This window comes from Hetaerina americana, unplaced genomic scaffold (assembly GCF_022747635.1).
Source record: "Hetaerina americana unplaced genomic scaffold, ioHetAmer1.1.p SCAF_7, whole genome shotgun sequence".
Taxonomy (NCBI): domain Eukaryota; kingdom Metazoa; phylum Arthropoda; class Insecta; order Odonata; family Calopterygidae; genus Hetaerina; species Hetaerina americana.
Genome location: NW_027287316.1, coordinates 43,158,589 through 43,230,677, shown reverse-complemented (window position 1 = coordinate 43,230,677; position 72,089 = coordinate 43,158,589). Strand labels below are relative to the sequence as shown.

The 72,089-nt window shown below is 39.5% G+C and overlaps 1 non-coding gene across 1 annotated transcript; it reads right to left on the bottom strand.

Moving 5' to 3' along the window:
• Positions 1-31,409: 31,409 nt before the first annotated feature.
• Positions 31,410-31,481, bottom strand: TRNAG-UCC (transfer RNA glycine (anticodon UCC)). Its single transcript has one exon. It is a non-coding gene; the product is annotated as a tRNA-Gly (tRNA).
• Positions 31,482-72,089: the final 40,608 nt, after the last annotated feature.

Sequence of the window (72,089 nt, the reverse complement as noted above, 5' to 3'; positions counted from 1 at the left end):
AGCTTCATGCTTATAAATTGATACCTCCACATCATGTCGACTACAGCACCGTTCATTGCTCTTTGCCTCTCGTGAATTGACAAGACGAATGGGTGAAATGCCCAAAGAGTACTAATGACGTTCCACTCAAGATCACAGTGCAAATCTCCTTTTCACCTTTTCATCGTGAATGATTACCAGAACGATAATATTGGGTGCGAATTTTTTTATGTTTATATAATTGATTACAAAGAGCAAAAGAACTATTATTATCCATTTTTCAATGCACGCAAAATATGGCGGCATCATAAAAATTACACCATTTATTTAAATTTGATTATACCCCCATACTCATTTTAGTGATTATTCTGACCTTCACGCCATCGCAAAGAACTGGTTCGTCGCTGAAATTATTCGAAGAAACTGTTTAAAAAATAATAAGAAATTACTATACTATTCCATAGGTGAATAATTATTTGTAAAAATATCCGCCTCAACAACAACATTTTCATTCCACACGTTTTCCGACGTCTATGGTTATTTAGAAATGGATTTTTTGCGGTTTTATCTCTTATTGTAACAAGGATGTTTTCCCTGCGGAAATAATACGGTTTACAATATTTAAAACTACAGAAGTCTAATGAAAATGGTTATTTAAAGACAGTTTCCGCACCTGGTAATTTGTTAATTAACTTTTATTGATATTCTGACATGGAGTATCCCATATATGTCGTTCCTTTACCTGATTCTCTATTTCTGTGTAACTTTTTCCAAACTTGATGCCATCCGAAATTTATTTATATTTCCTCCTTCCTCATCTCTTTTCCCTTTCCGCTCCTCCCTAAAATTCTCTTTTTAATATTCCTTCTCGTCTTATTAATCTTATCCAGTTTCCTTTTCTCCTCAGGATCACATGTGGAGAGTTCTCTCTTATCCGGTCTTCTTCGGCACCTCCTCATTCGATGACCTTCTACAGAAGGTGTAGCAGTTTATCTATCTTGGATATGTTTTCGAACAAGATGAGAAAAAGAAATACGTTATCGACGACAGGGACCTTGACTAAGGATGTAAAGAAATTTCTAGTTAAAACCTTGATTTTGAGCGTGGTTTTGTACGGCGCGGATGCATACCTCAAGATTAAGAAACTGTCCCCATAGGGAAATTATAACTATGTCATTCAAAGTTGTACTTGTTATGATCATCAGAATATTTTTCCACCAGTTTCCATTCAGCAAAACAATTAAACGTTTCCGTATAATTATGCCGAATTTGGAGTACGCGGGAAGTATTTGGGGTCCTTAGGAGAAAATAATAATTAACGAATGTTTAAAAATGCTTGAAGAAAATCCGCGAGCTTTGTTCAAAATCGCTATAATAAAGAGTGAGCGTGATGGATACGCTAGATGAATCGGAATGGGAACCCCTAAAGTAATGGGGAAATCATATAAAACCAAGACGATTAGAGAGATAGGGAAGATTCGAGTTTACAAATGACACGCATCGGTAAACTGAACGACCAGGATAAAATAATATAGATGTAGGAACCACCAGGGACAGATTCAAGTACTCACTCGTTCTTTTCTCCCCCGATACATCTTCATAACAAAATCAGATTTAAACAATCCTGCATTGAAGATGTTCATTTTAACGCTTCACTCGAACATATTCATTGCTACATGAGAATGATAGGAATGCTGGCAGAAGTGCATGGTTATATGTATATAAATGCTTGCGCCCTGTGACCCCCTGCCACACGCCCTTGCGGCTGCTTTCGGAGAATTCTGTCTATGTGTATATTTACCATTATTCCCAAGGATGCAGAAAAGATATATCTAAAGTATAACTTCACAATAAAAACAAAAAAAATAATGCGAGAACACAACCAAAAATTAACTTTTAAAAGTATGTTTAAAAAAATTAAGTTACACTGAGATGGCACTCCTCGTCTTAGGTTAAGTAGAATTGACACATCTGAAAGTAAAATAATGACCATTGGTCACTTGTGTAAAAAATTAAAATATATGCGTCACTAATTATGGATTTGAAAAGATATATTATGGAGTATCATTATCTTAACTATAAATATTTAGAATTGAAAGAAAGTTTTTCGAATTTCTAGCCAAAACATTGCTTAGTCTAATATCACAGAGATATGCACTTGGGCATTCATGCGAGTAGATTCTTCCTTGTCATCAATCTATGCATGACGTGACGAAAAAGGAAAGTTTCTCCTGCAGTTGCTTGCCACCCATTTAGAAGCGCGTCAGCGTGGTGCAGTTCACTATTGGTGAAGAGTGCAACGTGGTAGCAGAACTGAGGTTTGCAGCGTTATGAATGGACTATCTTTGAAGAGAGTGGGACTCGTTGATACGAAGATTTCCGAGTGTGCACGAAAGTGCACGATGGCTTTATTTTTCCAACACTTCCTTCCGCCACCCTGCTCCGGCGAGTGAAAATTGGCCCCCCGGGAAAACATTCTCTTTCTTTAGCGGAAGTGCTCAATAGCGTCTTAACTTTGAAGAGGGCGACCTTCCGTCTGACCACATCTACTTGACACCGTGCAAGGCACCGGCAACGCGTGTGGTAGGGAGCGCATCCACAGTAGACATCTACATCTACAAAATAACCCGCAAGTTAACACTGGGGCGTACCAGATTCCTCGCTAGGCATCTACATCTACATAATACCCCGCAAGCCGTCGCAAGGGCGTGTGGCGGGGAGTGTTAGGTCACCAACCGTAAAAAGGAACAATACCACATGCAAAACAACAACATGGAAAATTACACCCACAGCAGCGCACACACTCATGCAAAAATTTCTCCATCCAATACTCATTCAAACACATATGCCATAAATCAACAAACAACTGCACCCCAGGATGCAGCACGAAAGCCATTCAACAACACGCAAGCCAGGACACAATAAGCAAGAATGCGAAACTCCAATACCACATGAACATGCACCATAAAACACTCTACCCCCCAAGGAGACTGTAAAAGGCAGGGAATGCGACCCAACGTTGCAGGTAGCAGGATTTTCCCCCGGGGGATTGAAAGAGGGACGAGGGATTGAAAGGCATGAAGCACCAATGTCAAGTACTATTTAATTATAACGTTAAATATGTATATTAATCCAAATTATGGAAATAATTAGCAGAAGCTAAATCCACGAATGGGCAGCACCCGAAGAGCTCAGTTACATTCATACCATAAAATGCCCCGCAAGGGTGTGTGGCGGGGGTTGGTAAGGTACCAGGCGTACCTGCGACAACATTCATACATGAATATACATTCAAATTCATGCAATATTGTACATTTATTTGAATGAGTATTGGTTCATATACAAAATTTGCAGTTGAGTGAGATACGTATAGAGAGACTAATTGCGTAATATACCATGCATACGTAAAACATGGTGGTTACATAAAAATACTGTCATACATGTGTCAAATTCGTCGAAAAGATGGATCACCACATATTGTGCAGAGTAATACGTGTATTTGTGGGGTCGATCGGTAGTACATAAGAAATCAGCCAGGTGAGTTGTTCAGATAGATCATCAGTGTGAGGCTTATCACATTATATGACTTACAGAGAGAGTAATTCTCACATTTATGCACATTTAATGTATATTCACAGGAAATGAGCCAGTTCTTATAACCGTACCGTTCGAGAATTTTAGCGAAGCCCGGGAATCCTGAGAATCACTCCATTACATATTTTTACCCATAAGCATGGCCCGGATTTCAAAACTGAGACCCTCCAGTAAGTAGTCGAATGCTCTTATACGGTACGCTAACAGTTAGCCATCCTTCTTTATTCACGTAATATGAATAAATTCAGGTAAAATGGCCCTTCGAATTTAATTCTGGGATACGGTACGTATATAGTTGTCCATAAAATCTCAAAGCAATTCAGTTCACAAAAATGGCAGGTTTTCGTCATGGATTAAAAATTGTTGAACAAATTTGTGGCCTTTCCAGCACATCGTGGAGAAGGATTTTTCAGATTATTGGTGGGCAAAATAACCAAAACCCGCCATTGCGTGTGATATTAGGGAGCTATCTTATTCGGGTCAACAACGTAATCAATTCATAACTATTCAGGGTAAGAGTGCAGCTTATATATTATTCCTGAGCTACCCCTAGTTTCCCAAAATGTTCAGAAACACAGAGTATAACGTTATGCCTATTGAATGATAGGTCAGTAGGCAAACACTACACGTTCTCTAAAGAAAACTATCAGGCAAAGTGAAAACTTTCAGGTATTAAAAAGAAGAACATTTCTGCAAGCCAATTGGGAAAAAAAAACATTACTAAAGCTGAGGGTGTTGGCATACAAGATGAGTTAGGTCGTTTTCAAATGATCACGACTCATCATAGTTATTTCTTTATCTTTGATTTTAAAACATATTTACTTTACAAATGGATGTTGGTTTAGAGAATCGAGCTGTGAAAATAAGTCGCGTTATGCAAATTGCACAACTTTAAAAACGAATGATTGCAATGTAATTTTATTGGTATTAGACGAAAACTAAACTGAGAGAAATGTATTCAAAAAATGAGACAAGTTGAAACACACTCCTTTGACTTTATGATTTACCCTTGAAAGTCGAAGTTTGTTATGCTCGGAGTGCAGTAGCCCCGGACAATCAAAACTAAGGACCTTGAGGTAATGACGGAATCGAAAGGTTGGATGAAAGAAGAGAATATCCATCTCATGACAAATAATGGCATCTCCTCCGGTATTTTCATCCAATTATAAAGTATCTATAAGGTATCAAACAACACAATAAGATTACCGTAGGAATTAATGCGCGGTAATTTTCCATGAATAAATCGTTTAACTTGCCCCCATATTGAATTCCGGATCTCCCTGTTGCCGGTCAAGTGTGCTCCCAAGGTATATCTTCCTTCAAGTGCAATTTCCTAATGGGGTTTTTCCCGGAATGGAATAAATATCTATAATGACTCCCAATTGCTCAAGTAGAACTAAATCCAACGCTCGAAGGTGAGCACGTATACGGTTTTTTTGTATTTGTAAGTGACCATCTTTACGCTGATAAAAAAGTTAACTCAAGTTATATAATTCATAATTTCTCTCGTAGACACGTCTTCGGTGGGTGAAGTGGGCATCATTGACGTTCTAGATGATTCCTTTGATCTCCTTTGTCGTCCCTTTCGAATGTTAGCGAAGAGCCACTGCACGCCTCGTCCGGAGAGAGACGACTTCACGGCACACCAATGTGCACTCTTCACAGCATTCTTCGAACGCTTTGGGCACGCCGAAATATGGGTGAGGAAGTCAACTGGCGTTTTCCTCCTCCCATCGACTGATCCATTGAATAGCCGACAGACTGGAGTGGCGGTGGAAACTGAACCAAACCAAATCCTTTCGATCCGGAACGAAAAGAAAAACTAGGGAAGCCCGCATTTCGTTCAATGCAGAACGAAACGAATGAATGCACTGAATGCTCCATATGAAAGTAGTCTCTCGGCGAAATTTAACGCGGATTCTAAAAGCAAAATCTTCAAAACTCCTCTTCCTATTAAACTTTAATCTAAACGGTTGGGATTCAAATGTCAAGCAGAAATGTTTTCAGTTCAAGTTTAGGTCAAACTTAGCGCACGTCAAAGAAAAACAGGAGTTGAAGTCTGACTAGATAGAATACAACCGAATGGAGCGATATTTTTTCCTTCCTGTCACGTTCTATGACATGAGGAATGAACATATTCAGTGAAACGAGCCGGTTACGATATGGGATAGACTGAATTTATGGGGAGAAAAATGTGGGAATAGATAAAATGGAAATGATCTCTCCATCTACATAATAATCCACAAGCCTCCGTAAGGGCGTGTGGCGGTGGGTGTTAGGTCACCACCCGTAAAAGAGAATTGCAAAATCTACATATTTATGCAAATCTACAAAATTAGCGGGGTATAAATTCATGCAAAAACCGTGTTTACTAACACGCATGCAAATACATATAACATCAACTAACATACACAAGCCCCTTAGAATGAAGTAAAACTTTATCCAATAGCGCGCAAACTAGAATTAAACAGTAAAACTGCGAAATTCCACTACCAATTGAACGATAGGAATGCAAGTTGTATTGGATCGATAGCACTTATGTAGTAGCAAAAAGATACACCTCACTTAAAAGTGGAATGAACCAAGAACAGATTGGATGAAATTGTATTCCTAGGATAATATGAAAAACAAGAGGCTTGTGGAAATAAATAAAGTAATACCCAGCGCAGAGTAACGGGTTTTTAAAAAGTGTATGATAACGTAAGACGGAGGGGAGAGAATGAAATGAATGCTACGTCGTGTACATATACTTAGGAACAATGGGTTACTTGGGTTCAATGCAAAAGAACAAAACGTTAATAAAATTTTGCGTCTGATTTACCCTAAAACGGTGAAACCTTTCGGACTAATGTACCCTGAAAGCATGAAAGGGAGTAAATCAAGACGATATGAAAATGAAAGCTAAACCCAGCAGAGGAAACGTTTCAAACAAAACTGAATGAAAATGAACAGGATAGCTCAAAATGGAGTAAACAAAAATTCAGTCGAAGCTTCATGTAAAATCTTTTGAAATTTTACGAGCTTAAATATAATTTTACCTTTAAACGAAGAAATGAATGAATATTGTGTGTGCCGCTTATGTCGTGAACCAATCAAATCATAGGAGAATCGCGTTTCTACCGTATAATTTTTCTCCTTCTCACAGCCCTGTCTTTAGCAACGATCGCTTAACATTGGGGTGAATCGTCATGTAACATACCTCTAGGTAGTGAACTTCAGATTAGTATCGATATTGAGTTGTAATGTACTTTAATTTTAATCAATATTCTGTTTTAATATTGGGTGTATGTTATTGTCAAAATTTTACATCATCGTTTAAAGCCCGATGTAAAGGCCGAAGTGTTGTTTACGGACTAATACTAAATAAAATAATAAAATTAATAAACATTCGACTATCTGATTTTTCCTAATAGTTCTAATTGATTTACTCCATAGATTAATCTACCAAAACGTAGTAGTATGTGGTATGTTAAGGAAACTAGGCGTACATGTTTAGACATACAAAAAGGATACGATGCAGATAGAGGTATCTTAGGCCTACGCACACCAGCTTGCAGAATATAAAGAGCATTAAGGAACCATCGAAACCAAATACGACAGTGAGGATAGATTAAATCTCTGCAAAACTACTTAAGGATTTAGAAAAAAGTGAGAGAGTTTTTATGGATACCTTCGTAGCATTTATTATGGAGGAATGAGGCCATAAGGTTTCGTCTGAGTGGTGTTAATTCCATAACAAACATATGAAAGCCTTCCTAATGTAAGGACTATATAATAATGATTTTGATTTCACACTCTGTGGAAGTGTTGCTTAGGATTATTAATAAAAGAATGGAAAGGAGGGCAAATGATTGCTAAGGGGATGATCAGTTTGGTTTCAGGAAGGGGAGTGGTACGCGTGATGCCATAGCAGTATTGAGGTTACTAAGGAGCATATAGTCCAAGTAGGCATATTTGTTGGCTTCGGGGATTTAGAGAAGGCATTTGACAGAGTAAGAGTTAATTGTGAAGAATTAATGATGGCATTTCAGCAGATAAGAGTAGATTGGAGGGGCTGGAAATTCATCCAAAACCTGTACTCTTCTCAGACTGCTCAGGTATGTGTGGATGAAAGAGGTCGGGCGGCAGTGCTAGTTAGAGGTGTTAGACTGGAATTCCCACTATCACCGGCTCCTTTCGGCATATTTATTCAATCAAAGTTAAGAGAGGCATACAAATTAGTGGAGGAAGAAGTGTAGGTGGTGGGTAGTCCGGATATCAGACAAAGATATGGTTGATCAATCTTTCAGTAGCCAGTCAACCAAGGAGTTACATTCGTTGCTGAGCGCATTATAAAATCAGTGAGATCAATGCGGAAATAAAAATCAATGTAAACGAAACTATAATTATGAGGTTTTTCAGATAAGAAGAAGGCTAAGTTAAACATTAAAATTGTAGAGAAAACACGAAGTAAGTTGGTCAAAGGTTAAAGCCAATTGGTCCAAAATACTTTCAAGATAGGTAGAACAGTTTAACTATCTTGAAAGCACATAGGACTAAAATAGTCTTGAGTAGTAGTAATAATAGCAAAAGAAACGTAAAACTTTCACAAGTAGGAAAGACGATGACAAGGAAGTTGAGTAAGGATATTAAGAAAATATTAATGAAAACCTTGATATAAAGCGTGCTTTTGTACGGGGCGGAAAATCTGCCATCGAATTAAACAGACGAAGACCAAGGTATTGTGGAGGAGGAGACAGGATTGTTGGGGTAAATCCAAAGGAGGCAGAAAAGGTGGATGCAGAGCATTTTTATTGAGGATGACATGTTAAAGACTGTGATAGAGGGGAGAAAATTAGACAAGCGTAGCTGAGGGGAGGTAAAAAGGATAGGCATGTAGGGCGGAATGAAGGGAGGCATTTGCGGAATTGAAGAAGGGTTTTTTGTAGTGTGGGGGTCGTGCCTTGATGGTTGAGGCTAAGAAATGTGGGAGATTAAATTTTGTACAGGGACTGCCAAAAACTAATTTCTTAAAAGGTATTTTATTGGCCGACTACATTACTATACCTAGATTCTCTCCGTATTTGGGAATTTCATTTATTTATATAGCCTTAGTCCGAAAACAGCACATTTTGGTCTTTACATCGGAACTGTGACAACAATGGAGACGATTACAAACACCAAAGCCCTTGGTGGAGGAAAAACCATCTAGGCGGGAATCGAACCCGCGATCCTTAGATTGGCAGACGAGGACGTTACCCCAGTAGTTATTGTACCAAAATACTCGCAAAATACAAACAAAAATTGTACCAAAATAAAAATTTATCTTATAGGGTTTTTAAAATTAATACTATGCGGTTATAAAATTTTGAAACTGAGCAGTTATATGTGTAATTTAAAGAAAATCTGGAATAAGTAAGAAAATTTATTTAACAGCAAGCAAAATAATTTTTTTGTGGACTTAGCTTGTAAAATAGAAATGATGGATTAAAAAAAAAATGGGGACAATAAAGTGGAGGCTAAAGTTAAAAAAAGCTCTTCCACTAACCTTATGTGTTTTGCTATAATAACCCATTCTTTCCAAATGACCTAATTCATGTTCTGTTCATCGGTTTTTAAGTTTCCCTTTCAATCCCTCGTCCCTCTCCGCGGGGGGAAATTCCTGCTACCTGCAACGTTGGGTCGCATTCCCTGCCTTTTAGAGACTCTTTGGGGGTAGAGTGTTTCGTGGTGCATTTTCATGTGGTAGTGATGTTTCAATTTCTTGCTTGTTGTGTCCTGGCTTCCGTGTTGTAGGATGTCTTTCGTGCTGCATCATGGGGTGCAGTTTTTTAGTTGTTTTGCGGTATATGTGTTTGCATGAGTATTGGATGAAGGGATTTTTGCATGAGTGTGTGCGCTGCTGTGGGTGTAATTTTCCGTGTTGTTTTTTGCATGTGGTATTTTTCTTTTTTACGGTTGGTGACCTAACACCCCCCGCCACACGCCCTTGCGGCGGCTTGCGGGGTATTATGTAGATGTAGATGTAGATGTAAAAGACTCAAGGATTGAGGAAAATTCAAAAATTGAAATTACATGCTTAACCCCCCCCTGCCACGCACCATGGCCATTATGAATTAATATGCTCTAATCCATAGAAATAGACTGAATAACGTTTATGCATAAATACACGTAAACTTACACAGACACCTATCTAGATATCTAAAATGTAATAATAGTTGTATCCTAGTAAAGCTTCAAGCTTTAATTACCTTATACAGGTGCTCATCTCATGGCTTTGTGTTCCGGAACCTTGAGTGAAATTTCATTTCACCTAGGGCATTGTCTCAGGTTTTAGCTATGTGGAATTTCACCATTTTGGAATGTGAACTATTTTGCCTACACAAATTTACATCGTAGTTTCATATTTTGAACACACAACCGCACATAGTATGGAGCTAATGAGTGATATTTTACGCTAGTTTTATTGTTACTCGAAATTCCATTTGCTAATTTTAAAATATTAAATTAATAATAGAGGTATACCCTATTTACTGACGTGAAATGACGTTAAAACCACCCATCCCGAATGAGTTACAGCCTACAGGGTAGCCTTCACGATTTTACAACTCCTTGCATCCGTCACTGGAGACGCACCACGCGTGAACACGACGCAGGGTAATTATTTCAGGCTGACGTTAAATGGATTGTCTGGGAATGAGTGGCTGTGAAGGGATTAGACGGATTAGTGCCAGCGGAAAACTAAGTTTAAACTCTGGCGAGAGTTAATTGATCCGAGGGTGGCTGTGGTATCAGGTGTGTTAGAGGGAAGGATATTGAATGATTGATGAGACAGATTTCGAGTGTGGTACCAAAACCTCGGGTACAAATATGTCTAACGCTGAGGTCTCGAGCTCGCGCGGGCAAAAAATAGGCTAAAGAAACGATACAGAGAAAAAGAAAGAGTCATTTAAGTAGAATAAGGGCTTGTGCTATGATTGCGAAGTGAACCGTGAGGCAGATATAATTGCATTCCTTGCGCCTTCCTGGAGAACGAGCGTTCATGCTTCCCCTGACATCTGGAAAAATGAGGAGATTACCAACCGCATCACTCGGCGGCCCGCGGAACTATTATAGTCGAAGTGTATAAGCGTCGGGTATGGATTAAATGAACCGCACGTGAACTTTAGCGTAGGGTTTGTACTTTGCTTTCGTTCATTTCTGTATGAAATCATTTTTTTTGTCTCTTAAATTCCTCAAGAAACACGGAGATTAGCTTCCGCGATCGACCTGGACGTTGGTATGTCTACGGGCATTACGTCCGAATTACGGCCCGAGCAAGTCTTAGGGAACAGTAAGTACACACAAAATACCTTCCTTCATTGTCCATGAAGTATTCTACATGGTTCTCTCTAACTTAAAACGAGCTAAACAAAAAAAGTACAAGCATGTGTTCTAGTTTTTCTACCTACCCGGCAATAACTTCTCATTGGAACATTTTTTTAACGAATCTCGTCAACTTAATCCAATTAATGAATTTAATACTTTTTCACTCTCCGAGAGATGTGTTCCAGTTGGTTTGGAAAAGAACATAATAAAATATGACAAATATTGCCAGTCTATAGTATACTTCGTTTTAGTATTAGCAATCGTTTTAGCATAATTTTACGGTAAATCTATATTGTGCGCATAGCAAACGAAATATTTTCTAAAAAACGGAAGTCGCGAGTTTAGAAGTGAGCAGGAAGAACTACTAAATGTGTTAAAAGTAACAATTTCAGAGTGTAAAAATCATTCGCCTTGACTGGGATCCCAGTCAAGGCGAATGATTTTTACACTCTGAAATTGTTGCATTGAAATGCACATTAGCGGATGACTCCGTTAAAAGTTACTGTTGCAGCACCTCCCGCAGTTTCTTTGGAATGTGTTAAAAGTGTTTGCCTCTTCAACAATACCCTCTTCTCACCCATCATACCTAGCACTTCCTCGTTTGTTTTCCTTTCGGTCCATTTCGCCTTCTTCATTCTCCTCCATACCCACATTTCTAAAGCCTCTAATCTACATCTATCATCCAGCTTCAATGAACTGTTTCCGCGCCATATATAACTACGCTTCATATCAAAGTTTTAATTAGCCTTTTCTGAACACCCTTACTTAACGTTCCTGTGACCAATTTTCTCCTCTTTGCGAAAGCTTCTTAGCCTAACACAATCCTTCTCATTATGTCCATACTACTTTGACCATTTTGGTCCATAACACTTCCGAGATACGTAAACTGTTCCATAGGCTCTAGTTTTTGCCCTCCTATTTTAATGTTAACCTGAGCATTTCTCTTTCTGGAAAATCGCATAACCATTGTTTTATTTAATCGATTGTCATCCCATATCTATCGCACTGAATTTCTAATTCACTCATCAATTCTCGTAACCTCTTGACTGATTGACAAACTAGAGCTCGGTCATCAGCAAACCTACCTGATTTTATAAATTCCCCCACCGAATTTCATTCCTGTTTCCAGTTCTACCCATGCCTCTTTAATCATTTCTTCCACATATACGTTGAACAGCAACGGTGACAATGTTATACCCTGTCTACACCTCCTCCTAACACTGCCCATCCGGGCTCTACGTTCCCCACTCGCACCTGAGCAGTCTGAGACATGTACAGATTGCGGATTAGCCTCCTGTCCCTCCAATCTATTCCTATTTTCTGTAATATACTCAATAGTATTTCCTAATTCACTCTATCAAACGCCTTTTCGAAATCTATGAAACAGGCAAATACGTCCTGATTGTATTCTATATTCCTCGGTCGCTGATTAAGACTACCTTGGAGGAGAGTTGTACATAAACGAAAACAAATGATGTGCTGGAGCTGAAGTAAGGAGGCCACTGGGTGTAGATAACAGAAAGACTGTGATGTAATATGGAAGTGGTTTGAGAATTTTCATTCGAATGATGGTTGTGAGGTAACGCCCTCTCAGAAATGAATGGTGAACAGCCGCGGTGATGAACGAGTATGCAGTTCTTCATGATGAATGTTTTTTTAGGATATGACCTCGTGCGTGAGAGTAATTCAGAATCTCATTTATTCATCACCAACAAGAAAAGTTGGGATTAAGTTACGTAAGGAAGGAGTAGAGAAAGATAGTTGCCCATCGATATCACAAGAGAAATTTTTAGCGGAAGATTAAAATGAGTTTAGATTAATAATTTTAACACTCGTTCATGATATTGCGCCGTATTATATTTAAAAATCAAAATCACGTATACTGACTGCTCGGCATCCATAACAAAAATTGGTACGAAGAATCGTAAAATTAAGACTGTTGGAATGTATGACTTTAATTACGTACTTCCCCTGATCGAACGCTGATGATAACATGAAACCAGTGCCCCAGGAGGGAACCAAATCAATGACCTTTTGGTTTGCTATCGTACGCGTTTTGTACCTGTCTATTGCGACTGACGAATACGTATTAATCTTGCAACTAAGCCAATACTCCGTCCCAGGCCCAGATTTCAGCTCGAGAAAAAAGAAATCACTTTCACCACCGACCGCTGAAACCACGGTTTCGCATCGTATATTCGTCGAGACGAATAACCGCTCCAGAACCGCCTACCGCAGAAAATCTCCCGCGAGGACCAAGGGAGGAGACGATACTGAGGGGGGAGAGGAGGAGGTTGGCGTTCGGTATAAAACAGGGGAGGGTCGAGATGAAGAGGGGAAGGAAGTTGAACGGCACCCTCCGGCTCGGCCTCCGATTGTTACAGGGCCAGCGTGGGCGGGCGTGGACAAGGGGGTGAGGGATAAGGGGGTGACGGTAGTCGGGGAACGGAGGTACCCGAGGGGGAAGGGTACGGGGGAGAGATCGGAACATAGAATGGGAAGGAAGGAGCCAGGGGTGCGCTGAGAGAGGAGGGCGATAATATTTTCGATGCGAGTGTCGTGGATAGAGATCGGCGAGGAGTGAGAATGTCTGTCTGGACTGCTTCCGGTGGTAAATAAAGCGTCCTGTTCTTTCATGTCACCCGCGCCTAAAAGTCTCTTTTGTCCCGATATAACAATTTCATACACTCCCGGGGACGATGAATGCACCTTCTCCACCTATTTGCACCCGAATATATTTTCCGAGAGAATGAAGTTTGCATTGACTTCGACTAATTTCATGTTTCTCCTTATCAGGAACCTAACTCCACTCAAATCTCCCTGCCTTGATAGAAACATTTGCCATTGTCCCTTTTGAAGCTATCTATCATCCTCTGTTGAACGGCTGCAGTGATACCAAGAAAAATTTCGACAAATCCGGTTGGTGATGTGAATATCACGGACTGTCATTCCCATTCAAGAGAAATAAATGATTTGAATCTAAGACTTTGTCGCAATAGCAAAATAATATGTCCGTTCTTTCCCATTAATCGAAAAATGGAGTTAAATATTAATATCATTATTCCGTGTTGGGCCTCGAAAATCCAAAGTACTTGACATTCGTAAACATGAATACCGTCTCATTTTGCAAAAACCATCATGAGAAATCGATTTTGATCACTAAGACAGCATATTTAACATCTTCTTTGGCTGTAATTATACTTGTATTAATTCTGTTAGTTTTGGTACCGTAAGCACAGTTCAGTGATTCTTTGAAGATAAATATTTTAAAAGTATAAATATAAATTAATTTTTGAAGAGAGAAATTCGATGTGAAATATATCATTCTTTTCGGTCCCGATTTGTCTTCCCTGTGACTCTCTCCTGTTTGAGTAAACATTTATTTTTATTTATTTATTTCATTTATTCAGTATAAGTCCGAAAACAGCGCATTCTGGCCTTTACATCGAACTATTAACAACGATAACAATGATCACATTTACAAACACCCAAGCCCTAGGTGGAGGAAAACTCACCCAGGCGGGAATCGAACCCGCGACCCTTGGAATGGCAGACGAGGACGTTACCCCGCCGCCACCGGGGTCGGCAAACATATGACTTAACTCGTTTAGGTTATAAAATTGGCACCTCACGACCAAAAAAGTGATTTTCATCAAGTAAAATTTATCTTTCGAGAACTGATTGTTTCTATGTCACAGATACAAATTCTCATTTGCTCCCGCTTTCTCTTAATTGAAAATATAATTTCACAGGAATTAATTTTCGTTAAAATTATGATTAGATATATCCTACTGTTTCCACTCTTAAAGGGCAATCTTAACGTACCTACTGCTCAACATTAAATAATACTTTAACCTATTTATAATCATTGTTCCGTTTAAGGATTATTTTTTAGTATTTAGTTTATTTCTCTTACGGTGGGAATATAATCAAAGAAATTAAACTTTTAAGATGAGCTACGAGCTATAATATTTTCTAATGACTACCATTAGATGACCACAGTGATTTCTTAAACAAACCCTGACCTTAATATTGCCAATATACCAACATCACTCCATATTCTAGCAATTATAAGAATTTAACAATGTAGAGTACTGGCACATCTACCTACGTAGTATTTTCAAGCCTGGATCCTCATAACGTTGGCATGATGTTTCGGAAAAACGAAATAATTGGGAATTTGAAAGAAATACCCACTGAAAACGATGGAGAAGTGGCCGGGATCTGTTGCACAGTGCGTCCGAAGCAACTCTTCATGTGAAGATGTGCGGGGGAATGAGCGTTTACGCAAAGTAAGGACTCGAAAATCGTCCTAAGATGTTAATTTACTTAGCCGCCATTCGACTCACGCCGAAAGAGGGGAAGCACTCTCAACCTCTTTGCCTTTAATCGATTCACCAATACCACAATATCTATTATTTTTATTTCACGAAAGCGAGATTCCGGTGAGATGTTAAATATTCGAGGCCACGCAGCCCTCAAATATCCCGCGATAACCCTCCACCATGCTCTCCACCCCCGCCCATTCTCCGGCGTCTCCACCGCCGCCCCCGTCTTATTCACGAATTCCAATCCTCGTTAGACGTGGCGTTGCATGCATTATTCAAGCATAAGAGATCGGTCCCGGGAGAGGGAGAAAGAGGGGGACCCCACGCTATGCGAAGGCGCTCTCCCAAGTCCCCTCTCTCTCCCCACATCCCTCCTACCGCTCCCTCCGTCTTCCCCATCCCTCCCTTTTCCATCCTTATCGCCCTCTCCCATTGGCCACTCTCCCGCCCTTTTGGGGCGTGGCAACCCAAAGGCGGAGGATGGACGCTGCATCTCACGCGGTCAACTCTCCTCTTCGAAGTCCATCGAAGTGACCACACCCCTCTCCCCCTCCTCCTCTGTCCCTCCGCCCGGCATCTCTCTCCTCACATCTCCGCTTCCCCTTACCCTCCTCTCCATCCATCCTTCCTTCCCCCCCTCTTCCTTCGCATTCTCTATTTTCCCATTCGAAATATCTGCATTCAACAAACGGCATCGAGCATATTATCACACTCCTCCCTCACTCGGCTCTCAAGTTTGAGCGATACTTCGGGCATCATTGGGACTAATGATTAATGGGAGTTATTCCGTCTGATATCAACTTCCATTCCTTTTAATACCGCACCACCAAACGACCGCACGTGGCAAGCCACGAAGTTGAAAAAAGTCCTTATCGAACACGTAAAAATCATCAGTGCATCATGAAATAAGATATTTTTATCACTTTTTGACCATTAAAATTCCTGATTCATGGATTAGATCATACAGAATGTTACATGTAATTTCGCGGTGCACTTTCTTTTCAAATGAATGTTGTTGCTGCAGTAATCATCAAATGTAGATACTATACATAATTATTTCACAACGCAAATATACACCTTGGTAAATATTTATGTTCATTGATGCTGACGACTGCGTTATAAAAGTTTTAACACTGAAGGATCCCACGAGATTTTAAACATTGGTGACCAATTTAAAACTAATGATTGTTCAATATGTTTAACGAGGCAAACATATTTATGTCAAATACACTTGTGCTAACGACGAGAATCTGCTTATACTTTATATGCTTACCTCGTAGTCCTTAGAACAAAACGTTTCCTATTTAAAATAATTAAAAATAATTCCTATTGTTAAATTTCTATCCGAATAAGTTCAACGATCACCAATTTAAGCCTCATCGACACTTATGGCGCAAGTGATGAACGACTGTCAACAGTTCGAATAGCTATCACAGGAAAACTGGGAACGCTGTTTTGATTATTGATAAAATCTTTCAATGCACGACGTCAATTAATGCCAACCTGAAAAACGCATTCTGCCCTCATTGCTGGCTTTTGTACATCGTGAAAGTGTAGTCTGATAACATTTAAAACTTTCCTCCATTCAAATCCGTCGTACAGTTTTTTCTGTGACCACCCTATTAAGTGAACATCAACACTGCTCATTTTGTTTTTAAGTATAAGATCACATGAGTTGTTTAAATTCAATTTATTGTAATATCTAAGGAACAATTAATGACGCAAAATGCTTTTTGTAATTTTATAATTATATTTCAAATACACTCACATATGTATGTGTGCATGCACATGTATATATATAATTATCTATTCGTTTAGAAATAATTTGAAAGAGAAGATCGAGAAACTCACCAACGTTTCGGGGAAGACCATGGAGTTTTTTGGTGGACAATATATATATATATATATATATATATATATATATATATATATATATATATGATTCGATATGAGCATATCTTTCTGCTATCGCCAATGAAGATTTGTCCTATTTATTAAAATAATTATCATGAATAATTTCTTTGGCAAGTTTCTTATTATCATAGGTTTTCTAAAATATATTTTTATTCTCTTTTACATTCGGTTCACTCAGCGTTTGCTCAGACTTCAAGGACTACTCTCTGGAGTCCCAAGATTAAGACATTTTCCATATATTTCTATTCCTTCCGTATGTATTCGTACATCTCCGACTACTCCCACTCGTCTCCATAGCCATCCTTAGGAACTGACACAATCGCTTTGTCCCTCTCGTCACCTCCCTCACTTTAATGCGCCCATTAAAATACTTCAGCATACGAACACTTCAGCTTTTCTTCCCTAATGCTGAACACATAGCGGACTTAAATTCTTGTCTCGTCTAGTGCCTCACGTGTTACAGCCTATGGGATCACACCAACTTTGTGGCTTACGCCACGTGAAAATTCGTGTACGAAATAATAAAATCTCCAAGGAGCAATTTAATTTGCTCGCACTAAACTGTCGAGGGATTCCTTGCGTGAAATATTTCGATGTGTTCCCTCACGTAATCTTAGTGTACCATCCATAGTTTTTAAAATATTTGAACCTACACAGGTCTAAGAGTTCTTTGCGTTCGGGGGATTAGCGGTTCCGCCGATTTGAACAAATTCAACGGTCAAAAGAATGCGAATAAATGTCTCTGTGCGAAATATCATCTCACGAATCACGACAGGACAACGCTCGAGCGAAGCGTTCATTCTTCTTATTTTGGGCAATCGAAACGTTTAAGACATCCTATATCCGAGCTGCTTCTGATACTGAAACATCAGATCGTCAATTATTTGTGATATTACGAAAATGAGTGATACGAGACTCCGCATGGCTGCATAGACATTGGAGTAACATATTCATTACATTCAATCCGGAGGCGAACACACCGTGACCTCCTTGAGAGTCTAATAATAATTTTAAACGAAAAGTATATACATTCAACCAGAGGCTATATGGGCTGATCCGTAGTATTTATGAGGAGGGAATCTGGCCGGAAGACTTTGTGAGATCAGTTTTAGTTCCTATAGTATTCCGAAAAAGGTAAAGGCCACGTCATGTGAGGACTATAGGACAATTAGTTTGATATCCCACGCAGCTAAAGTTGTTCTCAGGATCATAAACAAAAGGATAGAGAGTAGGGCAAATGATTACTTAGGGGATGATCAGTTTGGGTTTAGGAAGGGGAGAGGTACGCGTGATGCCATTGCAGTAATGAGATTATTAATCGAGAGGAATATAGAACACAACCAGGAGGTATTTGCCTGTTTCGTAGATTTCGAAAAAGCATTTGATAGGGTGAATTGGGAAAAACTAATGAGTATATTGCAGAAAATAGGAATAGATTGGAGGGAAAGGAGGCTAATCCGCAACCTGTACATGTCTCAGACTGCTCAGGTGCGGGTGGGAAACGGGGAGTCAGGATGGGCAGTGTTAGGAAGGGGTGTGAGGCAGGGTTGCCCATTATCACCGTTGCTGTTCAACCTGTATGCAGAGGAAATGATTAAAGAGGCATGGGAAGAACTCGTGGTAGGAATGAAAGTGGGCGGGGAATTCGTAAAATCAGTTATGTTTGCTGATGACCAAGCCTTAGTTTGTCAGTCAGCCAAGGGGCTGCAAGCATTGCTGAGTGAATTGGAAATTCAGTGCGACAGGTATGGGATGAGAATCAATATTAAGAAAACAAAGGTTATGCGATTTTCTAGAAAGAAAAAGGCCAAGCTTAACATTAAAATAGGAGGGCAAAAACTAGAGCAGGTAGAGCAGTTTACGTATCTCGGTAGTGTTTTGGACCAACACGGTCAAAGTAGTAGGGACGTAAGGAGAAGAATTGCGCTAGGCAAAGAGGCTTTCACAAGGAGGAGGGAGTTGATGACGGGGACTTTGAGTAAGGATATTAAGAAAAGACTCGTAAAAACGTTGATATGGAACGTAGTTCTGTGCGTCGCAGAACCGTGGTCATTGAAGCAGGAGGATAGACGTAGACTGGAGGCTTTTGAAATGTGGGTGTGGAGAAGAATGGAGAAGGTGAAATGGACAGAGAAGAAAACAAATGAGGAAGTACTTGGTATGGTGGGAGAAGAGAGGGGTTTGCTGGGAGAAATCCTGTGGAGGCAGGAAAAGTGGATGAAGGGGGTATTGACCGGCAGTGGGATGTTGAAGACTGTGATAGAGGGTAGAATGTTGGGCAAAAGAGGAAAGGGAAGGAACAGGATAGGGATGTTGGACGGGATGAAGGGAGGAAGAAAGTACTCAGAGATGAAGAGGGACCTGATATAGAGTAGGATGATGGATTTTGTGTTTTGTTAGGAGTAATAAAATATTTGTTTGGTAGTTGTGTCCATCCAAAAACCTACCTTAACCGGTAGATTACCTTAAAAAAAATACATTCAACCACTACAGTCATTATCTCCTCAATGGACGCCCTATACTTTATAAATAACCATGGATCTATCTAATTTAATGCTGAAAACTAATGGTTGGTTATTTAGCTTTATATCAAACCGTGTTCAGGAAAGCATAATCGCATGAGGAGTAATATCTATCTTTTAACATACATGGTTATGCAGTTTCTCCCGTGGCGACTAATGCGAATGGAGCACACCTTTGTGTATCAACTCATTCTGATGACTTAGCGTCACATAAAACGAGACGCTAATGTGTCATCACATCAAGTGAGACGTGCAAAAGGTGGAGCAATGGTAGCGGCATATTCCGCTCTCCCTTGTCGGAGGACGAGGTGCGGTTATGAGTACCGGAAAGCAGCCGCGCACAGGCTTACGACCTTCTATGGTGACACTGATCTAAGTGATCCGAATGCTAGCTCACGTTCTTAGGATCAGACAGTCTTTGCATAATGAAGATGCATAATACTAGCTTTCCCTCTCATCATCTCCACATTCGCATTGTCCCAGGTCGATTTAGCTTCGCAAGAAGTGGGATCACCAACTAACCCTAAGATTCACGATATGGCATCCTTCATCGAGTATGGAAGCAATGAAAGCAGCAGTAATTTACCGAGCCATTTTGATGCTTAAAAATTACGACCTTTCACTTAAGGCGTTAATTCCCAAATGTATAATGGTAGTACTCTAAGTGGATGACTGATGCCGAGGAGAATCATCGCTCCAAACTGCTATGAATATTTTGAGTTTGCCCGACGTATTGTTCAACAGAGGCATTCGGCCGATCAATGATGAAAGTATATTACAGGTTTGCAACCTTATTTTAAACTAAGAATTGAAGGGAATGAAAAATATAATTAATCCAAAAAATGTGCTCAGGAAAAAGAGAGTAGTAGTAGTATTGAGGGGAGGCGACCGACAGCTGAGGTCATTTGCGTCATGGGGGATGGACAGAAAAGGATGAAGGGTTGAGAGAAACCCGGCGTCGGCATTTGCCTACTCTTAACTATAAAGGCGCCAAGGGGTCCGCAGCTTAACGTCCCATCCGACGGACGGCGTACTCACTCAAAGTGCCCTCCACAAAGCACCTCAAGTAGGGATCGAGATACCACTAAAAAATATTCAACACTGCCGGGATTTGAACCCAGGCCTTCTGGGTAGGAAGCCAATACGGTAGCCACCGCACCACCTCCATCGCCAGTAAAAAATTCAAGTTTTTAGGGTAAAAAGATTTTTAATCCAAAACAAGTGTTCTTGTGAGTTGGCGGGTATTCTGAAGACAGGTTTGGGAAACCTTCAAACAATCGCATTTCATTACGCACTTTGCGTATGAGAAAAATTCGTTGCTAAAATCTGCAGGGAAAGTCTATCTTGGTCTCAAAAAAATTATCGAGAGGGATAGCTTTTGTTTAATTAACTGATCAACGAAGTTGAGTTCCTTTGAGATACTTAAAATTTAGTTTATTTCAATTGGCGAAGAATTGAGTTCACTGATAATTTGATTATCAAGCCTAACCTACGGATTTAGGTGTAATTATTTCCATGAACGATAGGGAATTAGAATATTTGCAAAAAAATCATCATTAAGGAATGAATACAGGTATATCCTAAGAAGTGAGTCAAGGTATTTCAGCGGGGAGAGCGCTGGACAACTGACCGGAGGGTCCGGGTTCTATTCCCGAGAAAGCCACTCTTGGCACCTGCAGCTCCACTCAAGTTATGTGATTTTTCGGGTACCAGTTCTTCCTGGGAAACCATAACCGGCACAGGGAAAGGAACTGGCCCCCCTACCCTGATGTGTGAATTTTACACGCCATTGGGCTTAGTGCTGGGTGAACTCTGCCATCACCTACCAAACCGACCTTCGGGTTTATTACTGTGTTTATGGTTGTTACAACAAAAATTAAAATTACGTTGAAAAAAATACAGTAAAACCAATTAATAGTTTAAAGCAAGCCTGGTAATAGCTACATCAAAACATTCGAAGAAAAAGTAATTCAGCTCAGGTGCTTGGACATCCTCTTCTTAAAGCTCCTAACACTTATGGGAAAAGGTTTAAAAACATTTCCAGGCAATGCATATCCTAAGAATTCTATTACATTGCCATTATTTTCTTCTACACCTTGCTTTTTATTAGAAATGCGTTTCCGATGCAAAAATATACATTTTTCATTTAGGAACCGTAGTGCATGAATCTTTTATTAACATTATGTCCATATTAATCAATTATTAAGAAAAAACAATCAAGAAAAACTTACGACTTTGCATGTCTAGTTTGCAATCCCCTCCTGGTGACACACCCTAGTGGTGACTTACAGAGTAAGATTCAGGCGTTCAAACAACATGGGACTTAAAGGCCTTAGCCATGCGTCCTTCTTAATTAGTAATCTCACCTTTCTAGCACTTGGCATATCCAAATATGCCTTTATGATCGTCAAAATTATTTACTTACTCACTTCGAATTGAGGCTCAGCATAGTTATGCCTTATTGGAAGTGAATGTTCTAAAGTTTCTCAAGAGTGATTACTTGGTACAATATCCGAACAATGCCTCTGAGCACAGTCAAACACATTCATTGTTTCCAAGGTTACCTGAGGAAAAATGGACATCTAGATTAAAGGACTTGACCTACATTAATAACGCTCAAGAGGCACCGTCTTACTCGTCAATTCCAATTTTGACTCTTTTTTGCGGCCATTGCTGGCAAATTGAAGAGTCAACTCCTTCGTTTAGAGACGATGTTTCTACATCCCAGAAGCTTTGATTCTCGAACAACATTCTTCTCCATACAGTCAAACCATCTGCCGTCTATAGGCTGCGGTCACAATATTCTTTTCGGTATTTTCACAACACTCCATTCAGTTTCATTTTATCTCCACTCCGAATTTCTCTCTACTGTCCTTACCCCCCCCTCCTCCCCTCTTGCTACTCCTACGTTGATCCTAACCCCATCATCACATCCGTTGGGTTTCGTCGCAGCATTTCTCCCATTGTCTCACAACATTTCGTTTCCACCCAACTTTGCATGGCGGTTAGGCGGAACGAGAGTCTTGTACGATGTCCATCACGCTCAAAGACGCAATCAGGATCCACGATCGCTCCATCAATCGCCTCTTTTTTCTCTCGACTCCAGATTTCTTTCCGAAACTCAAGCGAGTTGGTGAGGTTATCGAAGCTGGCGCGACTTTTTTTATTTCGTTTTCAAAAGGTACACGTTTAACGGAGGCTAAATAAATCATTTGAAACTATGATGTCAAGAAAGAAGAAACTGACCAAATGGGACTAGAGCGAAAAGTGATAGAAAAAGAAAAATACAAAATTGGCTCAAAAAGGAGGGGTTGGTTGGTTGGAATGGAGGCTGTACAATTTGCAAAGTGACGAAAATTCGTCTGCATGTTACCCTAAAAGCCTCCAAGATTGGGTGTGGCAAGTGCTGCCAAGTGTTAGATATTAAAGTGATTGGTAATTTCTGAAGTTCAATACAATTTTATTATCAGGTAATTTCATATGCCATTTGAATGCTCTATATCTTTATGGCTCTTTATAGTTTTTGCGAGGAAAAATGATTTTTGGAGAAATTTCCGTATTCTACTTGTATATGCTAGGAAAAACATTTTCTTCAGGTTTCGTTGTGGTCCTGCATACAACGTAATTTTGAGTTAAAACCATTCCCTCTGTCACAATACAATATTGATAAACTGATATTACTGGCATTTATATTGTGATTTAATTATATACATTTTATAAATAACGCTTTCCAACGGCAGTAGGACAATTTCTGTTAAATCACAACGATTTTTCGTTTTTTTAGTGACAAAACGATGAGCTTTACACTATCCCATTTAATCTTAAAATCGTGTACATCTTCGCAGCGTCCCAAGCGTTGAAAGGTGATTGAAACAGGTAATCAATGCGAAATATCTCCTTAACTTTTTTATTCGGATAATATTCCATTATTTATCTAATGATCCCAAATTTTCGAAATTCAGCACCGCAGATGTTCGTAGCTTGCTTAACCAATGTTGATGAAACTCTCAGCTATTTTCTTTGGTCCGGTATTCTTATGCCTGCACTCCGAGTGCAGTTGTTTATGAGTGTGTTGTACAGTCTATTAAGGGTCTGGAATGTCTTTTCCCAGAAATTTATAAACGGATACTTTTACAGTTTTAACTGAAGATCCTACTCCCTACACTAAGAATCAATAGTAAGAAATAATGAGCTCTACGGCCTCTTAATTAAATAAGAATGGGGAAAGAAAACTCCAATGGCCATAATAATTAGTTGCAAATCTCTCGTCAGACCAATATATTAATATATTTAATTAATTTCCCGTGAACCACCACAGAGGGTATTCTGGTCGAGAGGTTGTGGTTGGTCCCAGACGTGGTTCCCGTTAAACCAACACAAAAATTGGTCTGACGAGAGATTTGCAACTAATTATTACGGCCATTGGAGTTTTCTTTCCCCATTCTTATTTAACTAAGAATCAATGTTTCTGATACCGAAAAAGAACCAACCATAAAAGTTCTATTTAGCACTAATACCTGTATATTTGTAAATATCTACCACCGACAAACGATCTGACTTTGCTGCTCACGTTACCTTCAATTAAATTGTTGTAACATTTGAAACGGAAAAACACAAATATTACACTATTACATCATATAACTATGTGATTTCGAGAGATACAGCCATACGTTAGGAAATATCTGCATGTAGCTCGAAAATATTGGAGACGAAATAGGAAGACTAGAATGGTTTGAGGCATCACTTTGTGGAAGCGATTCATATCGGAAAGGAAAATACTTTGTTTTCCCACATGTATTTTATTATGCGCCACCTAAGTTTGCATCTGCAAGCGACCTGATGATGACTTTGTAGGTCGAAACCTAGGTCGTGCATAATAAAATATATGTGGAAGGGCAAAGTATTTCTTTTCCGAATAGGAAGACATTGGATAAAATGAGGAAAATATTTGAGATGAGGTGAAGGAATTGGGAATATAGTCGGTGAAATAAGAAGTCTGAAAAATGACACTCACGCCAAAAACAACCAAAATTCAAAGAAACGGCCATGAAGGGAGGGTTTCTCTCTCTAACAATGCATGGGATTGCGGATAATAGGGTTGCGGAGATTCAGGATACTTAAAATCAAAATAATAATATACATGTCGTCTTAAATAGATGCAATTCGATCAGTTTAGGCGTTTTTAAAGAATGAGGGGAACACGTATCTTGTTGTGTAAATTACTGCCGTAATTGTTGAGAGGAAATGATATTAGCTTAAAAAAATCTAAGATTGCTTTTTCGCTATGTGTGGAGCGAGCACATTCATTTGTAAACAGACTATAGTGAGGGTTGGTTATATAAATTTGATAAACCAGTCTTCTATATATTGGTCATTTAAATATAACATATTTTGAAGCCGATTCCATAACTTTAAGAATTACTCAAAGATGAGATATCAATTCAGGGCAAAAGAGGGATAAGTTCTCAGAAATCCGCTATGATGCGTGAAAATTGTTACCAAACCTAAATTTGGTGGATGGTAGAGCCAAGAACCATCAACCATAAATGAATTTGCATATATTTTGCGATGAATTTCAACATAGAAACATAATGCACCTAGAAAAGGAATCAAACGAAATATCTTAGGTACCGGTCGAGAGTATTAAGAATCTCACATCCTATCTGCAACTAGGTGTTTGAATTTGAATCTCTATTATTTCAAATAATTCATGTATCAAGATTTCCAATTACCGATCATGAAATTTTTACACTTGCGCGAGAATTTATAATCACCATATTCCACTGTAGAATTTCCTTTAGAAGTATCATGACTTTACGTATTACAGGTATTACGTATTACCTGTATTATAGCATTTGCAAACTCGGAATTGTGAGGCGTTTATTGCTCCAAATAGTTTCCCATACTAAGAAACTGTGCTCTATTCCATTTTTCAATAGGTTTATTGCTAACACTGCTCTCTATCTTCATTTCTTCATCGGTGTCATGGAATTAATAATTCACATTCAGTAGAAAATCTTTTGGGTGAACATGTTAATCCAGGACCTAATCATCTATATTTTAGAGACGCCTGCTTTCTATTTCGATTGGAGCTGTTTATGCATATGGTCCAACATGCCTACCCAACATTTTAACACGTTTACCCAATATTTTTACCCAACTTTTTCATACATCCCGCTTGAATGTTACAACAAGCAAATAATATAAAAACAACAAACTCTGGACACAACTCAAGCACAATTTATAGTGTAATTAATATAGTTTAATATAAATTTTGATATTATCGAATAACCAGGCCATTAATAGGACGAAAGAATCAAGCATAATTATCGATATTGTAAATTTAATTTTGTTAAAAGAAGAGACAGTTGAAGATACTCGCCGGGCATATTCTTAAGTGATTGAGATATAGTAATTGGAAACATAATGGACTGGAGTGATAAGTAAACTGCTGCCAAGAATGAAATGCTGAGAACGACTGCAAAAAAAAGACAAAAGCAATAGGCAAGCCATAGCTTTCAATAAAGAGCCCCAAAAGTGAAAATCATGGAGTGGAAAGTTGAAATAAAAAACAATCTTCCAACCTCCAATAAATGGTTTCGTCAAGCGCTTATTCTTCTCATTAAGCTCGAAAAATATTCCCAAATGCAAAAATATTTATTCGTTCTTATTTTCCCGGCGAACCTGATGACTTGCGAGGAAAACGCAAATACGTGCTGCCCTCCGTTGCATAGCAATGACTCCCTGCGAGGGCAATGAACAATAAGCACGAACTGGAAGGGTCTCACGAACTGAAAGGGTCGCGCGATCGCACGGTCAAGGGATACTTGCGCATGATAAAGGTTCGCGGAGAGTGTGTGTATGTGCGTGCGTGGGAGGAGGGAAGGGGTGCACACCTCTTATGCAACCTCTCGATTCTCACGCCTATCACCCTGGAATATGTAATTAACTTTAGGCAACTCGAGGGCGCAAAGCGACTTCAATTCGAGGGAAGAGGAAGGGGGGGACGACGTCCTCTCCTCCTCGCGGTCCTATCCCACCCACCCACCCACACTATTCCTTTCGACCGACTCTCACGCCCACCCCTCCTCCTCATTTTCCCCCGACCCCCCCCCAAACAAATACAACCCACCCGTCCACCCCCTTCAAATTCGACATTGCAGACGAAGGGAGGGTGGGAAGAGCGAGCGAAGGGGGGGGAGGAGAGAGGGGGACTCGCGGTTTACATACCAATGGCGACCAAATTTCAAGGTTCCCAAATGGAAAGGGAGGGTGACACCGCAGTGGCGGGAGGAGAAAAGTAACAACAGGTGACGTCAACCGAAATCCATGTCCATCGGCACTCGCCTACATGTCCTGTCCCGTCTCTCTCGCGAGATAAGGAGGGGGGAAAAGAGAGTGAGTGTGAGAGAGAGAGAGAGAGAGAGAGAGAGTGAGAGAGGGGGGCGACAAAAGAAAAAGGATAGAGAGACTACTTGAAGCGACGAGAGCGTTGTTGCATGGCGGCCATTGGTCGCGGGATTGGCGTGCCAAGCGACCAGTGACCAATTCAAATGCCCCAGCGCTCTGCATCGAGGAATGTGATGGATGGCAGCGGGTGGTCTTCGAGAGCATACTCGACACAGACAAACAGGCTTTGTGTGTGCCCCGGCAGCCTAATGACCACTTTTCCTATCTGGTTAAGAACCGCCGAAATACAGGAGTATGGGTATATATATATATATATATATATATATATATATATATATATATATATATATATATATATATATATATATAAACACCAACATATATATACATACACACACAGACACAAACACACACATATATATACATGAAGAAATCCACTATCCCGTCCTCGTCCCTACATTTGTTCGCGCCAAAACCTTTCGACGCGGAGGGTTATGAATTGCTCAAGTGAGAGCACGAAGCAGGTATTATGAGACCGAGGAGCGAAATTCTCACCCGCATCGACCAACGTTTATTGCCTGTAAAATATCAAACCGATTTGGAATGTGCGTCGTGTTGTGTCGCATTTTCTAAATCGCGAGGGTCTCTGCAAAGAAATCGGCAAATTCAGGCATGTGTAAGTAAGTATGCATAACTATATTCATGAGCTATCTCTTTCTCTCTGTGCCATACGCCGCGTCGCGTCGCTGCTGAGCACGACAAACGGTGTGTGTGTTCAGAGGCTCTGAAGTAATTCCCACATCGTTATCAGACTAGTTTTGGAGATCGGCTTGCATCTATTTCGTGAATAATTATAGTCAAAGGATCTCTAGCCTTCCTCTTCCCTGACTCGGAGAACAAATGCCAGAATCATTTCCTGGGGAAAAACATTGGAAGATACGCTCGTTAGATGGAAGTGCAGTTCATTGCGAGGGTATGTCTCGAATATCAAATAGAGTCGGACAGATTAGCTCTTCACTCCGTGATATTATCTGCTCATTTTTTAAACAATCACCAAAAGTATTCATTGTTCCATTATTCCTATCGGGCATAGAATTAGTATGTAGTATTAGTTTGTAGGATTTTTATGAAAAAGTCCACTAGTACACCTCACCTCAGCTCCATTAAGGTTTTCTTGCGTCGGAAAACGTCTTTGCATATTGGTAACATCTCCTTGGTTTGAACTAAAATCTGTCACTAGATGGTTTTCAATGCTCTGGCTAACATAACGTAAGTTATATAATGAGTCAAATAAATTATATGACGTAATATACAGTATTAGCTAAATGAAAACCATAAACTAAATATGTTAAATCAGAAGAAAACAGGCTGGTACGTGTACACATATCTTTGGCTCGAAGGAGTGGGCAGGAACACCATAAAGTTTGTTTTCCCAGTGCAAGGTATTCAACTTTTCTTTCAAGGTATGATTGCTTTTGAGTTTTTAGAAAATGCCAAAGATACGAGTTCGGATTGATAAAGAAAATTCACCCACTTTAACTTAAAATTTAGAGGTTCTTCGAGGATTTGGCGCATTTTTTATTTGATCCGTTCTTTCACATTAATGAGAAAACTGTCAAGAAAATGAAAAAGCTCTGAAAATAAATATATCTAGTTATTAATGATCGCAGAATCAATTTTGACCCGGAAAATACACATGCTGAGATTGAAATTGGCTTAGATTCTGACGTCTCTCGATCCCATGGCGTCTCTAGCAGGTTTCACCCGCGATCACTTCGCGTCACTCGCTCAAACAATGACCCTCATTGCAGTCCACAAGAGAATACGACGAGTCTCGCAACGCTCCTTCAATTGTCATCATACATCTCTCGCCCTCTCTCCTTCTCTCTCTCGTATGCCTCGAGTGCGTGCGTCTGGCCCGCGCCCCACCTTCGCCGATTCATTCCAAATGAACGGAGAAGGACGGACTACGGGCGAAGGAAAATTTATTCACGAGCCATACTTTACGAGTGCCACCTTTCCTTTTCCCCCCTCCCTGCTGGCCATAGATCTTACATGACTACGTTTGTGCAGTGCTTCCGAAACTTTATGTGACGACTCCACATGGGTAAAAAATGCACAAGTAAGTCAAGGGGATGCGTCATTTTTGGGTTGGACATTGAGTACGCAACACTTAGGAAAAAAATGGATCTTCTAGTTTTTACATTTGAATTGAGTGAAAACAATTGCCACTATTTACAAGATTGGGTGGAATTTATAGTAGGATGGTTTTATATGAATTCGTCGATCAGTAAATTGATTTGAGACTTTCCTCATTTTTTGTTTACATTTCAGTTTCAATCGATGCAGCCATTTGCTACTTTTGCTGAATTCCTAAACAATATTGTAACAACCATATCGATAGATATTTGAAATTTCAACCAGTGGTGTCAATTCATTTGTCTAGTAAAAAAACAATCATAGGAATACATAATTGAAAAATGATAGAAGACGAAGGAAGAATTTTAATGGCTAATTGAGGCGTACTTTTATAAAACTTGGAGAATCTCAGAAAAAATTCAAAATATTTTCGGTGAACGAGAAAGTTTTTCAAATGAAAAAGTTAAAGCATTATGGTGACCTCGTAAACATTGAAGATTTCTGGATCCGCTTCGGATAAATGGGTCCCTGTTCTAGAATGATTTGAAATTTAACGTGACAAAGAACTAGTAAAAGTGCAAAGTCGCTTAAAAATCGCCCTGAGCGTGCAAATATCGTCACATTACTATCATTATTTTAAAATTTAAAATACGGTTCGAGTGATGAACAACGCAAACTTTACGATGATACGTTACGAACTGTAAACCATCATCATCACGCGCAGAAAAAATCGAGCACCCCTTTCAAAGAGCTTCCCTGTGGAGGGCACACCATGGGTGTCCGTCCCCTTGGCGAAGGTCTAAGGACGAAAGGGCACATTAAAACCCGACCGAAGTGCCAAGAATTCCGATACATGTGCACTAAACCACGTCTCCTCTTGAACTGCATCGACATTCGAACTCAATCACTATTCAAGCGCAGTTTATGGTGGCACCGCAAGAGGGTAGGGACTAAAGATTGAACGGCCAGAACGGGGAAAAGAAACTCAAACGTGATCGTTGGTATACAAACAGCTGAGCTTAAAGATAAAAATAGACTACATATGTCGCCAGCATATCTTCTCACTGACGTATACTGTTTGGATAACTTTCCGATAATCTGGTTTAATGTCTCGCACATGGCCATGGAATATTGAAAAGGCAGTTGTAAAAGTTCGTAAAAACATGCTCTATTTTTCAACGGCAGGGGATATAAATGAAAAAGAAACACTTTGTTCCAATCCACCACTTTATTACAGGTACGACTAGTTTCGACGCTACGGCGTCATCCTCAGGTACCTTAGGATGACGCCGTAGCGTCGAAACTAGTCGTACCTGTAATAAAGTGGTGGATTGGAACAAAGTGTTTCTTTTTCATTTATTAAAATGAACTTCCACAAAGTTGAGGCTGAAACTATTGAACTAATTAAGGAGGCAGGGGATATTTTTGTGGTAATCTCCAGAAATATTAAAAAAACAACAGCAGTCAACCCGATGTTTGTCTGGGTAGACGAGAATAGAGTCGTCATCGACCTGAATTAGACGACGAGTGAAATTCGCACATAAGGATTAGAAGAGGCCAATTCTTTTCCTTTCGCCACCTGCGCCGTTGTTTCGTAACCCAAAAACACATAGTCTGATCTGAGCTATCACTAGGACTTGAATACAGGTCCCTTCGGTGAGTGATGGAATCTTACCACTAGGATGCCCGGCATCTAATTTAGTAGGTTCTCTAAATATTGTCTCGCCCTGTCAAGAGCTTTTGTAAGCTGACGCCCTAATCAAAAATATATTATAAATGTATTTCTCAAACATTATATTCAGGTATAGAGAATCCATAGCCAAAATACATTTGGATCGACAGTTTGCATTGCCTGAGGCCACTAATGTTACAATTCCGTGCATGTATTTAAAGGAATTCATTTGTAAATGCATTAAAAATATTTTATTACTGACAAGTCTCAAAGAGTAATATTTCTATATTTCTTCTCTTAGAACGCATGACAGGATAAAATTGATCGATGTGAACTTGTATGCTTACAGATTTTTCAATATGCCGAAAAGAACCTTTGTAATCACATGGACTTATTTCCCACTCAACGCCAAATAGAACTGACAGCATTAACTACATGAATGTGATTGAAAGTGATAAAAGCATAGTATTATGCCAAACGTTAAAGAAAATTGATGAAAAAAAATGCGTCGGCCGGGAATCGAACCCGGATCAACTGCTTGGAAGGCAACTATGCTGACCATTACACCACCGACACCTTGATTCATATTGGTTTGCATATTTATTTAATAGTAATTAACACAGTAATACATCATTTAACCTTAACTTACTCTACACTACATAATAAATGTGAAACTCCAATAACCGTAAACAGTTTACCTTTCTAAACAAGTAAAAATGAAATTAGTTGGCTAGCGCCACAAGTCAAGAAGGGGTAAAAGTTAGAAAAAAGGAGAGGATGCCACAAAGTAGCCCTCTTCAGCGTAATGAAGGGTAATCACGGGAAATACGCGTATTCGTATTCACCTTTCTTATCCTCTCCTTTTTTTACCTTTTCCCCCTTCTTGACTTGTGGCGCTAGCCAACTAATTTCATTTTTACTTGTTTAGAAAGGTAAACTGTTTACGGCTATTGGAGTTTCACATTTATTATATATTACTAGCCGTAAGAGCTCATTTCTATCAATATTACTCCACACTGATTATATTAAAAAATATTTCATTAAGCCGTAAAGGGTCAACCCTTGGTTTGCTTAATGAGACCGCTAAGGGCGATTTTGGTAGATCAGATTGCAGTTACTATCAACTACGCACGTAAATACGAGACAATGACCAACAATTTTATATATTACACTATTATTCCATTATTTGTACTGTTCTATTATTTATAAAAATGGGTTGTTCACCATAAAGGGAGCAAACTGGAAGAAAATAAGACCAAACATATCAGTTCTTTAAATGGCATTGTTACCGACTATATTTGAGCTTAAAAACGGAATTTTATTACACAAAACCATTTAGCCCGACAAAATACCGATAAAAATGATGTCGCTCCAGTATTTATGAGAAACAGGTAAAAATTTATAAGACTTCATACGGAAATGCAATTGAGAGTAAAAAATAATATTTATATACACATCTACCTAATCAATTCAACTCAATGCGATGAAATTTGTTTTTCACTCAAAAGTGAAATGTTGCATAATAGGAAGTGTGACGAATAGAAGTAAGGGTCTTGGACATTCTTTTAGGTCTGTCTATAACACATGCTAGAGACTGAATGGCTTACTGCTAAGTACTCTCTCTTCGTCCTGTCTAATAATCTTCGTTATTTCCTTCTCAAATTCTTCAAATTTTGTACAACCCCTTTACCGAGTAATGTCCCTTATATCACACCTTTCATATTTCACCCTTATATCACAATTATATCACACATTCCTCTTTCATAATATTTCTTCCACTTATTCTCGCATGCCATCTTCGAATTTCACACGCGTAATTTCTTTCACATTCTAAAAATTTATAACTTTGCTTCGATTTTCCTAGTGTTTTCTCTCTCTCCTACACACTATGCCTCAAAAGTCTCTAGCATACGTCTTTTCTAAGAACCAACTTTCGTCAGATAATGCTCCATATCATTATCTTAAGTGAAAACTCATAGAAAATTTTTTAAAAAAGGAATGTATCGCCAAGCACTCTAGCCGGAGCAAACTGTTGAAACGAAACTAGCCTACTCATTACACCACATCATTATTCATTCATTTTATTTCCCCACCAATAAAGTGGAAATATTCATTAGTTTTTCGAGGGCATTTCCTTAAAAACTGAGGCGTCTAAGCCTTATATCACCATAATGAAATACGAACATGTATCTACGAGCTTCCGAAAACCAGACGCTAAAAAAGATCTCTATTTCCACTCACAGATAAAACAAAAGTTGTTAGAATTTTTCTTATCGCAACTGTGATAAAATTTTATCGTTGCTTATAATTGCATGGAATGATTATTTCAAGCCTAAACTGGAAAGTAATAGCAATGAAGGTTTTTTGAGCAACGAGTTTTCCATCGATTGATGCTCAACATTTGCAATATTCAGCATACTCTTTGGTGAACGTATGATGATGCTGTAGGAGTAGCCTCCACTCATTGAACCGCATTCGTTTTAATTTTGTCAGAATACCATCATAGCGGAGAGCTCATTTAGTGCTAATAGGGGGTCTACGGTTCAAATTCACTTCAAAACCTGAAAGCACACAGTTCAAATCGGACTGAGCGATTTTTCACTTGCGAATAAGGCTATAAAACCAATTTCACCAAAAGGAATAGGCGGGACAATGAAATATGAATGAGTCAATGAGAGAACAGTGAATTGTCGTACAAGATGAGGGCGAATTAAACATGCTGATGTGCTAAGGTCACTCAAATAAGTTGAATTCACTTTTGTTAATAGCATATTGTTATTACCTCCGTGCATTTTTATTTCTCATTATGCTTTTCAATTAATTTTTGAAGTTCACAGGGAAGATATTACCAAAAATTGGCATTCAATTTTCAAATTTCAAGTTGAAAAGCCGTGAAATTTTCGTAGAAGGCCTTCATGACGTAGTCCCTATTGCCGTGGATGTCTTGACGTTTTGATCCGGAAACGGCCGATAGGGAAACAAAGGCACCGACAACGCATCAGAATAGCCCGTCAAGGCGTGCACTAGCGTGAAAAATTCGCCAGGTAGAGTCATGCTACGGGCCCAACGTCGGCGAAACTAAGAGATGGATGAAGCGTGGGGCCAAGCAAGTATTCCTCCTTGTACTGGGCCCGCCTATTTTTCATTCAAATTTGTCTTTTTATTTCGTGAATTTATTAAAATATGGGGTAGACCGGTCAACTATTATAAGGTTTAATCACGCACCATGAAAGGAATGTCCATTGAAATTTTCTATTGAGGGTAATTTTCTAAGTCGGCTCAAACAAGATGCCGTTTGGCTTTAAACGCCGACCGTAGAAATGAAACTTGGTGGCAATGAGACTCATTTATATTAAAAAATAGGATTCAAAGTTTTCGAAGAAAATTTTATGACATTTTTTACTTCAACTCGATGAACCATCTTAATTTACAAAGTCCTGAATAATTGAAACGAAAAGCAGTAACGTAGTAATATACTAAAGGCGAATGTGGGAATTCCAGCTAAACTCCCATCCAAAATATTCGGTCGCCTTAACGGCAAAGAACCGCGCCATTTTCTGGAGGAAAAACGGGCCTAAATAATAATAATTTAGCATAAATTAAGCGAGAAGTTTTATTTCTCATTTATTCTTCAGTTATAACCGATTGGCAATCTACCATTTAAGGTAAGTTTTTGATGGACGCTGATTGGACACCGCTGTATATCTAAGCCTCACCCAAGGCACAGCTTGACACCCCACACTTCAATCCACTCTTCTTCAATCCCGTAAACATTCTGCCTTCCTTCATTCCGTCCAACATGCTTATCCTTCCCCTCACTCTAACTCCCGTTCCTTCCCCTCTATCTAACGTTCTTCCTTCCATCACACTCTTTAATGGTTCATCACCAAGTAAAACGCTGTGCATCATTTTGCCATGCCTAATATGTATTTTACCCAGAAATCAATCTCATTGATCATCATTAATCGCCATGCCTAGTACTCCTTCGTTTGTTTTCTTCTCGTTCATTATACCTATTCCCTCCTTCTCCACATCCAAATCTCAAAAACCTCCAATTCACACCTATCATATTGCTTTAATGACCAAGTTTCTTTGCTGCTCCAAACTACGTCCCATTAACAGTGTAAAAGTCATCCCATGCAACGATTCACAATGTAGATTAAGACTAAACGTGAACATTTAGATACCATTGATGACTAAATTTAATGATCACTCTTAATTAACATTCGAATTCAATGTAGAGGACCTATTCGGAATAGTCGAACCTAAAGTACAAAGGCTTCTTTAGCAAGGGACACAGGAATTTGCGCAACTTTGTGCACAATTTGGTGATGCCATCCCCTATCTGATAATCATGCCCAAAACAGCTTTGCGAGGGAATCCGTTGGAAAGAACGTTTAACTTTTTCTTAAAAGCACCCAGAAGACCGCTATCGCTGATCTTTTCGCACCTTTCTTTTCCTTCCAAATCAGTGTCCCTCCCAATTATCCCAAATAACAAATGACTAAATAGTTCTGACATGCGATTACGGCTTCTCTAAAGCTTCCCTCTCTTTAGAATACAATGATAATAAATAAGGAATCAGATTTGCTTGGGATTCTCAGATTCAAAATCATTTGCTGGGCGGTTGAACGCGTTCTCTAGCAAATATATCCAGCGTTACATTTAATAATAAAAAATATCATATAATACCTGATAACGTATTTTTTCTTTTCAATAACATCCTTAAATACTACCTCTAAGCTTAAATAGTGAATTATGATGAATCAACAGAAGAAATTACAATTACCCGTGTACAATATAATATCAAAGTAAAAGTCCGATTATATCAGAATTTACAATTCAAATCTATGAACGTTAAAAATATTTCCTTCCCGAGACACTGAAATGTTTGAAATTTATTATCAAATTGGACTAGTGAGAATAAATTATATTTGAAGCCATATAGCCTCCGGAGGTGACTATCGTGAAGGATGGACAGAGAGAGAGAGAGAGAGGGGGGGGGGGAGAGTGACATACGGGCGTGCAGGGAGAAGAAAAATAAAATAAATTTTGAATATAATACAATCGAAAACACTCACACATTGAGCAACTGGTGTAACTTCCTATCTGCCTATCTTTCTGTAAACTGTGGTTCAAGTTACAGGGCATAATCCATGAGCCAGTGAAAATATATTTAATTTATTGTGGTAAATATTGTGCCAAACAGAATTAATAAAAGTTTTAAAGCCTGCAATGAAAGTCATTTTTATCTAGGAAAATTGAAATTGCCTTATTTCATCCTCATACAAAAAATTTATCAATATGCATAAAAATGGTTTTCTACCAAAATGAGATGCGGTTCTAGTAGATGAGTGCCTAGTTCTATTTTATTAGTGGCGACCTGGATGTAATTGTGTATCGTATCGCGAACATTACGTTCACAGCAAATAATTAAAAGATTGAAATGCTGAACGTGCCTTTATTCAGTATTAGGTGCGCTCAGGAGCCAATGGACCCCATTTTTTTCCTCTTATTACCTGAACGCCAATTATAATTTTACCTTTGTAGTAATTCCGCAATCCAGCCATTATTAGTAAAGTAAATATTAATTAATTTGAAAATGGATTATAAAATCCGACACATTGGAGAGAATGAGTGCTCTATCTGAATTAGCAGGGTTCTAAAAGTTCAACTCTCACCAATTTTATGCCACGGTCTCTCGTTTACATCATGACTTAAAGAATTCTTGGAATTAATCATCAGCATTTCCATTTGAAGATTGGTTGACTGCATTCGTTCACTCCTTTTTTTCCAATGATAACTCCTGTACTTCCTAGGTCTTCTGTCTAACTGCCTTCTCTATTTTGTCTACGTACTTGTCCCTGTGCCTTTCTTTTGGGGTCGTCCTACACCCTCTCTATTACGTCCCTAGAAATCATCGATATATCATTTAGACTACTTTACTCAGAGGCGACTCAGAGAAAACTCCCAAAGTATAAACAAAGTCCTTCGACCCGTCCAAACTATTGCCACGCCTCGCGTATCGTTCTCCAACAAAGAAAGGCAAAGAAGGAGGGTCGGGCGGTCAGTCATGTGCGGGGGGAGGGGAGGGGAGCGGGTGGGGGCTGGGGTGGAGAAAATAGTTTATCGACAGGCCTCTCCCTATTCATATCGCTACTGATTCTTCAAAACCCTCCCCCCGCCCCCATCGCACACCGCACGCAACCAGATACAATCCCTTTCCCACCTAACCCTCCCGCGCCCCTTCTCAACCCCCCCCCACCTCACCCCCGACTTTCCCTTCCCACCTCGAGGGAGCCGCGAGAGAAGCGGGCGAAGGAGGCGCCGAGGCGTGCATGCGTACCCGTTTGTGCGTGGGAGGAGGCGGAGCGGGGGGAAGCGGGGGGGGGGGGGGGGAGGGAGGCTCGTCGTCGTCTCCGAAAGGGGGAGGGGTCGAGATGGCGAAGTTCGCCCGGCTCACGCAGGAGCGGTCGGAATATCTCATCGCCCCCGTGATGTGGAAGGGGGCGCGCGAGTGTGTGAGGGGGAGGCAACCAGGAGGGAAGAGAGGAGGCGAAATAAGAGAGGGCGACAAACCATTGTTTCCATTCAGGAGGAGGGGGGAGAGGGTGTGTGGTGTGTGTGTGGGAGGGGGAGGATTGCTGCCGTTGAGTGCGACCCAGGGGGAGGAAAGGGGAGTATGTAGGAGAGGGGGAGGGTGTGTGGGGCGTCGGCGGCGGGCGTGGGTGGAAGCTCGCTACGTGCTTGGAAGTCATTCGGCGCGATGGATGGAATAAGTTGGGGCGAGATCTGAATACCATTTGCTCTCCCCCTCTCGCTTCTGTGACTACCAGGGCGGAGGTGATGTGGTGGTTGTCCGCTCGGGAGGAAGTGAGATCGCCCGGGAGGTGGGAGGGAGGGAGGGAGGGGGTAGTAGGGATCAGTTGGATGGGTGGGTAGGTGGGAGCGATACGAAAGGGGGTGGGTGGGTTATATCGGGGAAAGGGGGAGGGATCGCGGGGAAGTAGGGGAGACGCCGAAAGACGAGCAGGGCAGAGAAGGACTTGGTGGGCGGAGGAGACGAGAGGAAAGTGGAAAGAGGAGAGTCGGGGAGGGAGCCAAAATAAAATAAATAAATGAATAAATAAAAATCGACCCTTTCCTCTCCCGCCCAGACTATTTCGAAAATGCGGATCGAGAACTCGTGGGTGGAGGGTTAGGAGAGTGGGTGAGAGGAGGAGGGATGGCGACAGAAAGAAAGAGTGAGTGGATGGAAACAAAAGAGTTGAAGGTGGTGCGTGCGTGTAGTGTGTGTGTGTGTGTGTGTGTAAGAGTGAGTGAGAGAGATAGAGGCGTTGGAATGCAAGCGTGATATCGTAACCGAAAGTAACTCACGGGAGTCCTTTCGAGAGGATTTAAACATTTTTCCCGTGCTCCGAGAATACGAATGACGCGAATCGATGATATTCGAGAAGTCCATCTCCGGTCGACCGACACTGGGGTTGAAACAAATTCCACCTATGTGGAGTTATGCTGTCCCACCGTGCGTTTCCATGCATGATCCAACGCGTCAGCTCCTCCCTACACTTTTTGTGAAGCAATTCTAGCTGAGGCGATGAATAGCAGGAGGGAGGCAAGACGGGAAGCATAAGTAATGGAAGACCCGTTGACAGCCACTGTTCCCGCATGAAATACAGAGACCCCACTTTGAGTTCTCATATCCATCCTAAGGTTTCGGCTTGAATTCATCAACTTCTTCCATAAAAAAATTTAGTAGAAATGTTACTCTGGTTGCTTTTTGAGATTGGAAATAAATGGTTCAAAGGAAGTTTTGAGTAATTTGACGGAGAGAAGTTGATATTAATCATAATAAGAAATACTAAAACTAAAAAATGTGGACATAATCAACATTTACGAAAAAAAGAGTTTCCTCCGTAAATGTTCAAAAACCAAAACTTCTCTTTATTATGTGTTTCTAAGTTTTTACACATCATCGCCACAACTGTGAATCACCTTATATTAATTTTTCTGAATATTTTTCGTGAATACATTTATTTATAAAAAACTTTATTCATATAAAAAATATAGTTCCGCTCCTTAAATGACCGACGAGTCTCATTGAAACACTTCATGACAGCATATAGTACTTTACCAGTAGGATAATATTTTAATATTTGAAAATTAGCTAAGGAAATCACGATAGGAATGTTGAAGCATTCTTTGAAACATCCTTTGGTGGAAAACTACGCTTCCATTTTTCTGAATATTTTTCGTGAATACATTTATTTATAAAAAAAATTTATTCATATAAAAAATATATTGTTTCGCTCCTTAAATGACCGACGAGTCTCATTGAAACACTTCATGACAGCGTACTTTACCAGTAGGATAATATTTTAATATTTGAAAATTAGCTAAGGAAATCACGATAGGAATGTTGAAGCATTCTTTGAAACAATCTTTGGTGGAAAACTACCCTTTCCAATGAAATACGGGTATCCATAGTTAGGTAGCAGTATTAAGGTTACGAAGAGTTGTATGCCTTATCACTCCAAAGTAATTGTTCGTTTCAGCTGCGTTCGATTTAAAGACTATGAGATTTCTACTTGATTTGAGACACATTAAACGTTCAATTTCGCGCAGGTTCTTAATATGGCGAGTGTATCATTTGGAGGAAATAAGGATTCGTTAACCGTGTGAGTTCTCGCTTATCTAGGGGAATGGAGCAATAGCACATGATCCATGCGAAACGAACAACGAGTTTAGTGAGAAGTGGCAGAAATGAGACAGCAAAGACAATACGGAACGAGAGAAAGTGTGTCCGAGATGATAAATGAACTGGGACGAGTTATCCTTCAACAGAAGAGAACAATGAGTCGTTTAGGGTCACACATGCGAAACGCAAGAGGGCGACACCAGAACTTCCGAGGGTTAAAATGAAGCCCCGCCGCGCCGCATGATGCAAGACCGCCCGTGGGAGCTACGGCTCCATTGGCGAAAAGTCAGTCAAATCTTGAACAGCATTTGGAGGACAGACGGATGCTGGTGGAAGCCCATGGAGCTTTCGGCCTTAAAGTTGAATGCAAAGAAGTTGGGAGGAAGTGATCTTAGCCCAAGGTTTAAGCATAAACTTCAACACTTGTGTGTTAATTGCAGCCTCAGTTGAAAATATTTTTCAGTGTAATTAAACGGCCAGTTAAAGTATCCGGCTTCATTCTGGGATGATTTATGGCAAGTAGTTTTCGTTTTTGTTTCGGGATAATATACATTGTCATGTTTGTAGCGTGCTCTGTAGAAAGGACGAGCGACGAGCAATCTTCGAAAAATACTTCTGCAAAATAGCTAAAAGTTTTCATTGTAATTCTGCAACTACTAAACGTATTAACTACTAGGGGGTGCTTCTAGAATAGTATTCGGGTGGGCGGGACAAAAGCCTACAAGGTTGTTAAGGAAAAGGGATGGCCCATGTTCCCCTTAAACATGCAGGAACGCATTTTTAATCGCAACCTGGTTCCACCGATCCTTCCCTCACACACAATTTCATGATAGGATAATAATCCATCAACAGAGAGCCTCCTATACTGATTGATTTACGGTTTGATAGAGCTGTTTGTTTGAAAAAAATTCTCACACATTACTCTAAATATTAGACGCTGAAAAGAAAATAATGGCTGAATCAGAAAAATAATTTTCATTTGCTAAATTTTTCGGTGAATACTGGATCGTGTGTTGATTTATTAGCAACCACGAGAAATCGAAGCGAAACTATTATTACTCTGTTCACCTCCAACACGTATCATCTTCCTTCTCTCAGGAATTTTTGTCGCTGCAAGACGAACCAATGAACAAAGCTAACAAAGACACCAAATTGAAACTTTATCAACGTAAGCGTAGGAGCCAGAGATATTCAATTGGCAATCTGGGCGAGCAACAGAGGAATCAGGGCAACGAGATCCCCGTGCCCATGTCAAGGGATGATGTCATCACCCGAGAATCCAACGGCAGTGTGTCCGAATAAGTGAGTTCCGAATACGGTATCAAGTGCGCATGCGTTGAGAATGAATGTCGCAATGCACCTTCCTCTTCCATTTGTAATGAGAGACAATCAATGCTGGTCAACGGTCTCATATAATCCATGCAAGGAGAGTAAGGGGTAATATTGCGAAGGGGAGTCTTAGCGGGAGCAGTGGAGAGAAAGAAAAAAAGACAATAGCACACGGCAGAAGGTATATACATAGAAATATAATGGAAGTAGGGTGAATCAATTGTTATCACGCACACAGAGAAAACGAGTCAAAATAATGACTCAATCCTGAAGTTCCGTTCAAGGTATGAATAAATCTAAGTTAGGTTCAAGGCTCGTACATTTGCTGAATAAAAAATATAAAAAACTAACGTTCAATATTAATGGGGAATTCAGCATGACCTTAAAAATAATAATGCATATATCTCCTGATTGATTATTCTCCTCTATGCGTCACGAAAGAAGTAACTGAATTTCTTAAAGAAAATGCTGAGAGTCATTAGCAGGGAGAACACCTATGATGACACATAAAACCGTGGCCTTGCCGTTTTATTTTTCATGATTATTAGGACCACTTATTTATTATTACCGATTTTTACCTACGACTTTGAAATAGGTCAAGAGCCGCCGAAAGAGCGTGTGGCAGGGAATGTTAGGGTAACAGTTTTGAAAATGTTGCGGAATAAGTCTGTAAAGGGAAGATTTTTATCCGGTTGATATTACGTCAATCTATGTGTTATGGTAGTGAATTTACGAGGGAAAATGAACACATGAATACAAATGTTTTACATCACAAGAATAAGCATGTATGTCTATCTAATTTCGACACTATTTTACAACCTGCGGATGTAATGTAGACCTCAACGTCTTAATAACAAACAATAATGTCTATTTCATGGAGAAAAATAGATAAGATCTCACATATCATTGAATTTATTCATCTCTGAAAGTCTTTTTAAATGACAGCTAACAGCAAAGGGAAGGGAGATGGAATACTTTCCATTGAAAAGTAACATACTCTTCGAGAGAAATTATTATCTACTGGAGAGGATACCCGTACGAAAAGCCATGTTTTTTTGTGGATGTATGAATTTGTGGCTTTTGCATGCGGTTTTTATTCTTTTCTAAATTACGGGCAATGTCCTAACATCCCCCGCCACACGCCCTTGTGGCGGCTTGTGGAGTATTAAGTAGATGTAGATTTAGAAAGCACCGTTATATAAAAATATCTACATTATTCCTCCGATAAGCTTTTAACTTCATTAACCTATATGCAATGCTTTCCGTTTATCATTGATTTTAGTAAACATTCGATTCTTTCTCCCAATACATTTCAGAATAACTGATACATCAAAAATATATTTAATCTAATCTTTCTCCAAACATTAAAAATACCCAGGTTACCCATCCATTCGGCTTATTGAACGTTTGGAGGGAAACCGTACTTTTTTCAAACGAATCTTCAAAATGTGAGTGTTGGTAAATGTTTACTTGATCACAAGGCGATTTCATGCTCAGATGGCGGCAGATATACAGAGTATTTGAATACTGGGTTAATGGAAAGGAAGCTCGTATCATTTTGTTGAGATGCTTACAAAGCACAGATGCTCGTATTTTAAGCAAAATTTCTAAATGCACTTAAGTATTTCGTAATATTTACACAAAACTATAGAACAGATAGGCAAATTACATTACATTAATGATTTTTAATAAGCAGAAAACCAATAGCATGTAAGCTCTTCAAGAGGGTAGGTGCATGGCGATGCTCCTAATAGTGATATTCTTGCATCGTTTTACCGTCTAAAAATCAATGAAAAAAATATCACAACAAGATTATTTTTGACTGTCGGACTGAGAGATTTAAGGAATTATTTTTGTCTTGTTCAATTTATGAATGCACCAGTATAGACTTAAGTATAGTATTTTAGACTCAAGGTATCCTTCCCACGGACAATACGGGATAGCAACTGCAGGGTTATAGATAGCAAAAATTCCACTAGCCACCCTCAGCGTCTCGGGAATAGTTAGTTCTACTCAATGGCATGCACTTTCACTAACCTCGTGTGGTTTTTTGTCAAAACCCTATCTTTCTGCATGACCCCATTAGAATGCCTTTAAAAAATGTTGTGTTCTTTACAGCATGTTTTGTTCTTCCTTATGTCTTTTTAAGATCCCCTTCCATCCCTTGTTTCTCTCTGTGGGGGGAACCCCCTGCTACCTGCGGCGTTGGGTCACATTCCCTACTTTGGGGAGGAGACCGTTTCACGTTGCATGTCCATGTGGTAGTGAAATTTCGCCTTCCTACTTCTCAAATTGCACGTTATTGGATAAATTTCTTACTGCATCCTAAGGCGCCGTTATTTTTTAGATGATAGTATATGTACTCGTATTTGCATGCGTGTCGAATGAAAGAATTTTTGCATGAATGTGTATGCCACATTGGGTATATTTTTGCATGCATATGTTGATTTTGTATGTTGCTTTTATGTGCTCCTTTTTACGGGTGGTGACCTAACACCTACCGCCATACGCCCTTGCGGCGGCTTGGGGGGTATTATGTAGATGTATAAATTATCACGGAAGAAAATTTTTCAATTCCTGAAAATAAAAATAATACAGGTGACAGAACTCAATAATTACGTTTAGACGGGTGGTCTTACTCTCTCTCTCTGTCTCGTGCCCTTGCGGTTTCTTGTAGTGCAAGATACAGAAGCAAATAAATATGTTAAGCAAGGCGTTTTCGTTAGCTAAAATGGAATATTTCGTTTGGCTTAGTTTTAGATCTGAAATTATGATTCTTGCCGTGCGATACAAAATGAATCAAGATGCTACTGAGTTGGTTTCGTTTTCTCTCGATGAGGCTACTGTACCAGAAAAATAAGCGTCCAGTACCAAAGCAGACTTATTCAATACTAGATTCCTCACTTCAACAACTGTAAGATGTGTTATCAGTGTTCCATATATGTCCTATTTTTGGTTTTATTGGTGATTCGCAATTGCAACTTCGCATGTTCTGCAACTCATTGAGCATGAGATGGCTCTTTTCCTGAAGGTTGAAATAATTTAACCTTTAATAGATAGAAACAACGTTGAGGAGTTTCTTGAAGGGGGAATAATTGGGTTTAAAATACGTAGTAATCAACCCAAAAGTGAGAGTTTGATAGATGAAGCTAGACCTCACCTCGTACGAAGTGTCTCTCTGTGAGCGAAATTTGCAAACCAAGGAAGGAAGGCTAGTTTTGGGTATTGCGTCATTGTTACAGGGAAGATATTGGCCAATAAAGTTAATAAAGGTTAGGCGAAACTGGAAGGGGCCGAAGGACCCCAACCTGGGTCCTCGGTCAGTACTCCAGCGTTTCTAGAACTTGTCAACTTTTTTATTCACAACTATTTATTGAAAATAGTACATCAGGTGATGATAATGGCGTCCAAGAGTCGAAACCGGGAGTTTGATCAAAAATATTGCGTGAAATCAGTTTTTATTGATATAAATTATATTTCACCAATTCAACACGATCCTCAATCAAACTGAATGAGTTTTGTGCATTGAAAATTGATGAGCATAACAGTAAATAAACATTTTATCATACAAAATATTTGGTGAATATTGGATACAATTTTTAATCTTCTTCTCTCGCAGGATCAAACACTCTTTGCTATGGGGAAAATATACACATATCAAAAACATACACATATACAGAATAATTAAAATTTATCTCAAATTTGACTCTACCATGCGGCCTTATTACTGTCTTTTAATTTCTAGTCAGCGGTTAAAATATTTAAATATCCTTTAAGCTGAATTGCGCTTTGGCTAAACCCATATTCCTCCGTAAACATATGCGTTATTTTGGCGCAATACAATTCCTATGGCAGTGCTACTCGCTTATGTAATTCTGCTTAGATCCATGTCAAAGTGTTTCACGCTTTCTCGCTTCCTGAACTCCGGGGGCACGAACTGAAATGTGACTGGCCCTATCGTAATTCGGAATACCAAGCCGAGGGGACAGGAAAAACTAATATTCAAAGCTCAAGTGCTTATCTCCATTCCTTCGTCAGGCAGCATGATTTCAGTGCATCATGTAAATATATATATATGTATCATAATTGAAAAAAAGGTAGAATGTAAAAATAACGTGTAGAAAAGGCATAAAGAGTTAACATACGTATAAAACAAAGAGATGACAAAATCCTGAGACGAGCTGAATTGTCGAGAGAGGAAAGAACTTGTTTCCTGATATGGACAGACGGCATACCTCTGTATCTTACATCCACATCTCAGGCGTGCCTCACGCTTCTGCATCAGCCCATTAATTATAAATGTTTCCACAGCGGAATTTCCCCAATCAAGTTGGGATAACAGATGAGATGTTATCGAAACATCTTTTGTTCACTTCAAGGAATATTTAATAGATACTTCTGAATCTTAATCGGCTGTGCTGTAGCTTAAGTGCGCAATATCCAACAATTACCATTTGAATCTGATTTCAATAATCCTAACAAACAAAATATATTTATTCATCATAAGTAGGATAATATAATTCAATACCGTTATATCCAAATAGGAAGTGAACTTCAAAAAGAAACAATTAAAATGGTATTAATTTTCGCTCGACAAATATTCACTATATTATCTTGAAAATGTTTAAGCAAGCGATTCATATTCTTACAGGGATATACGAGTATTCATGCCTGCGTCGTTTCTTTTACTTTTGGTTACATCCTAGTTAAACGGGTAATATTAGCGTGCTATAACCATAGAAATAAAAGAAAGGATAACAGAAAATTATATGTAACAGAAATGCTACTACTTTCAACGCTAAAGCTCATTCTCTTTCCAAATTTGCCTCACACTTAGGGATGATACGCGAAGAGTATGATACTACACGTATAGAAGAAGGCGTGATGTCAAAATCAATGTCTTTGGAAATTTTCAATCCTATTTCCTCTAGTGCCAATCAAGAGATTACAATCATATCTGAACGGTTGAATTGATTAATGCGACATGCTCGGAAGGAAAATAATTAGCACCACAGCAAGGGCAATTAGGTTTCAAAGAAACTGTAAGAGACGCCACAACACTGACTTTCGACGGAGTCATACGCTAATATGCATTTCAATGCAACAATATCAGAGTGTAAAAATCATTCGCCTTGACCGGGATCGCGTCGCGCACGACTACGAATACCTGTGACATTTTATGTGCGGTATTTCGTCACAACATCTTGTTCCTTTAAAATCCCCCAAAATTTCAGTGTTTAAGAGGACGCCTCGGTAGCTTAACTGGCTAAAGCACTCGACCGAACATCGAGGGATCCGGGTTTCTTATCCCGGTCAAGGCGAATGATTTTTACACTCTGAAATTGTTGCATTGAAATGCAATTAGGATTTCAAGAAGTAAGAATGCTACATTAAAAACTAGTGTTGATAGCGCAAGTCAGCAATTTGAAAGCAATCTTGGGTGGCAATTTGCATCCCATTCTGGTATCCCCTTAGTTTTTTAATCGATTCTCACCTTATTTAAACAAGTACGATTCCCTCCCTGCATGAAGAAGAATTTATTTTGGGAAACATGGAGATATCCCTTGATTTAATATCGCAAATGATCTCAGCCGTCGATCTCCTCCCCTAATAGCTACTTGATATAATATCAATCAGTCAAAGATAGTGCGGTGCTTGGCAAATCCCCAACGCCAAAGCATCTGAGCATGCATTGGATTAGACCACGTGTTTTAGGGGTTTTATGAGCCATAAAAAAAACGATTAAGCGGTGAGGTAGCCTAGCGGGTGGAGATCTCAGCTGCTGACTGGAGAATCGAAATTTCAAATTCGGGTAAAAGCGCCATTCACAATCCAGCAAAAATGACCACCGTGATTTTCTCGGCGGCGGAATTACCTGGGAAATAACATTCGGCACGGGGAAAGGAACTACCCACCCTTAGCTACATTCGCGAATGTAACGTGTCTGACGGTATTTAGAGAAAGAAGTGAGCCATAACCTGACCTTAGGGAAGAAACCTTCAGTTGTATTCATCAACAACGATGATGATTCTGCATAATTTTCATTTCTATCGCCTAGAAATTACAAGTTTCGGCATTTGATTCATAAATACTCACTCTCGTGGGTATCAACCTCCCGCAACAATTTTGATAGTCTGAATTTCGCGGGATGTCATTTAGGAAGTTTTGCGTTTTTATTCTTCAAGCACTTTTTTCGAGAGTTTTTCAAACTGACTCGCGGCGTCTGGAAACGGTAGCTCGCATCCCACGACGAGTCATAACTGCTCTCTCCGCGTCGATACTAGCGTTTATCCGCGCGGACGACTATGTTCGAGACGAGCGGCGTGTGCGCAAAACAACCAACTTCCCATGGCAACAAGGACTGGGAACTAAACGGCGACCATGTCGCACTTCACGTCCGCGCACAAGAATTAACGCGGCCTCGTCGAGACTGCGTTAATATTTCTTCGCGTCCCATGCGATAAAAAGGTTTCCGACGGCGAGGAGGTTTTTTGTTCTTCGCCGCGGCGGCGAGTGGCGATTGGCCGTTTGTCGATCTGACTCCTCCCTCCTCCACCTTCCTCCACCACCCCCTTACTCTGCAACGCCTCCCCCATCCCCTCGGACACCTCCCGCCCCCGCCCTGTTCCCCACCCTCCCTCCGCTTCCTACTCCCCTCCCCCGCTTCGGAATGGGCGTGGTCAAGGCGGGGAGAATATCGATGGCTTAAAAGACGGGAGGAGGGGGGGTGATTGAATGGAATGCCGGGGAGGGGTGGAAAACTTGGCGCGCGGGGTACCGCGTGGAGGGAGAGGGGAGACGACACGGGGGAGAGGGGGGTTGGGGATGGGGGGCGCGTGTGGGTGGAAGCTGGATATAATGCCGAAGGGAGATAGAGAGGGGGGAGGCTGTCGATATTTTCCCTTCTTCCACAATTGAGTGCGTGCATCCTCTCTCAATAACATTACACCCCGAACAGCATTCCAAACCACAGTAAAACCCTATTGCTTGAAATCATAAAGGCATATTTGAGCGCAGGTTTCCCTAAAAATGTGTTAATGACACTACTCGAGTTTTTTTCAAATTTGGATATCATCGAAGAAAAAAAATAACATTTCGGAAAGATTCGTTATGTATGTGACATTTATCCTTTTGTTTTCCGATGGAATAGTGATGTAACATACCGTCAGTACATGGTTACTAATTACTTTTCACTAATTAAGGACATTATAAACGCCCGATAAATGATTCTCCATCGCGCGAAGTGGTGAGTACATGAATGCCTAATACCCGAGAGTTCCTCAAACGTATTGAGCAATAAGAAACCGGCTTTTATTTATTGACTTATTGCATAAGTGGTCTGCATCAACGAGGACTTGGGTTGCCCAACCTTATAAATGGACTGCGAGAAAGTTTCGTTATATCACAATGCCCATTCATGTGTCGTTCCAGTTTCACGCGATAAAATACGAAACGTCGCGCAGCCTAAATTCTTTGACTTGATTATTTTCATACATTACCTCATGCGTCATTCGTTTCTCATGGTATTCATATCTGTATTATTCATATCGCCTGGGTGTGTTTTCTTCCACGTAGGGATTGAGTGTTGGTAATTTTCCCCATTGTTATCATTGTTAATACGATCCGATGCAAAGACCAAAATGTGCTGTTTTGGGACTAATTCTAAATAAATAAAATAAACTATCGAATGCGCTAATTTTATTCAGTATCGTGAACATTATATTTTAGAGTATCTTGCAGTCGGTTCGATTAAAACGTAATTAATTACGTAATTTTATCTCATTAGGGGAGGCCCTAATGAGATAAAAACTTTATCCAGATTCGTTAGTTTGTTGGGGGAAATGGGAAGGTGTATCAGAAGTGGGTTTAAAGGTCATCAAAGGCGAAGGAGGTTTTTTTCTCCCCTTAAACACTGATAAAAAATGTCTTTGCATTTATGTCGTCGTCGAGACGAATCTGGATTTTGAATTGTAACTCACGAGCAGGTGATGGCTTTCTAGAAGCATGGGGCTAAAGTTTGTCCATTTTATTCTCCAAAGAAAGCAATTGTTACTCCTGATTATGCGCATACCTTTCTCGATTAAATAGATGGATGTGATAGACGCTTCACATACGTGTATACAATTTATTTTACATAAATTATATGTAATACATTCAACCATGGCAACCTTGGCAAAAGTCCAAAAGGAGGAATATGATTATTTTTTTTACAGTTAAAACTGTACAGATATCCCTTTAAAGGAATGTCTGTAATCGATATCGCACATTTTCCGATGCATCCACAAAATTATTTTTAATGATTAAATTGTGCTGAAACAGATGCTTAATATATATATATATATATATATATATATATATATATATATATATATATATATATATATATATATATATATATATATCAGTTCGATACTGTAGGCGAAAATATTTGAAGTTAATAAAATATAAAATATATACATTAATATATAGATTTGGAGAGTAATATATATACATATATCTAAATATATATAATATATATATATATTTATGTTTACATACATAAATGTATATATATATATATTCATATTATAAATTTATATATATATATATATGTATGTATGTATACATATATATATATATATATTCATATTATAAATTTATATATATATATATGTATGTATGTATACATATATATGTATACATATATATATACACATATATATATATATGTATAAACATATTGAAACATATATGCATACATTTTTTTCAGTTCGATACCGTAAGTGAAAATATTCGAGAGTTTTTCATTCCAACTCAATATCCCTATCAAAACTTCGGTAGAACAAACCTGACTAAATATATTGGAAATAGAAACGAATTACGCATGATGTTATTACACACGTATGTACAGCAATGAGAAATCAAATGTGAATTGAGCGGTTTCGACACGAGTGGTTCAATATTCGTTTACCTCTTTGTGGTAGAACTTGATCTCAGAAAATGCGGGACTTGCCTTTTGAGATTTCAATCTCACTAGGTGTTCTCGACACTGCTCACAGGGATTCCTCTTTTCCGTAAAACCGATCAATTAATCTTCTGCCTTCCTTATCGAAAAATCTTTTTTCACTTTCTCTCCAACACGGCAGCTCCGCCTTTTTTTCCATTACATAAAATATTCCCGACTCCTCCATCATGGCAGGTAAAGGGCGGCATTTATGAATAACATTGACTCTTATAATAGTATTTTTAGCATTAACTCTTCAGTGGATCGTGACGAATACAAATTATTTTCCTTCTGGCTTTAGTTTGACTCCTGAAGTGGTTAGATTCTCCAACGAAGGAGGGAGCTCGAAGAGGTATTTCTTAGATACGAATATGGCATCAGTATTCCCCCATTGGTTTCATATTGACAATTGCAGACGTAAAGGAAATTAAAGTTTTGTCAATATTACGTAGCTCATAGTTTTCAAGAAGGCAAACTCCTCCAGGAAAATTTTACTTTGGTACCTCATATAACATTCTTTTAGAATAAATTATTCGGCAATTCTCTAAGACATTTTCACGTACAACGGTTTTATGCGGACGCGTAGTAAACATCGTTACTTTTCGTTATTGTTAAACGTTCCATCATCTTAGTTAAGCACCCCTAGGATTAGTTTACAACAACCCTCAAAGATATCACGTATTCCGCTTATCTCTTCATTTACCCACGGACATCTTCAAAAACTTGAGTCTCGTAATTCATATTCTATGGCATACAGTAAGTTATTGAACGTAAGGGTTCAATTACTTCTCTTCTTGGAGGTGTCTTTCGTGGACCTACATCTTCGCTCACTCTTCAAGGAGTCTTCGTTTGTTATTTGGCTTACTCATTTTACTTTTCCCATTCTTCCGTACTTCTACATTCACCTTGTTTTCAATTTTCTATCCTCTTCTGCTCCTACCTTTGCTTTTTATAGCCGCTGAAAATCAGATCACATAATTTCTTAAAGCATGGGAATGTGTTGGTTGCCCTGAGTACTTGTTCCATCTGAAGGACATCTTTCGTCACCGTCGGTACCATACGTGCTCATCATTTCTCTTGTTACTTCAAATGTTTATCCTGTTGCCTAAGTAGCAACATCAAGTCACTCGTTCATATGGAAACACTCTAGGTTAGTTCTATCAGAATATTGTATTCCCCACTTCGGTTACAGAAAATGAGGCTCTTGGTTTTCATTGTACCCAATTTTTGCGTCGCCATTTATTAAAATTTTTACATTACCCACAAATTTTAATGTTGAGTGAATGTGTACCAGGCTCTGAAAATCAGGAAAAATAGGCTCTCCCCTAAATGCAAAACAATATGAAAAACAACGCTGAAAAAATTTGTAATTATTCTTGAGGTTGCGCTTTCTACTTAAATGAACTGTATATGGAAGCTTCATGATAGGAGATAATAAAAAAAATTGGTACCCGAAAATTTTAATGTTTTTTGGTATCTCTCGCTCACATTAAAAGGTATCTTAAGCAGTGGTATATGAATAAGCTGTACCTACTCTTATTCCATTCCCTGAATTCTTTCCTCACCCTGATTACCCATATATATTACCAACGACCTCGCTCTAACAAATTCTGTATAAAATTATTTCTGTCCATCCCTCTGAAAATGATCTATTTCTCTATATTTTTAAAAGTTAAATTATACTTCTGAAATCTCGATCCCGCCAAACACTTCCAGCACAATATTGACTACGTTTTATAATTTGACGAGCGCATACCTCTAACTAGCTGAGAATTTGTTTTTTTTTCTTTTTCATGTGTTACTTAATAATTTTGCAACCTGAGTCTCGCGACACTAATTTTTAAGCAAATCAATAAAATGGTGGTAAATAGAAATTTATTTTACTTTCTGCTTTTCGTACCCCCTTTCAGCAGAAAGTATCATCGACCGAACAATTAGGCAAGAAGTTTTCTCTCAGTAGAGGCAAACAGACAAAACTCGCACTGTCGTTCTTAACCGCAACAATTTCTCTAAAGTTTAGGCCCTAATCTCTGGATGGCCTAATTGAGACTAGGATTCGAATAAGAAAGCTGAACTGATTCATAATACAATATGATTTGAACAAACGAAACTCGATTTTAGAACATGGTAATACGAGTAGAGTATTGTAGAGGTATACGAGAAATCATAATATATATTTTGGATATTATTCTGTCTTATTGATACTTACGTTCACCTCTTGAGTGTGAAATGATTAGTTTTTACTTTATTTAATAAATGGGGCCTCCGTAATCGCGTAAAGTAAATAAGTTCTCAGATCCTGGGTGACACCAAGGTATAAGACGCTAAACAATTCAGTTGAGGTAGAGCCTTCAGTAAAAAATTATGCATATTTTATTACCGCTGTTTAAATTAAAAATGATTTCCGCATCAGCAAATACAAACAAATAACTCGTACAAATTATGAACGTGGTTTTCAAAGACAATTAGCCCGTTTAATTCGGAGATTGCCAACTCATTTGATTTTCATTGCGAGCTTTTAAAGCTTCCCGTTGATAGTTCCAAGTTCATGATGTTGCGAACCTTCGATAATAACTTTTGGTGCAAAGTTCTGACTTGAATTTCATCACTGTTACCAGCCATACCTTTCACCAGTATTACATAAAAAAATAATCTTTTTTGCCAATGCACAAGGATGACATGTAACCAGTAAAATAAAAAAAATCCATCCATCTGAATAAGATTCACATGCAGACGTTTAACTAGAGTCCTACGGGACCAAAACAAAACTACAGCATGGTAATCTTGATCAGAAATTCTCAGCAGAATCGTCATATGTGTGTAACAAAATGCCCATTGTGTTCTACCTAGTGCAAACTTTATCAGGAATTTCTGGGCTCAGCGGATTTTTTTTTAAATGCAGCTCAAAGTTGTAACTGGGTACGGTACCAACGGATCGTACGTATTTACATAGGTTAGCTGGAATTTAGAAAAAGGTAAATACTCTTACCAAGTCATGTAGAGTTCGTCCTTGCTTAGAATCTTGAATGAAATAAGATTTTTTCAATTAAATAATTATAGACATTATTGTCTTGAATTTTCAAAAAAGATAAATATCAGAGGTAGAACTGTATTTCCTCTCCTTCCTCACGGGTACTTACATGTATAACATTCTGCCATATTGGCATGATTCAAAGAATCGTAGAATCCAGTTTTAGGCACACCAACGGTTAAAGTTTAAATATGAACTTCTATAAGCAAATACTCTCCTTCTTTCCCTTCACTTTATTCGCATCTACTTTGATTTGAATTCCGAATTTTCAACTTCCAAAGGGTTCTTTTTTCAACGTCGTGACCTATCTGCCACCGCACTCGCACGTATCCTTCTTCAGACATTCCATTCATATTTTCCTCGACCTTGCTCTGTTCTTATACTCCCTCTACACTCGGGTTCATTACCTTGCTCGCAACATAGTTGCTATCTCGTATTAAAGATATGGAAATAATACCGCAACCTGTGTTCTTATACCTTCATTGTTACTGGTACATGTTCATACTCCATCTCACGCAGTGTTTCCGGATTCTGTCTACTCTTCTAACCCCACTCGTTCACGTCACCATGCGTATTTCGTTTGAATGTAAAGTAATTTTCAAAGTAACTAATCATAGAAAAATCATTAACTCCTTAATCGAAGATCTGCCCCAACTGACGGGTTTTTTTTTGCTATTTGTTTACGAAGGCAGCTGGTCAACAGATTTAATAATGATTTCCGATCAGTGTTCTTTGTCATTGGCCTAACTAACAGCTTGTAAGGTTCGTAGGAGTTATACTATATTAATCCTAATCCATTAGAGTGTTACGTAATTAAAGTACGGTCCAAAATAAGTGCCAATCGTTCAGAAAAATTCCTTAGGAAGGAAAAAAGAAATGTCTACAGAGTACCCCCTAAACGGACTGCGGAACGTTTCGTTCAGCATTTTCAATCCGTTCGCAGTCAATCGTATAGCACTGCAGGCCTCCGCCGTGGCATCTGTTCTCCATCCCTTTCACTTCTGGTTCTTTTGGTGCTGACGAGTTAGCGAATTAAACCGAACAAAGACGTCATACATATATTTGATATTCCAGCAAACGCTTGCAGAAATTCTAAATACGGCAATTAAATTAATGGCTTGACTGAAAAGATTAAAAGAATTTATGGATAAATATATTGCAGGAATAAATAACATGAATCAGCGAACATTTATTTCCAGAAGAGAGTGTGAGAAGTAAGGAAAAGAATCATCAATAAGTTACATCGTAAAAATAAATCTACCTCCTCTTACAAGTTCAACGTACAAGTTACAATTCGAAAATATACATACACCTACCCACTCATAACAATTGTAAGGCATTTCAAGTAAAAGAAGTTGAAGGACCGCTCTAAAGGGGAAAGTAGTATTTTTCCAATGGGTGGTTCGATCAAAATAGGCACTTATGACTGCCCAATTATACATTTTAACATTGATTTGCTGTAATTAAGTAATATAATCTAGATATAACAATGCAATTCAAAGCAATTTCATCCGGAAATGTTTTATTTCCAGATTAAACTTCATTAAATAGCTGTTCATACAATTTATAGCCTTTTATAAAAGTCTTAAGACCGAATAGCGATCAAAAAGCTCTCTTTTCCATCAATACTTTTTCTCCCTCAAATCATTATTCCGTTTCTGGCTATGTTTCGTGGTAATCTTTCGATACATGCGAAGGTAATCGATAGAACCATAAAAGCGGTGTTACCCCCACTAACTTTGCAATGTGCATACTTGCAACCCGTGGTCCCTTCACTGCCTTTTCTTTTTCTGTACTCTTCTCTTTCATTTACAACTCCATGGTGAGGTTGAAGTTTATGTCATATTTTCGCCTGAAACGCTAACTTGAGACGAAACTATGAGCGCATTTTGAATCGAAAAAGTGGGAACTCTGCTATATTTATTCAATGGCTCACCTCCGCCTCGATTTCCTTTTTTACAAATTCTCTCTCCCGTTAGTTAAATGACATGTCGAGATGAATTCCTTACGGGATAAGTGCTATACAAGGAAATTGACGGGTAATGCATTGAAAAATATGGATGCACATTTATTTCCCCATGGACGAAGACTCCCTATAGTGTAAATTGTGAACTTTAAGCTTTTTCACTTCACACGAAAAAAAACCCGTTTACCGTCTAGCCTAATTGGAAGCGGCTACTCAAACTTTACGTATTCGAATAAGATACGAGAGGGAATGACAGTTACTTAGAAAATAAACAGCTGCAATTAATAGTATTGCTCGTTGAAGCAATCGTCTAAAAAAACCAGTTTAAAAAATGCATCCGACAATTTTCGCGAGTCTCTAGAGCGCATAAAAAGTTTGTTCTCGCGAATTGGCGACTCCCGTCGTGAAACTCGAAGGAAAAATAAATGATTCTCGAATCAATACAATGAATTTGAACTGTGAGCGTCCAGATTACCTACGAAACTCATGTTCCTTTTTTTCCCCTTGTGCGTCGGCGGATTTCTCCATAAAAGAGTGGCCGTTTCGCTTTACTGTGATTACCCCTTTGGTCTCTCGATAAAAAAAAAATTATTATCCGGGAACGTAACTCAATGTCGACCCACGACGAAGACGTGGGTCCACCGCTCGCTGACGTGAAATGAGAATGGACGCAACGTCAACCAAAAGAGATCGACGCAAAGCGATGATTCAGCACGATTCCGTGGCCGTCCGAAGGGTGAGACGCAAACATGCCCGTCGACACGACTGGATCGTCATCCTCATCATCACCGCCGTCGTACGCGGCGGAGGAGACGCCATTTTAGGTGGGCATCGAGCAGGTTCCCCGTCCGCCTCTCTCTCTCTCTCCCCCCCCCCACATAGTCCCACACTCCCTCACTCCCTACTCCCGCACCTCCCGGCTAGGCACGCCCAAGCGAGCGAGATGGGAGGGGTGGCACCCCAAGCTGGAGACGACATTCGATCATGCCGTCGTCATTGGTCTGGAGCAATCTGCCAATAGAGCGAGGAATGGGTGGGTGGGGGGAAGGAGGAAGGGGGGTGAACTGTGCGGAGGGGGACCGATCACCCCCTCCACCTCGTCTCCTTTCCCTAAGTCCTCAGATTAAGCGCCAGATTACTTAACCTTCCTTCCTCACTCCCGGATCTTCCTCAGCATTGAATAAGACGTCAGCCCAGAGTGAAATAGTCTACTACACAAGTGACGGAACTAGCTCCTCTCTTGGCAAAACGGTGATTTTTGTTCCCCAATATTCGCATTGGACACGATTTTTTTTATTAATGAAAAAATGACGAAGTGAATGTTTCAAATTTAAATCTCACGGTAACTTTTATCTCGTAATGATAAATAAATTTGTTTGCACTGTTCCACTAGATTTCATTACAATATGAAACGTATGTTGACGCTACCACAGTTCTTCAGTAATATCGTCGAACCGGGCTGTAAGTTGAAATGAAAGTAAAGCGTAAAATTTAAATCGTCAATCATATATTTTTAAATTTCACGAATTAGATAGAGCCTGCCACTGAATCCAAGAGTCATCATAGTAAATATTTCAATACTCTGCTCTTCTCTGTTTTGTAATAGACCTAGCATCTGAAAGAGCAAAACTAAGGAGGAAGGTATGCATGCACATCTATATAATAATACTTCAAGAAGTCACAAAGATGTAATTAATGATGGATGAAAGAAAGCTAGCTTTTGAAGTCATATTCTTATAAACCAAATATTTATTCACTGTGTAAAAACGAGGATGGACATATTACTACAAGAAAATATAGAGAAAGGAATGAATGGTAAACTACCAAGACGATGGATCAGTGAATTATCCTACGACAACAAACAAACTGTTTTATTCGTATAACTTTTGCCAGAACATAATCGATGAGGCCGCAATGCATTAAGTACAAAATACCTTGAATCCTCACGTTTATCAGCTTATCATCTTGCCGACTGATGTTATATGGGGCATAAAATTCGCCCTAAGAAAAAATGAAAGTAAGTCCTTATGACTCAGAGAAAAACTCAAAAACGTAAGCAAGTCTAAGGGACTATACGAATCCGAATTGAGAGCCCTCAAATTCACACAATAATATCCCTATAATATCTACTTTCTCGGGATAAAATTAGATATTTGGATAGCGTGAAAAATTAAATGGTCAAAACATGGGGGTAATTAATTTTTGCATCGCGTTGTTATAAAATCCCAAAATTGAATTTATTCTATGAAATGACAATTTATAAAGTTTATCGAATGCTACAATGCTACAATTACCGAATGCATAAAATCATTCATCTTTCTTGGAATTTATAGATACTCTTTGATCTGCCTAAACAAGTGCGAACACAAGAGTCAATGGAGGTCAATCGAAGGCTTACAGTGTACATTTGCTCATGGAGTATCGTGCTAGACCAACTCTAAGTGGAGGATACATTTACGAGATGATCTTTTCCCCGTATCCTCCGATTCCATACCACATATCAAGTTCACTCCCTCCGTCACGTGCCCACTTTTTAAAGATTAAAAACCCTTATTAGCTTTACCAGATGACCCTGGCGATTAATCAATCACAAAGATGCCTCTCTTCTTGCGGATGACATTGCAATATGGAGTGAGCGGAGCATCACTGGTAAATATGAGGAGCTCTGAGGCCCGAGTAATGGGACAGGCCTTCCACGGGCACAAAAGCATTATCGTCACGTTCAACTTTTCTTATATTCGCTAACCTGAATTCGATTAGTGATAATAACAAATGGATGTCGTAGAATGGCACTCTGGCATTCCTCTTTCCTCTCTGCCATCTCTACCCTAATGAAAGAGATCAAATGGGTTGAAATTGGGTATCACCTCCAATGGACACAAGACAGACGTAAATTACCAGCATAGGATGATTAATAAACTTCTCCTCAAAAGGTTTGACAACGAAACAAGATCCTAACGCTGCAGTGAAATGCCTGCAAGTTCCAGACTCCACAACGATACTCAAACCTCACAATTTTCTATAATGGAAAATCGAGATACACGTATTATCTACGAACAATTCCTTCCCCTTTCAGAAACTAATTAATAAAGGAAATTCGAGTAACGGAAGGATTTTATTAATTATTTTTCTAACTTTCGTATGATATTTTGAATTATAAGTGTAGCAGCAAGAACATTACTCGTTCTATTTGGGGAAGTAGCATTATTTATGAGGATGTATGCAAGAAATAAAGAATTATGTGACAGGAGAACCAATAGCAACATGTATTTTTAATAAATATTTCATTGAATATTAAGACATACTAATACTTCTATAAGCAAAATATAAGTAAACGCATGATATTAATAATAATGAACATATCATAACAATTTTCCCCTAGATATCAATTTACACGACCGGTTCCCATGTACTACATCATCCTTACGTCAAAATTGCTGTCAAGTGCCGCCTTATATACATTTTAACTGGGGAGGAAGGGAAGGAAATATGTGGTAGGAAGAGGGAGGGGGGATCGGTATGTTGCGATGGCTAACGTACTGGCTTCCCACCCAGAGGGCCCTGGTTCGAATCCCGACGGTGGCAGATATTTTTCGGTGGTATCCCGATCCATACTTCACTTGCTTTGTGGAGGGCACTTAGAGTGACTCCGTCGGATGGGACGTTAAACCCCTTGGCGCCTTTCGTTAATAAAAGGCTAATGCCGACGCCGGGTTTCTCTCCACTCTTCATCCTTTCCTGTCCATCCCTAATGGCGCAAATGACCTTAGCTGTCGGTCGCCTCCCATAAAAACTACTACTACTAAGAGGGAGGGGAACGGGGAATGTGGCTTGAACGGAAGAGGGGGAGGTAGGGGAAGGGTTAGCAGAGGATAGTAAATTACAACTAAAAATACAAAGAAAACAAAGACTATATTGAATCAATAACTAGGGGAAAAGTGTTATTATTTGTTCATTATAATGTTCGAATTCAACCACACTACGCCTGAAACTATCCAATTAGCGCTTAATGTTAATAAAAAAATTTTATTGTAACAACAATGATAAATTAAAGAAATTGCAAGAATTTAATCAAACGTAAGTGCGTAAGAATTGGATTTTTTTCATGAAAAACTTTCTTTCTTCATAGTTGTTTTTTTTCCGTTTCATAATTTAACTACTTCTCCTCCCCACGATGCAACTCCACGCCATTCAAATGAGTCACATAGTGAGTGCATAGACTGAATATCACTGGCATAGAGACATCCGTCTCTCGCCCATTAAATTCCCTTTAATAGGTAAGTCTTCGAACGAAAACTTCAGCCAACCATGAGCGCGGTATACCCTGAGCAACGGCGGCGGTCGATTGAAACTCACAGACGCTTCCCCAGCGAGGAATCTTTCTTAGGAAAGAGAGCCAGATGAAAGGAGAACCGACCTGTCGTGTAAAGCCCAAGGGCGAACCATTATTTCAACTGCAGCAATGCAGGTCAAACTACTCCACGACAGGTATTTCATTAGGAAGAGAAAAAGAGAGAGAGAGAGATGGGGAAGAGAGAAGGTAAGGAGAAGTGAAGAAAAAAAAGAAATGAGCATGCCTCCGTCCGCTCGCCATACCTCTGCTCTATTAGCACTTAAATTAGCGACGAAGGGTGAACCCAAGGAATAATTGCCTTCGGATTTAAACGCGTGGGATAATGCATTCCACGTGTACCCGAGAAAGATTCGTTCGTGCGTACTACACATTGGTACGTATAAACACTCGAGGTTTTTAAGGTACGCCCGTCGCAATATCGCGCTCGCAACAAAAAAGAGCTTTTCTTTAAAAAAATATAAAGAAAGAAAGAAAAGAGACACAGAGTTGGAATGTGGGAAAGGTGGGTGGGGAGCGCGAGATATTCGCGCGGTCGTTTTCGCCGGAGCATCGAATGCAATTACGCGTCGCCTGCGCGTGCGCGAGCCCTGACGGCTATTAATCGCGGACCACGATTGAATTCGCAACGGGCTCAAGTGGAAGTGAAAGGCTCAAAAGCGCACAAAGGGATTAAAGAGGGCGTGTGTCTCGCTCGTCTCCTCTTCGCAGCATATATAGAGTTGTGCTTGAGGAGCGTGCGGCCCCGTTGCGAAACTCACGACCTCCCTCCTCCACCTCCCGCCCCCCCATCACCACTCGCACACCCACAACCTTTAAAATTCTCTTAATTTTTGCTGTCCCCAGATACCCATTCCAAAGCTGCTGCCTCCCGCTCACCCTCGAGGCGAAGCCTTCTCTTGTTAGTCTTCTCTTGTTCCGTCAACCCCACAGGGAGGCGGGGGATAGGGAGGGAGGTAGGAGGGGGGAATTTGTGGTAAGATGCGCTCTCCGGAAAGTGTATTCTCAAAGGGTATGTTTGCATCAAGGGGGCCGTAACACTGGTGACCCGAGGCAGTTGCCATACACACACACGCAAAACCAAGGAAGGCTTGGGAGGGGGTTGATCCCCAAGCCCCGCTAACAGAAAAATGCAGCGCTCGGCTATCTCTGCTGTGCACGCCGTTTGATTCAATGCTCGGGTGTTTGAGTGCCACCATGGTGCCCCGCCGCCGCTGTTGTGTAATTCGAAAACAATCTTTAGCAACGGTGTGCATCTGCGCACGCATCATTTGAGTTGATTTCTCTTGAGGGCGATGTGAGTCGTGGGTGGTAGATCGACCAATGAAAATAGGAAGTTCATGAGAAATCAAATCCGGTGAATCAAACTAAATGCCAAATACAAGACTTGAATGGACTAGGGTACTAGTGGAGAGACTAATGGAAGACATAGATGTGGCCGACGGCTTCAAACCTCATACCATGAACCACAATTGAAGAGTTACCGGAGAGAATCAGTGCATTTTTGGAAGTCTCTATAGAGCGGTAATTAATTAAAACGCAGATTTGCGCCAAGTGAAGTGCTATCGAAGTGAATTAAAAAAATAAACTATACTTACTCGTGAGAGACTGTCGAAGTAAAACAATTCGATTTTTTTTAAATTGAGACCAAACCATTTAAAATATTTAGTTATATCCACCACTACAATTTTTAAAATTAAATATCGTAACAGTCATGCTAGTGCGTACATCCCTGTCATGACTGACAGTCGATCCTTTGATTGGCCGTAAAAAGGGCATATTACATTCAGGAGTTGACTCTTGCATGAGTTCACTTGGAAGGTCGATTTTTGCACTCATCAAACCAACTTCCACTAGCTCACTAGTCAATGTCAATCACGGAGGAATTCAATTAATCTATAGTGTAGCCGACGTCCTACTACTGGATTCATAACGATTGAAACATGAAAATTTTATTCGATACTCTGGTTATTTCCAGCGTAAAACAAATAATTGCGATTCTTAAAACGCCATTTATATATAATAAATAAATGGCATAAAATGGTTAACTTAAATATTTTTTTAAAAGATATAACTCCGCGAGATGTCAAAAACAAGTCCAAATATGTGTTTGGTCAATTTTCTGTGGGAAATAATAAAAAACAGTTTTGCCCAGGCAACAAAAATAATTTTGTAAAGGGAAAACTATAAATATACTGGTAGGCTTTAATTCATGGATAAATATAGATTTCTTCGAGTAACGCCGGTGCCTTCGCAATATTTGTACCACAACTAGTTGATTTTAGCTTACTCAGTTTATTAATTTAGATCGTGATACGTCATATACCATTTAAAAGACAATTAGAACAGATGAAATATTAATTGTATAAAATTCTCAAATTACTTAATTTCGGAGTATATTAAGCCTACCGCGGCATGCCAACAACGGTACTCCGCTTGGGAGGTTAGGAGAATAGGGACATGTCAATTATGCTGTCACTGACATGATGAGTCATCAATGGTGAAGGGTCGATGAATCAATCAGTCAACAGTCCTGGAAATGTCCGTCAGCCACAGTGGAATTATCTTATTCAGTTTCATTTTTTTAAATTTTAACATAAGAGAGGCTAGCTTTGGTTTAATGAAAATATTAACAGTTTTAGATAAATTACTTTTTTCGAGAATGTCTTTATGATGATCTTAAAAGTAGAACATCGCTCATCATAATGGGTTATCAATCCGAGGATTGGTTTGTCTTAGGCTCTCCAATATCAGCTCCTTGATAGTAAATTTTCCATTATTTGCTCTCGTAGTTCGCGATTGACATTCTTCCGTAATTCTTCTCCACCATGTGGCCCCAAGTAAACTCAAGATACATGCAATCGATTTTCCTCTTCTTCTCGAAAGTGTCATTCACAGGATTCTCTCTTTATTCACTCACTTTTAGAGGTACTTATTCTCCTGAGACGCGGCCTGTCGACTTTATTTTAGCATCCTTCTACAGCGCCGCATTCTCATCGCATGTAATCTTCTTTTCCCTGCTGCTCCCATTGTCCAATTTCCAGAAAAACGATTTGAAAACTAGACTCCATGCATGACTTTTAAAAACTGCCGTCATCAAATTATTTTAAAAAATCAAACCGGGTAAACTTCAAACTTTCTCATCGAATTCGCATTCCTACTGTCATTTGATGCTATTCAAAAGGACGGGTGAAACAAAGGGGGGACTGAAATTGCATAATCAAGGTGTAACAATCTTCAGTGTGCTTTGGATTGTCAGTATAATGGGATACCATATAGGTTCAGCAGTCGGAGGACAAAACATTATGCCTGTACTGCTCTTTGGGAGACAAACATGAATAAATGTTGATTATTTGCAGATTAACGAAGGATACTTTAATTTTTTCAATCTAAAGCTGCAGATTCAGCTTGTGAACTATTTTAAAGGGGCACTTCAAAAATAATATAATTCATACAATAGATGCAGCGAACATATTTACATGTTTACGGATTAAAATACACATCAAACCCTCAATACCAATTCTTCAGGTAGCTTTAAATGAGCTATGTCGATAAAATACAGTTCTACGGACTTCAATTTACGTCGTAAACGTGTCCAATTACTTCGAAAACGGATGCAAAAGCCAGGATGTATCGGAATAACACTGGAGACGAATAAAATAATTTCTCACATAAAACCTTGTGCATGAGTGATAAACAGAGGTTATCAACCTTTGAAGTTTACCTGGTAATATTTTTCCCAACGCCTTCGTTCCATCAAACCCTCCATATCCGGTGTGAGCGAAGTCTCTTGACTTTGCAGATCGTTCAAATTGACGCTTATTATAACCTTAAGAAGATATGTCTGTTAAATGTGAATGTGACTTCAACTATGCGTTAGCATTATTAATTTCATGTTTTCATGATTGTTCTCTGGTGTCACGTACGACCTTTCAGAAATACCTGGGGAAAGGATATGTACTCTCTCAAATGTCATAACCATAGTTCAAGTGAGGAAATTGCAGTGTGGTTTTTGAGAAGCGTTTATTCTACGGTTCACCAGGTAATCAATGATTAGCAATGCAACACACAGCTTGAGAGTTAAGTGATTTCTTGATTACTGCACCTTCACTAGTTGCAATGAGTCGATTGCTTCCTGTATTGTCTTCCTATTTTTCTAAATAGTTGTCAGCAGCCGGACCGTGAAGTTTTGGGAAATCGGATCGCTTCACCAATCGTAAAAAGTGCAGCTTTAACTATTGGTGCGATGTGCTCGAACACAGGGGTTGATTCGAATTTCGGACCATAGACAGAAATGACACACATTCGGTTCGCCCTTTTTTGCACAATCTACTGCTATGCGAGAGAGAAAAGGATAGTTTCAGCATTGAGTAGTTTCATTATAAGTGTAAGGTAAGTGTATTTATTCATAAAGTCAAAGCCGCTCACTGTGTTCCATGTATATGAATACTGTAAATGTATGGAAAATTGAATTTTTGGTGAGCGTGACTGGAACGGATTTACCTATGTCAATTCAATTGCCTCTTTTAATAAGCTATCTGCTAATAAGATCAAGATAAAGTTCCCGGCGGTTTCCTTTTGAAATAAAGCTGAAGATGGAAGCACTCTTCAACTAAAGTTGGGCAATATACTGGCGCATGCTTTGAAAGACACCAAATTTTCTACTATTTGTGGATACTCAGTTGTTTTTTGACAATCGTTTAAGTGAGTCGTTGGTGTTGGAGGACAGAGATTTCAATCAGAAGAGGAGGTTATCTTACACTTAAACGCCTATTTTCCACACAAAGATGCCAACTAATATATGGAAAGGTTAAAAAAATTAAAGCATCGTTAGAAAAAGTGTATCGACCTAAAAGGAGACTTTTGTATGTTGTAAAATAAAAATAAATTTGAAGAAATAATGTCTCGTTTATATGTTAGGTCGGAAACATTTCTGACTACCCTCGTGTATTATAACCTATTTTCAATTACTCTTTTTCAGCTAAAATTAATACAAATCAATTCAGCTAATAATTGATATTCATGCAGTAGAAAATTATCATTTATAGGACAAGATTATGAATAGCCCATTTTTATAGCTAAATCTTGTGAACAAATTTTCATTATGATTATATCAATTTATAAATTTTACATCAATCAATAAAGGTTATCTACTTATTTTGAAGGTAGGTTTTAGATTGCCACTAATGACTATTTATATCTAAATATAATATTTCTTGCTTCACTTATTCGTGACTTCTGCCTGCCTGCATACCGTCGCATACTCTCTTCCTTCTCTTGCCCCGTTTTTCCAACGTTACGCCTTCTATCCTGGCCTTCACCATACCACAACCTTTCGATATTTCCTCGATCCACTTTTTCTGCCCTTATCGGATATCCTTCGGCAACTTCCTCCTTTCGCACACGCTATTTAAAATCGCAGAATTTGCCTTCCTCTCTGTCCGCCTTATTTTCTTCATTCCTCACCACACCCAAATTTCCAGAGCCTCCAATCTTTGCAATTCTCTTTCCTCAAAGACTAAGACTCACATTCATAAAGCAATGAGCACGATTTCAAAATTTTTTCTCATCTTTTCTTCACATCTTTACTCATTTTTCCCGTCATCAATTCTCTTCGTATTGCTAATGCCTCTTCTTTTAACGCAACTCCACTCCTAATGTCTACATTACAATGTCCCTTTTCCTTTATTATACTGCCCAATTTCATGAACTGCTCCTCATGGTCTAGTTAATTCCCGTCTACTTTAACATCTAGCTTAGCATTCCTAAATAAATAAAACAGTTTCAAGCGTAAAATGGTGGAAATCCTTCATGATGAAAGAAGACGCGTGGCTTTTTTTTACGTAAAATAGTTTCATTTTTAGGTTAGAAATCCAATTTATAGTTAGAAACCTAGGTCGTAAATGAACTATTTTATGTGGAAAGGTCAAGTGTTTCCTTTCATCTCTTAGCTTTCCCACTTCTCGCGAATGTCATTACTTTTGTTTGGCTGATGTGCATTCAAAAATAAACGGAGAAAGTTATGAAATCAACAATTGTTGCAGTTACTACCATAGAAAAAACCAATTACAGGAATGGAAATATAATTTGACATAATTTTGACACATTGGCAAATAATAGAATTGATATTTTAAATGCAATGTTGAATTGAGTACGTGTATTCCGTCACTTCGCTCCCTCCGGTAGAAGTAGGAGTCATAGAATCCTCATTTTAAGTTTTTCCAGAAAAATCACTGGATTACACATATTGTTTCCATATTTTGTTTTCCATACCTTATCCTAGCATACTTATTTCTCGTCCGCTACGCTGATGCATAGTTTTATTCACACGCTACTGTTCCCGAGGCTCCTCATATTCCTTGTATTTAGACTGTCCTCCATTGGTACACCCATGGCTTTCTCCTCCTTTCCCTTCTCCTCAATAAATTCCTAATTCTCAAATAAATTTCCTATACATCCGTTTGGTTATTCGACTTTCATCTATTCCCTTGACATGAGACACCAGCGAAGCACACTTCTTTCATACATATTCATTACAAAGACTAATACATCATAGATTGTCTATCAGTACGTACATCATAGACTGTGTCATGAAATATACGTTTATCGGTCTATCTCACCTATCTTAACCACTAGCCCTGTTCAAGCATCCCATATCCACCACATTCATTCGACAATTATGCATATTCTGAAAGCCATAACTTGCTCTTCTGTTCAATAAATTCCACTTATATACAGTCGTTTTTGCTGAATTAGACAACTGCTATTGTTTTAAAACCTCTTATTTCATTTTCATTCTTTTAAGCATGGAATTAAACTGCCATAAAATTAGTGACAATGCTCAATTGCTGAAAAAGTATGTGGATTTTTATTGTGAAAAATTGATCCATCGAGAAATCTTAATGATACACTATATATTTGTGTGTGCAAGAAAAAATAATGAAAAAATGGCACCTAACTCACGAAGATTCTGAATTGAATTAATTGAAAAATAAGCCATTAGGTCGTTAAATATATTTTGCAAACACCTACCAGCTTTGCATTTCATACTAGCCTGAGTAGAAAATCACCAATGAGAAATGACGTTCTTTTCAACTGAAAAGGATATCTTATATCAGTTAAGAATTTCCGTAGGAGTTGATTCTGTATCAGTACCGTATGGTGTGAAAGTTTTGCCATTATTTTGAAAGAAAAACAGACGGCCAAACTGAAGTGAGCAAGATACAGTCTTCATGAATGTTCTTCTTCATTAGACACACGACTTCATACATCGGACATGCCTAAAGGGCAAATATTCTCGCTATGAAATTGGAACCTCGTGAAAGCGAAATCTGATCTCTAATAGGGCATGCCTGCGATTTCAATTTCAAAAGGCCTTCTAAATCAAACCAGGAGAGAAACACTGTGGTAGGCATATCACTAAAGTATCCTCAACTCCTTCGGCTCCTACTACTTTCATGAACCCGTCGAACTTTAATTTGCAATGCCCATTTTCAACTTCGAGGCAAGACGGCGGCGGTGGTTGGGAGGAAGTAGTGGGGGGAGGGGGGGAAGACCTCGAGAGAAGAATGTCGATGGATCACGGGCGACGGTGGATAATTTCCAAGGGAAGAGCAGAAATGCCGAAATTGCAATCCGCGACACATGCCCGACCCATCACTCCGACCCCCGAACTCCACGGGAGCGAGTGTATCATTCGTCCCTGATTACGTCTCCGCGGCCATATGCCCAGATCGGTAGCGCGTAACGGCGCGGCGGCGTGGCCTGCGGTAAATGATAGGGGCTCGTCAAGAGGATCGGGGGTCTAGGGGCACCGCGTGGGGAAGAGTGTGGGGAGAGAGGGATGGAGAGAGAGAGAGAGAGAGAGAGAGAGAGAGAGAGAGAGAGAGAGAGAGAGAGAGAGAGAGAGAGGGACGGAGAGACAGAGGCGTGGGGGGTGGAAGAGCAAGACGAGCGGTGAATCCGCGTTTTCCCGTGGAATTGTGCGACTGGCTCAAAAACCCTCCTCGCCGCTCTCCGCACGGAAGCGATCCCCTCTTCGTGATGATGCGATAATGGAGGTCCCTGCACGAGGTCCCAAAGGGAGGAAGGGTCGTGAAGAGCGGGGAAGCTGGTGGAAAGAGGGGAGAGAGGTCGGGGTGGAGAGGAGAGCACTCGGGAGTGGAGGGAGGAGTTGATGCCTATAATGGGGATGATTCTGGCCGCACTAATTGCGCTACGCGGTTCGGTCGTCGCGGTGGTGATTTACATGCTTTCGCCATTTCCAGCACTTTGGGAGGAGAGGGTTGGAGGGGAGGGGGAAGAAATTAAAAGTAAGCAGCCGGGCTCGGGAACAGTTGATTCGCCGTAATTGTCCCCGTTTACAAGGAATGCTCGCATTTCCGCAAGCATACGGCATCGTTGCCGCTGATTCAGAAAAATGGAAGGGAATGTAATATTAGGAATTCTCACGTCCGGGTAGCAATTTTGCCTAGATCAGGCAGTCGATAAAAGAAAAAATTCACAGAAGTAGTTGAAATGTAAATAATAATTAAGCGACAATAGCGTTAAAATGAACAATTTTTATTGGACTATCCAAGTGAACTCCCTGAAGACAAGATGCCGAGTCTCACTCACTCCTATCGTCGGAGAACATGGGAAAGTTCCCTTGTATGAATTTTGTGAAGGTTTCTACCTAGTAAGTGTAAATTGACGAATTCGAGCCATCGCCGTTTTCTTCTTAAAATATACTCAATTAAAAATGTCAATTTGATAACGTAGTAGGATTAAAAACACCAAAAATTAGGTATTTTGTTCTGACTATTCATGACAGACAGAATTTCATATGAATTCGTAGCGAGGGCCGCAAACTTAAGCCTAGGTTTGTACCAAATACCTCAAAATATCGTAACTATCCAACTTTCCACGTACTTTTCCAAAATAACTTTAATCGAAGGATCTTCTTGGTTTACTAACCAGTGAATGAGGCAGGGACCGTATGTTATATCATGTTATAAGACAGAAATACGAGGGTAGTTTGAAAGGTTGGCATAATCACCACCAGTTGTCAGCACTATCGCAACGAGTTTTCCACGTAGTAATAAGTAATCTTTTATGAGTAAACGCGTGAAGCGTCAGTGCTCTGGGAAGAGAACTGTGGTGCGGACGCCTCTCTCTTGTTGTTCCCGTGAAGTGGTATGTGAAGATGGAAAAAATTGAGATTCGAGCAGTGATAAAATATTGCGTAAAGGTATGTAAGCAAAGGAAATTCTTGCCGACTTCCAGATCACTGGAGGACTGCTATAGTCGTCCGGGGGTCCTGAGCTCGGAAACGAAGCGTCGACTGTACCGAGCGTGCGTGTTGCCTGTCATCACGTACGCAGCGCCGGTATGGTCAGGAGTGCCGAAGTCTACCCTCGCTCTCATCCAAGTGGTGCAGAACTCTCCGCTACGGTGCATCTTGGGATGCGGGCGCTACGCCCGCGAGGAAGAGATGCACCAGGACGGGAACATGGAACCTCTGAACGTCCTTCTTCCGGAGCTGTCTCGAAGATTCTTCGAGAGGGCTGCGGATTCAGACGTCGCCACCATCCGACGCCTCGGAGCGATCCAGGTTTCAACGTGGGACCGCTATAAGCGCCCCACTGCGAGCCTGGATCGCCAAGATGCCCTCCCAGCGAAGAAGAGGCCCAGGCTTCAGTAGCAGGGATCGCCAGAACGCCGTGACTACGCAGAAGACGACGCCCTGCCTTAGAAGCCTAGGCGGCTGGAAAGGCAACACAGTGGAGCCCCGACCGGAGTAACGGGGGTCCGTCCACGAGAGAGACTGCTATATCTTATCCAAATATTGCCCAGCGGACAAACGAGTTTAAGTTTGGTTGGGACAGCTTAGATCAGCTATGATCCGCGCAGTGGTCGGTCAAAATGCGCCACTACCCTAGGAATTATTTCAAAAAAGCATAAAATGGTCATGGGGGATTGCCAACTGAAAGTGTGAGAAATTTCTGGAGGTGTAGGGATGTCATCTGATCGGTCATATCACATTTTAACATTGGAATTGGATATGATAACATTATCTGATAGATGGGTGCCGCGACTCTTGACGCAGGGTCACAAACGTATTAGAATAGAAATTTCTGAGCTCTGTTTGACCCGTTTTAAGAGCAACTGACAAGATTTTCTGCAACGGTTTGTGGTCACAGATGAAACTTTGGTCCACTGTTATACCCCAGAGACAAAACAACAGTCAAAGCAGTGGTAAAATGTTGATTTACCACCACCAAAAAAGCAAAGGCAATATGCTTGGCCGGAAATTTGATGGCATCAATTTTCTGAGATGCGGAAGGGATTCTGCTGATAGATTATCTTTCCACTGGGCAAAAAATAACTGGACAATACTACACTAACCTGCTGAACCAACTTAAGCAAAATATACACGAAAAAAGGCCAAGTTTGGCAAGGAAGAAAGTCATCTTTCATCAAGACGACAACTCACGCCCATTCACAAGTGTCGTTGCCATGGCAAAACACACGTGAATTAAGATATGAATTGTTACCACACCCGCCTCATTCCCCTGATTGTACTCCATTTTCATCTCTTCCCCAAACTCAAAATTTTCCTCATTGAACGGAGATTCTGTTCAAATGAAGAACTAGCAGCCGAAGTAGACGGGTATTTTGCACGCCTGAAGGAATCTAATTTTCGGAAGGGGATCAAGACTTTGGAACATCGCTGACCAAAAACATTAGTGAAGAGGAAGTATCCATTGAAAAATACAAAATTTTCACTGAATAAAATGCTCATTTCTATTCCGTTTCGAGAACTTTTCAAATCGCCCTCGAATGAGTGTTGAGAACAATAAGGATGACAGGATAAATGGATGCGCTCGTTACAAGGAGACAGCGCAATCTATTTAGCTTTGGGTTATTACAACAGAGATAGAATTGGAACTTCAGATGCAAACTCTATACCGTTATTTATTCATCTCTCGTGAGTTTTATCCAAATGCGTTACTCTTAATTTATAATAGAGTAACGTTTATTAAGGTCGGCAGCAAAGAAGGGCATCGAAAGGATACCTATAAATATCGCCTTCTCTCCTCGGATGAAAAACTTTCAAAAAATCACTCGGCTGAATAAAAAAACTCTGATCAACAGCGATTACACTAATCCACCAATCTAAATTTAGGTCATGGCTTTCATATAATACACGAGTGAGGTCTTCCCTCGAGGGAAATATTATCTTCATCTCCAATAAAAAAGCCCGACTGTAGTTGAATTTCATTTATTAGTGCACAGAAATTAATTTGATCTTATTTTTAGTGTGGAAGAAACACACTAGGATTGCTAAGGTATACATTACCTATCGTATACGTCATATTCGGCGTATACGTTTAGAACACTGATAAATACTTTTTGAATTAGCTAACCAGATGGAGTTTCCGCCAAAGGAAGATAAAATAATTACTATGAGCTTCCATGACAACAGAGACATTTTTTATGAAGACCGAACTGATGCTTGAAAAGAGCTTCAAAATTGTATCAAGTGTAAATGATATAGCCTTTATTCGGTGAAACGCTTTAACTTACATGGATACATTTTGACGCAAAAGGTACCCGTTTCCCCGGCGAGTGTACATCACTGTTACCCTCCCGTTTCCAAAATGAATACATATATCACATTAGGGTATTTTTCTGATGTGATTTAGTTGACACAAGAGCGATGGGCCCTTTTCATAACATAAAATTAAAAATAATTAAATTACTTATATAATATAATTAAAATTAAATTGAGCTTAACCAGACACTGCTCTACACAATGTAAGCGTGTTATCATACTACGGGTTCATTGTAATTATAACTATAAATATCTTTGTAATCACGAATAACTTTTTGATTATGATACAAAAAATTACCTAAATACGCCATACCTCAGCAAAACCTCTAACGTAAAATTTAAGGTCGTATGAGCTCTTTCAATGATTGTGATCTCAGATTATCTCTTAAAGTACTCGTAATGCCAAACCGCAGTGATTAGATATGTCATCTTCACCTAATTTATTTGATCTCCATGAAACGAAGTAATAATCATTTGCATATAATAATGATAACATGATACTAAAAAGGTAGGTAAGTTAGGAAACATTTAATTCATGAATTTCTGTGCCTGCGAAATTTCTGCCAAATATAAACAATCTTTTCCTTTTGACACTCCATTTAAGTGGGAAGTTACAAAGCCATTAACGTGCTTCAATGTACAGAAAAACTTATTTGTCGATTTAAAACTCAAGGTGTCAACAATGTTATCCATATTCTGTCAAAATTATCGAGCATTAAATGCGATTCTGCTATTAAAGTGTAGTTTAAATTGTTCGTAAAGGTGAGCTATATAATTTAACATATTACCAGGAAGGGGAAGTTCCAGAGGATCGCGTAAATTGAGAATTTTATTTCATACACCCAGAGAAAAGAAGCGGGATTTGCGTAGGATTTAAACATTTACAACCAATTTCCTGAGCAGTTCATTCAGAACTCGGTCCTTCAGTTCATAAACTCGACAAACATCAAACCAACTAGCCTTTTTGCAGAAGAGGTAAGTAATCAAGGGAGGGAGGGTTGGAAAAAAAATTACCAACGAGTGGGTACTCTGCCCTTGTGTGAGAAAGGGAAAGAAATATATGGAGTAGGAGAGACGCATTAAGATTGTTTATCCTTGGAATTCTCCCAAATCAGAGCCCCTTTACGGCGCCGCTCGCCAAAGGCACCGCGGACAAGGCGATATTGAAAAATTCCATCACGTGCCTCAACTTTAGATACCGGAGCCCGGAAGGTGCTCCCGGCAGTCCTC